At 46.4% G+C, this 72089-nt stretch overlaps 1 protein-coding gene across 1 annotated transcript; it reads left to right on the top strand.

Moving 5' to 3' along the window:
• Positions 1–17330: 17330 nt before the first annotated feature.
• C1GALT1 (core 1 synthase, glycoprotein-N-acetylgalactosamine 3-beta-galactosyltransferase 1) lies at positions 17331–53121 on the top strand. Its single transcript, XM_040352285.1, has 3 exons — positions 17331–17788; positions 35282–35949; positions 52632–53121. Exons 1-3 carry the CDS (start codon positions 17563–17565, stop codon positions 52818–52820), a joined length of 1083 nt encoding a protein of 360 aa, XP_040208219.1. The 5' UTR covers positions 17331–17562; the 3' UTR covers positions 52821–53121.
• Positions 53122–72089: the final 18968 nt, after the last annotated feature.

Here is a 72089-nt window from a genome sequence, read left to right as displayed (position 1 = left end):
GGCAGTTGTTCCGACGTGGCTATGAGCAGGCACAGGGGAATGCGTCCACGTCATGGCGCATGCGCAGTTCGTGATACGTATATGTCTGGTGCTCGGCCCATCATTTGCATGGGGTCACGCATCATTTGCATGGGTCACGCCCACTTCCACCTACGCTGGCCTGCGCCCTTGAAACCTACGCCACGCTGACGCAGCGTCGGGAGCAATAGCTTGCTGAATGCATTGCTTGCCTCTCTGCGCTGCGTTGGCGTAGCGTACATTGGTTACTCTATGGCGGCGTAATGTGCGCCTGCTCTCTGTAAATAAATTTTGCGCAAACCAATCGATAAACGCTTATTGCGATTTTTTTTTACCAAAAATAGGTGGAAGAATACGTATCGGCCTAATCTGAGGAAAAAAAAAGTTTTTTTTATATATTTTTGGGGAATATTTACTATAGCAAAAAGGAAAAAATATTGAATTTTTTTCAAAATTGTCGCTCTATTTTTGTTTTTAGCGCAAAAAATAAAAACCGCAGAGGTGATGAAATACCACCAAAAGAAAGCTCTATTTGTGGGAAAAAAAGGACGCCAATTTTGTTTGGGAGCCACGTCGCACGACGGCGCAATTGTCAGTTAAAGCGACGCAGTCCCGAATCACAAAAACTGTCCGGGTCCTTTACCTGCCTAAAGGTCCGGGTCTTAAGTGGTTAATGACAGATACCCGCCACAGGCCCCAGTGTCTGTTCACTCATCTTGTAGTACTTGGACTGATGAAAGGAAAATATATGTCAACACAAGGACTAAAGCCTATAGAATACTACTTCACTTGTCTGTGTGAGCCTGTACATGCCAACTGCTTCTGTCTCCAGGGGTCAATAAAGTCTCAGTCAACACGTAACACTGTCCTGCGAACATGTATCCATATACACAGGGCACACGGCCTATGTTTGAACCGCATTTCCATTCAATGGTTGCATAAGAAAAAAAAAGAGCAAAAGAAGAAAAGAGAGGGAGAGTATATTTTATGACCAGTGGTGGTGCGTCCATAAAGGGGCGCAGGAGCGCCGCCCCCCTCTCCTGCACCGCTCTATCACCATAGATAGAGTCATGCATTGCATGACTCTATCTATGGTCACTGCTGACACCCCCTATTCAGGTGTCTGGCCCCTTTTCGGGCGCCGGGCACCGAAATTACACCAGCGTTTTTTTTTTTTGAAGTGCCTGATTAGAGCCGAAGGCTCTAATAGGCGCCTAAAAAAGTGAACACCATGCTGGGCGTTTACTCAGATGTATGTTAGCAAAGCGAAAAAATTCGTTTTGCTAACACTGAATTTGTTACCAGTCACCTGATCGGCTGAAACGCCAGGCGCTGTGATTGGACGCCTGAGAGAGGACGGAAGAAGACATGAAGAACGTGCAGGAGACTGCTGCTGACCCGCTCCAAGACAGGTAAGTGCAGGTAGCATCTGATGGGGCACACTGGCGGCATCTGATGGGGCACAGTAGCAGCAATTGATGGGCACAGTGTCAGCAATTGATGGGCACAGTAGCTGCGTTTGATGGGCACAGTTGTGGCAATTTATGGGTGAAGTGGCTGCGTTTGATGGCACAGTGGCTGTGTTTGATGGCACAGTGGCTGTGTTTGATGGCACAGTGGCTGTGTTTGATGGGCACAGTGGCTGCGTTTGATGGGCACAGTGGCTGCGTTTGATGGGCACAGTGGCTGCGTTTGATGGGCACAGTGGCTGCGTTTGATGGGCACAGTGGCTGCGTTTGATTGGCACAGTGGCTGCGTTTGATGGGCACAGTGTCTGCGTTTGATGGGCACAGTGGCTGCGTTTGATGGGCACAGTGGCTGCGTTTGATGGGCACAGTGGCTGCGTTTGATTGGCACAGTGGCTGCGTTTGATGGGCACAGTGTCTGCGTTTGATGGGCACAGTGTCTGTGTTTGATGGGCACAGTGGCTGCGTTTGATGGGCACAGTAGCTGCAATTGATGTTTTTTTTTTCTCCGTTTGTTTGCACTGCACTCCCGTCCAGCCCAGGGCCAGGACAAGGGGTGGGCAGCAGGATAGCTGCCCTGGGTGCAGCAGGACAAGAGGGGGCAGAGGATGGACACAGGACAGTAAACCCATTCTACATGCATGCATTAACAGTAGAGGAGGGGGGTACAGTTCCGCAGCCTTGACTAGGTGAACTTGTCCCAGTACTGGTCCAGCCAACCTAGCGTAGACTTGAAAAGACTTGGGGGTTGGTAAAAACATATGGTTGAACTAAGTTTTTACCTCTTCCATCTCCTCTCCCTTAACCTGACAACACATTATACAATTTCCTTGTACAATTTTCCGTTAGATTTACCAAAACCTAATCCATGCCCCCGGCCCCTAATCTACATGCAGGGCGCCAGACGCATGTATTTCAATGTTTTTTTTTTTTTAAGCACATGATTAGAGCCTGAGACTCTAATTGGCTTAAAAAAAGGGTGGGCTTTGGGCGCAGAGCACCCAGTTGTGTGACAATAGCAAATTAATATTCGCTATTGTCTTCCTGATTCTCCTCCCAGTCAATCAGGAAGTGGATCCTGAGACCCGAAGCACTCTTCTCGTGTGGATTCACTTGGGAGATTATTTACATGAATTTGCCTTTGTGGCGGACTGATTACTTAACCACTTGCCGCCCGCCAATGACATATTGACGGCGGCAAAGTGGTTGTCTGATCCTGACCGGACGTCATATGACCTCCAGTGGCGGCTGGTGCTCCATTTTTTTGGGGGGGCGCAAACAAAACCCCAACCAAACCCCCCCCCCCCCCCCCCCCAATGTCACTCACAGACAATGTGACCTGCATTTAGACAGAGGGATAGATTGGATAGGACAGATAGATAGATAATTAGATAGATAGATAGATAGATAGATAGATAGATAATCAGACATATAATTAGATAGAGATAGATAGATAGATAGATAGATAGATAGATATATATATAGATAGATAGATAGATAGATAGAGAGAGAGAGAGAGAGAGAGAGAGAGAGAGAGAGAGAGAGACAGAGGGACAGAGATAGATAGATAATCAGGCAGATAAATAGATAGATAGATAGATAATCAGACAGATAATTAGATAGATAGATAGATAATCAGACAGATAATTCGATAGATAGATAATTAGACAGATAATTCGATAGATAGATAATTAGACAGATAGATAGATAATTAGATAGATAGATAGATAGATAGATAGATAGATAATTAGATAGATAGATAGATAGATAGATAGATAGAGAGAGACAGAGGGACAGAGAGAGACAGATATAAGAGACTTGTAAAGCATGGCTGTAGGTCGCAGAGCTCCCTCCCTCCCTCACACACAGGAGATAATGAAGGCTCCAGCACAGATCGGGTGAAGCATGGCCCCCCCCCCTCCACTCTCCATCACAAGCTGACAATACATCCAGCAAGGAAGTGTGGAAGGAGTGGACACTGGACAGACACTGGGTTAAAAGAATAAATAAAGGGTTTTAATAAGAATATTTTACTTACCTCCATGTCCTGGAGCCAGAGAACTGAAAGTGACACAGCCGCCCGCCCGGGAAAAGCACTGCTCATTTCCTAGCAGTGCAGAAGGAACCAATGTGAGGGGCTGGAGAGACACAGGACCGATGTGATTGGCTGGAGTGGCGTCCTGCACATAGCCACAGAGCTTAAAAAAAAAACTTGCAAATGAAACGTCCTGCTGCAGCATTGGCAGGACGTTTCAATGATGCCTATGCCCTAATATTTCACTGTTCCCGGCGCCCAGAGCCCGCCCCGAACACTTTAAAGGACCTTTTTTTTTCTTAAAGGGCCAAAAAAAAAAAAATTTTTTTTTCATTTTTTTTTTTTAATTTTCTTTTGTTAATGGCTTTGGGGTGGGGGGGGGCGGCGCCCAGGCGCCCCCTATGGACGGGCCGCCACTGGGCAGGACGTTTCAATGATGCCTATGCCCTAATATTTCACTGTTCCCGGCGCCCAGAGCCCGCCCCGAACACTTTAAAGGACCTTTTTTTTTCTTAAAGGGCCAAAAAAAAAAAAATTTTTTTTTCATTTTTTTTTTTAATTTTCTTTTGTTAATGGCTTTGGGGTGGGGGGGGGGCGGCGCCCAGGCGCCCCCTATGGACGGGCCGCCACTGATGACCTCCTCAGGATTCTGAGCCGCTGCGCGCCCCCGGGGGCGCGCATCGCGGCGATCGTTGTTGCGGGGAGTCAGTCTGACACCCCGCAACACCGATCTCGGTAAAGAGTCTCTCACGGAGACTCTTTACCACGTGATCAGCCGTGTCGAATCACGGCTGTTCACGATGTAAACAGGAAAAGCCGTTGTCGGCTCTTCCTCACTCGCCTCTGACAGACGCGAGCCGATCGGCGGCTCTCCTGACAGGGGGGGGCTCGCGCTGATTGTTTATCAGTGCAGCCCCCCCCTCGGATCGCCACATGGACCACCAGGGAAGCCCACCCTGGACCACCAGGGTGGGCAAAAAAAAAAAAAAAAAGTCTGTAAAAAAAAAAAAAAAAAAGTCTGTAAAAAAAAAAAAAAAAAAAGCATTACAAAAAAAAAAGATGCCAATCAGTGCCCACAAATGGGCACTGACTGGCAACATAGCTAAATCAGTGCCGCCCCAGTGTCCATCAGTGCCACCCCACATTGTCCATCAGTGCCACCCTACAGTGTCCATCAGTGCCACCCCACAGTGCCCATCCATGCCCAGTGCCCACCTATCAGTGCCCATCTGTTCCACCCATAAGTAGCCATCAGTGCCACCCATAAGTGCCGCCCATGAGTGCCCAGTGCCGCCCATTAGTGCCCATCAGTGCCGCCCATGAGTGCCCATCAGTGCCGCCTATGTGTGCCCATCAGTGCCGCCTATGTGTGCCCATCAGTGCCGCCTATGTGTGCCCATCAGTGCCGCCTATGTGTGCCCATCAGTGCCGCATACAAGCGCCGCCAATCAGTGCCACCTCATCTGTGCCCGTCAGTACTACCTCATCGATGTCCATCAGTGCCATCTCATATCAGTGCCCGTAATTGAAAGAAAACGTACTTATTTATAAAAAAATTACAGAAAAAAATAAAAACATATTTCTTTTTTTAGTTGTTGCGCACAAAAAAAAAATCGCAGAGGTGATCAAATACCACCAAAAGAAAGCTCTATTTGTGGGAAAAAAGGACGCCAGTTTTGTTGGGTACAGTGTAGCATGACCGCGCAATTGCCATTCAAAGTGCAACAGTGCTGAAAGCTGAAAATTGGCTTGGGCGGGAAGGTGTATACGTGCCCTGTATGGAAGTGGTTAATTGAACATTCACGTGTTTATAGTTCACTTATTTTTGCACATACTTAGCGCGATCTCTCTCTTTTTTGCATACTGTTTTGTGTGGTATAACACTTTAGATCGCTGCTTCTTCTTTATTCAAACAAGCGCAATATTTTTTTCTGTACTGTATAGTTAAAGCTGCTATACTGAGGCGTACTCAATGTTAAGTATGGCTGTCGTTCCCGCGTACAATTTTGAAATTTTTACGTTGTTTACGTAAGTCGTTCGCGAATAGGGATTTGCGTAGAATGACTTCACCGTCGTAAGCATTGGCTCGTTCCGGGTTAATTTCAAGCATGCGCACTAGAATACCCCCACGGACGGCGCATGCACAGTTAAAAAAAAACGTTGTTTACGTCGGGTCACGACGTATTAACATAAAACACGCCCCCATTACATCCATTTGAATTCTGCGCCCTTACGCCGCCAGAGATACACTACGCCGCCGTAACTTACGGCACTAATTCTTTGTGGATTCGTAGTGTATCTTAGATACGCTACGCACGGCGGGAAGATGCGCCCAGGTACGTGGATCTACCCCACTGGAAATATCTTCTAAACCTGCACGGTTTGGCAGATATTACCAGTACCTACGGGTAAGCCTTATTAACGGCTTACTTGTAGGTAAAAGTGGTGTGCAAAAAAATGGCCTGGTCATAAGAGGGGGTAAAAAGTGATTATGCAAAAGTACAAGAACTTTTAGGTCAAATTATGCATTTTTGACCACATAACCCCCCCCAAAGTGACATACCGTAGTTTGTTTTTGCACTTTGCATTTAAGGTAACTGGGCGAAGCAAAAACGCCTGTGGCTTGAAAACACATACTTCAAAGAACGTGCATTGGCGTGTGAAAAAATGTGCAAAAAAAAAAAAAGCTTTAATTTCAAAGCCTGGAAATAGAGTGAATGGTGGCCTATTGCTTCATAGTAATTTAATTATATATACTATATTGTCAAAAGTATTGGGACGCCTGCCTTTACAATCTAATGAGTAACTCCCTGCCCGACAAAGTGAGCTTACAATCCAATGAGTAACTCCCTGCTCCACAAGGTGAGCTTACAATCCAATGAGTAACTCCCTGCCCGACAAAGTGAGCTTACAATCCAATGAGTAACTCCCTGCCCGACAAGGTGAGCTTACAATCTAATGAGTAACTCCCTGCTCGACAAGGTGAGCTTACAATACAATGAGTAACTCCCTGCTCCACAAGGTGAGCTTACAATCCAATGAGTAACTCCCTGCCCGACAAAGTGAGCTTACAATCCAATGAGTAACTCCCTGCCCGACAAGGTGAGCTTACAATCTAATGAGTAACTCCCTGCTCGACAAGGTGAGCTTACAATACAATGAGTAACTCCCTGCTCCACAAGGTGAGCTTACAATCTAACTCCGTGCCCGACAAGGTGAGTTTACAATCTAATGAGTAACTCCCTGCTCCACAAGGTGAGTTTACAATACAATGAGTAACTCCCTGCTCCACAAGGTGAGCTTACAATCTAATGAGTAACTCCCTGCCCGACAAGGTAAGCTTACAATCCAATGAGTAACTCCCTGCCCGACAAGGTGAGCTTACAATCCAATGAGTAACTCCCTGCTCCACAAGGTGAGTTTACAATACAATGAGTAACTCCCTGCTCCACAAGGTGAGCTTACAATCTAATGAGTAACTCCCTGCTCCACAAGGTGAGCTTACAATCCAATGAGTAACTCCCTGCCCGACAAGGTGAGCTTACAATACAATGAGTAACTCCCTGCTCCACAAGGTGAGCTTACAATACAATGAGTAACTCCCTGCCCGACAAGGTGAGCTTACAATCTAATGAGTAACTCCCTGCTCCACAAGGTGAGCTTACAATCCAATGAGTAACTCCCTGCCCGACAAGGTGAGCTTACAATCCAATGAGTAACTCCCTGCTCGACAAGGTGAGCTTACAATCTAATGAGTAACTCCCTGCTCGACAAGGTGAGCTTACAATCCAATGAGTAACTCCCTGCTCCACAAGGTGAGCTTACAATCTAATGAGTAACTCCCTGCTCGACAAGGTGAGCTTACAATCTAATGAGTAACTCCCTGCTCGACAAGGTGAGCTTACAATCTAATGAGTAACTCCCTGCTCGACAAGGTGAGCTTACAATCCAATGAGTATCTCCCTGCTCGACAAGGTGAGCTTACAATCCAATGAGTAACTCCCTGCCCGACAAGGTGAGCTTACAATCCAATCAGTAACTTCCTACCCAACTAGGTGAGCTTACAATCTAATGAGTAACTCCCTACCCAACAAGGTGAGCTTACAATCTAATGAGTAACTCCCTGCCCGACAAGGTGAGTTTACAATCCAATCAGTAACTTCCTACCCAACTAGGTGAGCTTACAATCTAATGAGTAACTCCCTGCTTGACAAGGTGAGTTTACAATCTAATGAGTAACTCCCTGCTCCACAAGGTGAGCTTACAATCTAATGAGTAACTCCGTGCTCGACAAGGTGAGCTTACAATACAATGAGTAACTCCCTGCTCCACAAGGTGAGCTTACAATCTAATGAGTAACTCCCTGCTCCACAAGGTGAGCTTACAATCCAATGAGTAACTCCCTGCCCGACAAGGTGAGCTTACAATACAATGAGTAACTCCCTGCTCCACAAGGTGAGCTTACAATACAATGAGTAACTCCCTGCCCGACAAGGTGAGCTTACAATCTAATGAGTAACTCCCTGCTCCACAAGGTGAGCTTACAATCCAATGAGTAACTCCCTGCCCGACAAGGTGAGCTTACAATCCAATGAGTAACTCCCTGCTCGACAAGGTGAGCTTACAATCTAATGAGTAACTCCCTGCTCGACAAGGTGAGCTTACAATCCAATGAGTAACTCCCTGCTCCACAAGGTGAGCTTACAATCTAATGAGTAACTCCCTGCTCGACAAGGTGAGCTTACAATCTAATGAGTAACTCCCTGCTCGACAAGGTGAGCTTACAATCTAATGAGTAACTCCCTGCTCGACAAGGTGAGCTTACAATCCAATGAGTAACTCCCTGCTCGACAAGGTGAGCTTACAATCCAATGAGTAACTCCCTGCCCGACAAGGTGAGCTTACAATCCAATCAGTAACTTCCTACCCAACTAGGTGAGCTTACAATCTAATGAGTAACTCCCTACCCAACAAGGTGAGCTTACAATCTAATGAGTAACTCCCTGCCCGACAAGGTGAGTTTACAATCCAATCAGTAACTTCCTACCCAACTAGGTGAGCTTACAATCTAATGAGTAACTCCCTGCTTGACAAGGTGAGTTTACAATCTAATGAGTAACTCCCTGCTCCACAAGGTGAGCTTACAATCTAATGAGTAACTCCCTGCTCGACAAGGTGAGCTTACAATCCAATGAGTAACTCCCTGCCCGACAAGGTGAGTTTACAATCTAATGAGTAACTCCCTGCTCCACAAGGTGAGCTTACAATCCAATGAGTAACTCCCTGCCCGACAAAGTGAGCTTACAATCCAATGAGTAACTCCCTGCCCGACAAGGTGAGCTTACAATCCAATGAGTAACTCCCTGCCCGACAAAGTGAGCTTACAATCCAATGAGTAACTCCCTGCCCGACAAGGTGAGCTTACAATCCAATGAGTAACTCCCTGCTCGACAAGGTGAGCTTACAATCTAATGAGTAACTCCCTGCTCGACAAGGTGAGCTTACAATACAATGAGTAACTCCCTGCTCCACAAGGTGAGCTTACAATCTAACTCCGTGCTCGACAAGGTGAGTTTACAATCTAATGAGTAACTCCCTGCTCGACAAGGTGAGCTTACAATCTAATGAGTAACTCCCTGCTCCACAAGGTGAGCTTACAATCCAATGAGTAACTCCCTGCCCGACAAGGTGAGCTTACAATACAATGAGTAACTCCCTGCTCCACAAGGTGAGCTTACAATACAATGAGTAACTCCCTGCCCGACAAGGTGAGCTTACAATCTAATGAGTAACTCCCTGCTCCACAAGGTGAGCTTACAATCCAATGAGTAACTCCCTGCCCGACAAGGTGAGCTTACAATCCAATGAGTAACTCCCTGCTCGACAAGGTGAGCTTACAATCTAATGAGTAACTCCCTGCTCGACAAGGTGAGCTTACAATCCAATGAGTAACTCCCTGCCCGACAAGGTGAGTTTACAATCTAATGAGTAACTCCCTGCTCCACAAGGTGAGCTTACAATCTAATGAGTAACTCCCTGCTCCACAAGGTGAGCTTACAATCTAATGAGTAACTCCCTGCTCCACAAGGTGAGCTTACAATCTAATGAGTAACTCCCTGCTCGACAAGGTGAGCTTACAATCTAATGAGTAACTCCCTGCTCGACAAGGTGAGCTTACAATCCAATGAGTATCTCCCTGCTCGACAAGGTGAGCTTACAATCCAATGAGTAACTCCCTGCCCGACAAGGTGAGCTTACAATCCAATCAGTAACTTCCTACCCAACTAGGTGAGCTTACAATCTAATGAGTAACTCCCTGCTTGACAAGGTGAGTTTACAATCTAATGAGTAACTCCCTGCTTAAAAAGGTGAGCTTACAATCCAATGAGGAACTCCCTGCTCGACAAGGTGAGCTTACAATCCAATGAGTAACTCCCTGCCCGACAAGGTGAATTTACAATCTAATGAGTATCTCCCTGCTCGACAAGGTGAGCTTACAATCTAATGAGTAACTCCCTGCTCGACAAGGTGAGCTTACAATCTAAAGGGTAACTCCCTGCTCCACAAGGTGAGCTTACAATCCAATGAGTAACTCCCTGCCCGACAAGGTGAGCTTACAATCCAATCAGTAACTCCCTGCTCGACAAGGTGAGTTTACAATCCAATGAGTAACTCCCTGCCCGACAAGGTGAGCTTACAATCCAATGAGTAACTCCCTGCCCGACAAGGTGAGCTTACAATCCAATGAGTAACTCCCTGCCCGACAAGGTGAGCTTACAATCCAATGAGTAACTCCCTGCCCGACAAGGTGAGCTTACAATCCAATGAGTAACTCCCTGCCCGACAAGGTGAATTTACAATCTAATGAGTATCTCCCTGCTCGACAAGGTGAGCTTACAATCTAATGAGTAACTCCCTGCTCGACAAGGTGAGCTTACAATCCAATGAGTAACTCCCTGCCTGACAAGGTGAGCTTACAATCTAATGAGCAACTCCCTGCCCGACAAGGTGAGCTTACAATCCAATGAGTAACTCCCTGCCCGACAAGGTGAGCTTACAATCTAATGAGCAACTCCCTGCCCGACAAGGTGAGCTTACAATCTAATGAGTAACTCCCTGCTCGACAAGGTGAGCTTACAATCTAAAGGGTAACTCCCTGCTCCACAAGGTGAGCTTACAATCCAATGAGTAACTCCCTGCCCGACAAGGTGAGCTTACAATCCAATCAGTAACTTCCTACCCAACTAGGTGAGCTTACAATCTAATGGGTAACTCCCTGCTCGACAAGGTGAGCTTACAATCCAATGAGTAACTCCCTGCTCGACAAGGTGAGCTTACAATCCAATGAGTAACTCCCTGCTCGACAAGGTGAGTTTACAATCCAATGAGTAACTCCCTGCCCGACAAGGTGAGCTTACAATCCAATGAGTAACTCCCTGCCCGACAAGGTGAGCTTACAATCCAATGAGTAACTCCCTGCCCGACAAGGTGAGCTTACAATCTAATGAGCAACTCCCTGCCTGACAAAGTGAGCTTACAATCCAATGAGTAACTCCCTGCTCGACAAGGTGAGCTTACAATCCAATGAGTAACTCCCTGCTCGACAAGGTGAGCTTACAATCCAATGAGTAACTACCTGCTCGACAAGGTGAGCTTACAATCCAATGAGTAACTCCCTGCCCGACAAGGTGAGCTTACAATTCAATGAGTAACTCCCTGACCGACAAGGTGAGCTTACAATCCAATGAGTAACTCCCTGCCCGACAAGGTGAGCTTACAATCCAATGAGTAACTCCCTGCCCGACAAGGTGAGCTTACAATCTAATGAGTAACTCCCTGCCCGACAAAGTGAGCTTACAATCCAATGAGTAACTCCCTGCTCCACAAGGTGAGCTTACAATCCAATGAGTAACTCCCTGCCCGACAAAGTGAGCTTACAATCCAATGGGTAACTCCCTGCTCCACAAGGTGAGCTTACAATCCAATGAGTAACTCCCTGCCCGACAAGGTGAGCTTACAATCCAATGAGTAACTCCCTGCCCGACAAGGTGAGCTTACAATCTAATGAGTAACTCCCTGCCCGACAAGGTGAGCTTACAATCCAATCAGTAACTTCCTACCCAACTAGGTGAGCTTACAATCTAATGAGTAACTCCCTGCCCGACAAGGTGAGCTTACAATCCAATCAGTAATATCCTACCCAACTAGGTGAGCTTACAATCTAATGAGTAACTCCCTGCTTGACAAGGTGAGTTTACAATCTAATGAGTAACTCCCTGCTTAAAAAGGTGAGCTTACAATCCAATGAGTAACTCCCTGCCCGACAAGGTGAGCTTACAATCCAATCAGTAACTTCCTACCCAACTAGGTGAGCTTACAATCTAATGAGCAACTCCCTGCCCGACAAGGTGAGCTTACAATCTAATGAGTAACTCCCTGCTCGACAAGGTGAGCTTACAATCTAAAGGGTAACTCCCTGCTCCACAAGGTGAGCTTACAATCCAATGAGTAACTCCCTGCCCGACAAGGTGAGCTTACAATCCAATCAGTAACTTCCTACCCAACTAGGTGAGCTTACAATCTAATGGGTAACTCCCTGCTCGACAAGGTGAGCTTACAATCCAATGAGTAACTCCCTGCTCGACAAGGTGAGCTTACAATCCAATGAGTAACTCCCTGCTCGACAAGGTGAGTTTACAATCCAATGAGTAACTCCCTGCCCGACAAGGTGAGCTTACAATCCAATGAGTAACTCCCTGCCCGACAAGGTGAGCTTACAATCCAATGAGTAACTCCCTGCCCGACAAGGTGAGCTTACAATCTAATGAGCAACTCCCTGCCCGACAAAGTGAGCTTACAATCCAATGAGTAACTCCCTGCTCGACAAGGTGAGCTTACAATCCAATGAGTAACTCCCTGCTCGACAAGGTGAGCTTACAATCCAATGAGTAACTACCTGCTCGACAAGGTGAGCTTACAATCCAATGAGTAACTCCCTGCCCGACAAGGTGAGCTTACAATTCAATGAGTAACTCCCTGACCGACACGGTGAGCTTACAATCCAATGAGTAACTCCCTGCCCGACAAGGTGAGCTTACAATCCAATGAGTAACTCCCTGCCCGACAAGGTGAGCTTACAATCTAATGAGTAACTCCCTGCCCGACAAAGTGAGCTTACAATCCAATGAGTAACTCCCTGCTCCACAAGGTGAGCTTACAATCCAATGAGTAACTCCCTGCCCGACAAAGTGAGCTTACAATCCAATGGGTAACTCCCTGCTCCACAAGGTGAGCTTACAATCCAATGAGTAACTCCCTGCCCGACAAGGTGAGCTTACAATCCAATGAGTAACTCCCTGCCCGACAAGGTGAGCTTACAATCTAATGAGTAACTCCCTGCCCGACAAGGTGAGCTTACAATCCAATCAGTAACTTCCTACCCAACTAGGTGAGCTTACAATCTAATGAGTAACTCCCTACCCAACAAGGTGAGCTTACAATCTAATGAGTAACTCCCTGCCCGACAAGGTGAGCTTACAATCCAATCAGTAACTTCCTACCCAACTAGGTGAGCTTACAATCTAATGAGTAACTCCCTGCTTGACAAGGTGAGTTTACAATCTAATGAGTAACTCCCTGCTTAAAAAGGTGAGCTTACAATCCAATGAGTAACTCCCTGCTCGACAAGGTGAGCTTACAATCCAATGAGTAACTCCCTGCCCGACAAGGTGAGTTTACAATCTAATGAGTATCTCCCTGCTCGACAAGGTGAGCTTACAATCTAATGAGTAACTCCCTGCTCGACAAGGTGAGCTTAAAATCTAATGAGTAACTCCCTGGCAGACAAGGTGAGCTTACAATCTAATGAGTAACTCCCTGCTCCACAAGGTGAGCTTACAATACAATGAGTAACTCCCTGCCCGACAAGGTGAGCTTACAATCCAATGAGTAACTCCCTGCCCGACAAGGTGAGCTTACAAACCAATGAGTAACTCCCTGCCCGACAAGGTGAGCTTACAATCCAATGAGTAAATCCCTGCCCGACAAGGTGAGCTTACAATCTAATGAGTAACTCCCTGCCCGACAAGGTGAGCTTACAATCTAATGGGTAACTCCCTGCCCGACAAGGTAAGCTTACAATCCAATGAGTAACTCCCTGCCCGACAAGGTGAGCTTACAATCCAATGAGTAACTCCCTGCCCGACAAGGTGAGCTTACAAACCAATGAGTAACTCCCTGCCCGACAAGGTGAGCTTACAATCCAATGAGTAACTCCCTGCCCGACAAGGTGAGCTTACAATCTAATGAGTAACTCCCTGCCCGACAAGGTGAGCTTACAATCTAATGGGTAACTCCCTGCCCGACAAGGTAAGCTTACAATCCAATGAGTAACTCCCTGCCCGACAAGGTGAGCTTACAATCCAATGAGTAACTCCCTGCCCGACAAGGTGAGCTTACATTCCAATGAGTAACTCCCTGCCCGACAAGGTGAGCTTACAATCCAATGAGTAACTCCCTGCTCCACAAGGTGAGCTTACAATCCAATGAGTAACTCCCTGCTCCACAAGGTGAGCTTACAATCTAATGAGTAACTCCCTGCTCAACAAGGTAAGCTTACAATCCAATGAGTAACTCCCTGCCCGACAAGGTGAGCTTACAATCCAATGAGTAACTCCCTGCCCGACAAGGTGAGCTTACAAACCAATGAGTAACTCCCTGCCCGACAAGGTGAGCTTACAATCCAATGAGTAAATCCCTGCCCGACAAGGTGAGCTTACAATCTAATGAGTAACTCCCTGCCCGACAAGGTGAGCTTACAATCTAATGGGTAACTCCCTGCCCGACAAGGTAAGCTTACAATCCAATGAGTAACTCCCTGCCCGACAAGGTGAGCTTACAATCCAATGAGTAACTCCCTGCCCGACAAGGTGAGCTTACATTCCAATGAGTAACTCCCTGCCCGACAAGGTGAGCTTACAATCCAATGAGTAACTCCCTGCCCGACAAGGTGAGCTTACAATCCAATGAGTAACTCCCTGCTCAACAAGGTGAGCTTACAATCTAATGAGTAACTCCCTGCTCAACAAGGTGAGCTTACAATCCAATGAGTAACTCCCTGCCCGACAAGGTGAGCTTACAAACCAATGAGTAACTCCCTGCCCGACAAGGTGAGCTTACAAACCAATGAGTAACTCCCTATCCAAACAGGATTGACAGGAAGCCTAATGATAAACGAACATCCCAAGTGTTACAAACAGTTCAAATGGTAGATGCGTTTCACACACTAAACCAAGCGCACCTGTCTACCATTTGAACTGTTTGCAACACTTGGGATGTTTATTTATCAAACAAGAATTTTGATAGATCTTAGAGTGCTGCCATTTCTTCAGTGTTGATCCCTAACAGTTAGAATCACTCCCGAGGACACACTTAACCCCTTCCCGCCAACCAGTAGTTAACCCCTTCACTGCCAGTCACATTTATACAGTAATCAGTGCATTTTTATAGCACTGTTTGCGGTATAAATGACAATGGTCCCAAAATAGCGTCAAAAGTGTCCGATGTGTCCATCAAAATGTCGCAGTCACAAAAAAAAATCGCAGATCGCCGCCATAACAAGAAAAAAAAAATTATAATAAAAATGCCATAAAACTACCCCCTATTTTGTAGATGCTATAACTTTTGCGCAAACCAATCAATATACGCTAATTGCGTTTTTTTTTTTTTACCAAAAATATGTAGAAGAATAGGTATCGGGGTAATCTGAGAAAAATAAATCTTTAAAAAATAAATAAAAATGGGGATATTTATTATAGCAAAAAGTACAAATATTTTTATTTTTTTTTCAAAATTGTCGCTCTATTTTTTTTATAGCGCAAAAAATAAAAACCACAGAGGTGACCAAAATAAATTTCTATTTGTGGAAAAAAAAGGACGTCAGTTTTGTTTGGGTGTCACGTCGCACGACTCACAAAAAGTGGCCCGGTCATTCGGCAGCCAAATGGTCCGGGGGTGAAATGGTTAACCACTTCCCGACCGCCGCATGTATATGTACGTCCACAGAATGGCACGTACAGGCAAATGGGCGTACATGTACGTCCCTGCCTTTCCGCAGGTCGGGGGGTCCGATCGGGGAGCGATCCGGGACGATCGCGATCGTTTATAGCCGCTCCGTCGCGATCGCTCCCCGGAGCTGAAGAACGGGGAGAGCCGTATGTAAACACGGCTTCCCCGTGCTTCACTGTGGCGGCTGCATCGATCGTGACATCCCTTTTATAGTGAGACTCGATCGATGACGTCAGACCTACAGCCACACCCCCCTACAGTTGTAAACACACACTAGGTGAACCCTAACTCCTACAGCGCCCCCTGTGGTTAACTCCCAAACTGCAACTGTCATTTTCACAATAAAGAATGCAATTTAAAGCGGATGTGCCATGGGAACAAAATATTAAAAGCCAGCAGCTACAAATACTGCAGCTGCTGACTTTTAATATTAGGACACTTACCTGTCCTGGAGTCCAGCGCCGGTCGCAGCAGAGCACGAGCGATCGCTCGTCACTCTGCTGCTCCCCCCGCCATCCACGCTGAGGGAACCAGGAAGTGAAGCGCTGCGGCTTCACTGCCCGGTTCCCTACGGCGCATGCGCGAGTCGCGCTGCGCCCGCCGATTGGCTCACACGCTGTGTGCTGGGAGCCGAGTGTTCCCAGCACACAACGGGCGACAGACGGGATGTGACGGAATGCCCGTCTTTCGCCCGTAGCGTGTGGCCGGAAGTGGGTGCAAATACCTGTCTTTTGACAGGTGTCTGCACCCCCCTCCCCCCTGAAAGGTGTCAAATGTGACACCGGAGGGGGGGAGGGTTCCGATCAGCGGGACTCCACTTTAGGGTGGAGAACCGCTTTAAGTGCATTTCTTGCTGTGAAAATGACAATGGTCCCAAAAATGTGTCAAAATTGTCCGAAGTGTCCGCCATAATGTCGCAGTCACGAAAAAAAAACGCTGATCGCCGCCATTAGTAGTAAAAAAAAAAAAATTTATAAAAATGCAATAAAACTATCCCCTATTTTGTAAACGCTATAAATTTTGCGCAAACCAATCGATAAACGCTTATTGCGATTTTTTTTACCAAAAATAGGTAGAAGAATACATATCGGCCTAAACTGAGAAAAAAAAAATAGTTTTATATATGTTTTTGGGGGATATTTATTACAGCAAAAAGTAAAAAATATTGAATTTTTTTCAAAATTGTCGCTCTATTTTTGTTTATAGAGCAAAAAATAAAAACCGCAGAGGTGATCAAATACCACCAAAAGAAAGCTCTATTTGTGGGGAAAAAAGGACGCCAATTTTGTTTGGGAGCCACGTCGCACGACCGCGCAATTGTCTGTTAAAGCGACGCAGTGCCGAATCACAAAACCTGGCCTGGGCATTTAGCTGCCTAAAGGTCCGGGGCTTAAGTGGTTAACCCATTAAGACCCATTAAAACCCCTTTCACACTGGGGCGTTTTTCAGGCGCTTTAGCGTTAAAAAAAGGCGCATGAAAGAAGCCGCATCTGCAATCCCAGTGTGAAAGTCCGAGTGATTTCACACTGAGGCGTTGCGCTGGGAGGGTGTCAAAAAAAGTGTATATAGCGTCATATAACTTTATAAAGTTCATTTTATTCTCTGTCACTGGATCCCTTTACGTAACAGTGACGTGCGCTCACAGCAGCCAGGGCGCCGCTTGGTTACTGCGCATGCGCCATCTCTGATGGGCGCAGCTCGCAGTATGACGACTAACACGTGACAGCAAGTCTATTTTCCCCGAGGATCGGATTCGCTCATTCTCCTCGGTGGGCGGGAAGAGGTTAATGGGGAGGCGGTGTGATTGTTGTACGATGGAAGCTGTCACTTCGGATACACTGTCCACAGCGCACATCATCCGAGGCCGCATGGGATGCCGGGACTTGTAGTTTAGCCGGGTGGTTGGATTTTGTCAGGACAGGGGGAGCAGTCCGGTCGGTCAGTCGGCGATGTGAGGGAGAAGAGCGGAGCGTTGTCATGGCGACCAACAAGTCCGTGCTCAGCCTGGCCACCTTCTCCTTCGGCCTGGCCATCGGCTTCATCTTGTGCTACGTCCTCTTCAGTATCGTCTTCCAGGAGCGGGAGGAGGCGGCGCCCGTCATCCTTCACAACGACCCGCACGGCGGACACTCCGATCACCATCACGGCGAGCCCCTTCCCGGGAACATCATGGACTTCAACCAGGACAGCCAGCAGCACCATGGTAACCCGACACCCCCCCTGAGACCCCCCTGACATCTTCCATGACCCGGGGGCCCTGACACCCCCACCCCCCTCTGACCACCGATCTCCCCCTGACACTTTACCGACCACCGATCTCCCCCCTGACACTTTACCGACCACCGATCTCCCCCCTGACACGTTACCGACCACCGGTCTCCCCCCCCCCCCCCCCTGACACGTTACCGACCACCGGTCTCCCCCCCCCCCCTGACAGGTTACCGGCCACAAATCTCCCCCCCTGACAGGTTACCGACCACCGGTCTCCCCCCCCCCCTGACAGGTTACCGGCCACCGATCTCCCCCCCTGACAGGTTACCGATCACCGATCTCCTCCCCCCTGACAGGTTACCGATCACCGATCTCCCCCCCCCTGACAGGTTACCGATCACCGATCTCCTCCCCCCTGACAGGTTACCGATCACCGATCTCCTCCCCCCTGACAGGTTACCGACCACCGATCTCCTCCCCCCTGACAGGTTACCGATCTCCTCCCCCCTGACAGGTTACCGACCACCGATCTCCTCCCCCCCGACACGTTTCCGACTACCGATCTCTCCCCCCCCCCCCCCGACACGTTTCCGACCACCGATCTCTCCCCCCCCCCCCCCCTGACACGTTTCCGATCTCTCCCCTGGACAGTCTGATGATGACTGATATCTCTCACATATAAATGTGCAGAACTTGTCCTGTAGGTATGAAGTGTTGCTGTATACATAAAGGGAATGTTGGGGGAAGGGGATAGCAAATGTTCGCTAATTTTATAGGTTGTCTCAGGGAATACCTATAATTGATCAAATACCCTGTTGGGTTTCGTTGCTGTAACCGATATATACATCTATTGATAAGTAAGGAAAGATCACTTGAAAAGAGGTTACCTTTAGCAGCAAATAATGATCCTTGCCAAAAAAATATAGGATACAACTTCATTTATTCTGGTATCATTAAAGGGGAGTCCCAGCCTGTTTTTAAGTTTATTAAAAGTCAGCAGCTAAAAAAAGTGTAGCTGCTGGCTTTTAATAAAGACACTTACCTGCTCCACGGTTCCAGCGACGCGCCGGCCAGAGTCTTCATTCCTAGTGTGGGCACCCGGCAGTGACAGCTTTCGGGTTCACGGCCGGGCACCCACTGCGCATGCTGAGCAGCGCGGCGCCGTCCGATTGGACAGGCGCTCGCCTACAGAGAGGGGCTGCAATAAGGTGATTAAGCTATTCGCCTTACCAGCCCCTCGGCGGAAGGAGGAAGAATCTGTACAGTACCTGTATAATTGTTGAGGCTTCCGGTCTGCATCGTTGTGGGAATAATACGGGCATTGCGTCACTTCCCGTTCGATGCAGTGCACTCTGGGAGCTTCTCTCCATAGCTCCCTGTCTTCACTGCGCAGCCGTGATATCAAATATCGCGCTATAAGAAAGAGGCGGTAACTTTTAAATTTACCACGCCTGCCATTGCTATGGCAACACAGACGCTGACGCCCATGGTCCGCGCTGCGTATGCGCGAGATCGAGCGGTGGATGCTGGGAACACAGCGTCACCGCAACCAGGAAGTCCCTGCCCGTATGTATTGCCAACACTCAAAATGGAAACGGAAGGAATATAAGTTATTTTTCAGGACAGAAAGAGAGCGGAGCGGACGTTAGAGCGGAGAGAGGTACGTTTCTTTAAGCCCTGCACTTAGCTATGTTAATAGACTTAAAAAAAAAAAAAACGTTATTGCATGGGAGATCCACTTTAATAGATGAAGTGTTACTGATTGACTAGTGTTGGTGATTGTATGACCCAAGTCCCCTCTGACAGTTAATAAGTGACTAGTGTCAGTGCACACCACACCAGACAAGTGTATGTACTCAGCATTGGACTGACTGGTCCCTGGTTACACTAATAGTATCCTGATTTTCCACGGGGAGGCCGGCCGGTCGCTGGTATCCCACGGGGAGGGAGGCCGGCCGGTCGCTGGTATCCCACGGGGAGGGAGGCCGGCCGGTCGCTGGTATCCCACGGGGAGGGAGGCCGGCCGGTCGCTGGTATCCCACGGGGAGGGAGGCCGGCCGGTCGCTGGTATCCCACGGGGAGGGAGGCCGGCCGGTCGCTGGTATCCCACGGGGAGGGAGGCCGGCCGGTCGCTGGTATCCCACGGGGGGGGGGGGGGGGGGCGGTCGCTTGTATCCCACGGGGGGGGGGCGGCCGGCCGGTCGCTGGTATCCCACGGGGAGGACGGCCGGTCACAGGTATCCCACGGGGAGGGAGGACGGCCGGTCGCTGGTATCCCACGGGGAGGGAGGACGGCCGGTCGCTGGTATCCCACGGGGAGGGAGGACGGCCGGTCGCTGGTATCCCACGGGGAGGGAGGACGGCCGGTCGCTGGTATCCCACGGGGAGGGAGGACGGCCGGTCGCTGGTATCCCACGGGGAGGACAGCCGGTCGCTGGTATCCCACGGGGAGGACGGCCGGTCGCTGGTATCCCACAGGGAGGACGGCCGGTTCCCGATGGCCTATGAGGGCAACTAGGGATTGATCTACTAAAACTGGATAGTGTCACATCTGGTGTAGCTGTGCACAGTAGCCAATCAGCTTCTAACTTCAGCTTGTTCAATTAAGCTTTGACAATAAGCCCCCCATTCACATCAGCGCAAGTTGACACATAAAATCGCATGCCAAACTACAGCCTTCAAAAGTAGTTCCTGCGCGACTTTTGGCGACTTCGGAGGCGATTTTTCAATAGACCTTTATGGAGGAACCCGCACAGATGTCTTTCAAGTCGTCCCCGAACTTACACTAAAATGAGAGTTTGAAATCGCGCGAGTTTCAAACCTGCGTTCAGAGTGAACAAGGGTGGAAACCTGGAAGCTGATTGGCTGCCATGTACAAGGTTCACCAGGTTTTGCACTCTCTAGTTTTAGTAAATCGAACCCCCAATGACACAAATATGTCACAAGAAGGACGGCTTGTCACTATTACCTGTCAGGTCACTAGATCTGGGGACTGATATTGTCATTGACTTTTATTCCCCATAGAGGTGAATACAACTTCCTCGATTCCAGCACATGGGGACACATGGTTTGTATTTCTGCTCATGTGTCACCTATAGATAAGAGTGGGGGATGTGTGATCAGGAAACTTGCAGTATTTTGTTTCCTCTGTGGTGACATAAGCAGAACAAACAGAAAACCTCCTCATGTTATACATTTATTTTCTATATAGTGTTTATAGAGTAGAACCCCTGTCAGGTTTTTATTGTGGTCTGTACATCTACTGGGGAGATTTAGGGCCAGATTCTCGTAGAATGGCTTAAAAATGCGGTGGCGTAACGTATCTCATTTACGTTACGCCGCCGCAAGTTTTACGGGCAAGTGCTTGATTCGCAAAGCACTTGCCTGTAAAGTTGCGGCGGCGTAGCGTAAATCCTCCGGCGCAAGCCCGCCTAATTCAAATGATCCGGGTAGGGGGCGTGGATCATTTAAATGAGGCGCCTTCCCGCGCCGAACGTACTGCGCATGCGCCGTCCCTAAAATTTCCTGACGTGCATTGCGCTAAATGACGTCGCAAGGACGTCATTGGTTTCGACGTTAACGTAAATGGCGTCCAGCGCCATTCACAGACGACTTACGCAAACGACGTAAATTTTTAAATTTCGACGCGGGAACGACCGCCATACTTAACATTGACTGCACCTCATAGACCCAGGGGCAACTTTACGCGTCGCAAATCTTACGTAAACGTTGTAACTTCACTCCGTCGGTCGGGCGTACGTTCGGGAATTCGCGTATTTTACTAATTTGCATACTCGATCGGGAAAACGACGTTGGCGACACCTAGCGGCGAACAAAAAAATTGCATTTAAGATCCGACAGCGTAAGAGCCTTACGCCTGTCGGATCTAATGGTTATCTATGCGTAACTGATTCTAAGAATCAGTCGCATAGATACGACGGTCCAGATTAGGACTTACGACGGCGCACATGGCGTTGCGCCGTCGTAAGCCCTTTGAGAATCTGGGCCTTAGCCTCTCTATTTCTTCTATTTGCCTTTTATTGGGACACCTAATCACTTTAACCCCGGAAGGATTTGCCCCCCCCCCCCCCCCCCCCCCCCCCCCAAAAAAACAGGCCATTTTTGCGATTCGGCACTGCGTCACTTAAACTGACAATTGCGCGGTTGTGCGACGTTGTACCCAAACAAAATTGAGGTCCAAAATAGAGCTTTCTTTTGGTGGTATTTGATCACCTCTGCGGTTTTTATTTTTTGCGCTATAAACAAAAATAGAGCGAAAATTTTTGAGAAAAAATGCAATATTTTGTACTTTTGCTATAATAAATATCCCCAAAAAATTATATATATATAAAAAAAAAAAATCTTCATCAGTTTGGGCCGATATGTAAAGGGCGGGACTTTAAATGAAGCACACAGTTAATAGTGGGGGGTCAAAAAATAGTATATTAGATATGTAACATGATAAAAATTCATACAAATTGTTACATTGGTCACAGTATAATTCATCTATATGCATGAGAGAACCTGATAGTGCATGGCGATGACTCGGGATTAGGATACACCAACTGTGAGACTTTCCATTGTACAGTATTGATACATCAGTCACAGTATGATTCTCTATATACATGTCGGTGACGCGGGATTAGGACTAGACCGACTGTGAGACTTTCCATTGTACAGTATTGATACATCAGTCACAGTATGATTCTCTATATACATGTCGGTGACGCGGGATTAGGACTAGACCAACTGTGAGACTTTCCATTGTACAGTATTGATACATTAGTCACAATATGATTCTCTATATACATGTCGGTGACGCGGGATTAGGACTAGACCAACTGTGAGACTTTCCATTGCACAGTAAATAATTGATAATATACAAGCATTCGTATGAATGAAGTTGAATACATAATCGGTGTTACACATTGCATGTAGTAGTATAGTATAGTATTTATAATTGCTCTTCAGGAGCGACAATGTGTGTATCTGAAATTAAACATATAGTTTCAAGGTCAACAATGCTTTTGTAAAGGAAAAACGGAATAAGGAAGTAAAACTTGGGGATATCCACTAGTTGTAAGTAGGTTGTCCCGATACTAGTATCGGTATCGGGACTGATACCGAGCATTTGTGCGTCAGTAGGCGGATTGGGCGGCCTCAGTGGTTGGAGCGGATTCAGTGGGCGGAGAGGGCGGGCAGCGTCAGTAGGCGGATTCGGCGGCCTCAGTGGTTGGAGCGGGTGAGCGGATTCAGTGGGCGGAGAGGGTGGGAGGCGTCAGTGGGCGGGCGGCCTCAGTGGGCAGACCGGTCGCCGTCAGCTTGGCATTTTTATTTCCAATTTTTTTTTTTTACTAATAATGGCGGTGATCTGCGATTATTTTTTTTAGCAGGACTGCAACATTGCAGCAGACACATCGGACACTTTTGATACTTTTTTTGGATACATTGACATTTTATACAGCGATCAGAGCTAAAAATAGCCACTGATTACTGTATAAATGTGACTGGCAGGGAAGGAGTTAACACTAGGGAGCGATCAAGGGGGTTAAAGCGGGGGGGTTCACCCAAAAACAAAATTTTAACATTACATTCAGCCGAGTTGTCGGTTTTTTTTTATCCCCGTACATACAGTATTTTCACCGCTGCTTCCGGGTATGTCTTCTGTGGGACTGGGCGTTCCTAATTTACAGGCTTCTGACCGTCGCATACAGCGCGTCACGAGTTGCCGAAAGAAGCCGGACTGCGAGTCGGCTCTATACGGCGCCTGCGCACCGACGTTCGGCTTCTTTCGGCAACTCGTGACGCGCAGTATGCGACGGTCAGAAGCCTGTCAATTAGGAACGCCCAGTCCCGCAGAAGACATTCCCTGGAAGCAGCGGTGAAAATACGGTATGTACGGGGATAAAAAAAAAAAACAGCCGATTGTCATTAGGACAACTCGGCTGAATGTCATGTTAATTTTTTTTTGGGGTGAACCTCCACTTTAAGTGTGTGTCCTAGGGAGTGTTTCACACTGGGGGGGGGATGGGACTGCCTGGAGGAGGAGAGAGGTGGCTCTTCATACTTGGTATGAACAGCAGATCTCTCTCCTTTCCCCTGACAGAACGCAGATCTGTCTGTTTCCATTGATCTCTGTTCTGTCTCTCTCAGGAGCGTTTGCGGGTGCCTGGCGGACATTGGCTCCATCGTCGCATGCGCCCCTTTAAGCGGCTGACGTATAGCTAAGAGTGGTTTGCCCAGGAGAGCCAACCAAGTGGCTAATTGGGTGGCTCCCATTACATTGGAGAGATTTTCTTTGCTTTGTGCCTGAGGCAGGAACTCCATAGAATTGTAGAATTGAACTGATTCTCATGTTCTTGAAGCAGCTCTACAACCACCTGCAATGCATGCAGTTGTGGCGTGCTAGTGCGGGGGTCAAAGGGGTTAAAGCAGGTAGTGGGGGGGGGGGGGGTGCAACACCCCACACCCCTCCACTGCCTGTCAAATGCTCGCTGATGTTTGAGGTGGGTGGGCCAGTCCATTGAAGATCCAGAATATCAATTTCTGCGGCTGTGTGATGAAATGTGTGTGGTGTGATCTCCATGTCTGGCGGTTGGTGACAGTTTGTTTGTACAAAGTTGTAGATGAGACCTGTATTGTGTTTCCTGTCTGATTTGCGTTTCGTGTCATGTGTACAACATTCATTCTGCATGTAGCTTTAGAGATCAATGTAATAAAATAAACTGGTAAAAAAAAATTATATACAGTACAGACCAAAAGTTTGGACACACCTTCTATGAAAACCGACTATGAAAACTGTAGATTCACACTGAAGGCATGAAAACTATGAATGAACACATGTGGAATTATACAGAACAAAAAAGTGTGAAACAACTGAAAATATATTTCATATTCTAGGTTCTTCCACCTTTTGCAGCAGACACATCTCTAGAACTGGTAAGAGGAGACTGTGTGAATCAGGCCTTCATGGTAGAATATCTGCTAGGAAACCACTGCTAAAGAAAGGCAACAAGCAGAAGAGACTTGTTTGGGATAAAGAACACAAGGAATGGACATTAGACCAGTGGAAATCTGTGCTTTGGTCTGATGAGTCCAAACTTGAGATCTTTGGTTCCAACCCCCGTGTCTTTGTGCGACGCAGAAAAGGTGAACGGATGGACTCTACATGCCTGGTTCCCACCGTGAAGCATGGAGGAGGAGGTGTGATGGTGTGGGGGTGCTTTGCTGGTGACACTGTTGGGGATTTAATCAAAATTGAAGGCATACTGAACCAGCATGGCTACCACAGCATCTTGCAGCGGCATGCTATTCCATCCGGTTTGCGTTTAGTTGGACCATCATTTATTTTTCAACAGGACAATGACCCCAAACACACCTCCAGGCTGTGTAAGGGCTATTTGACCAAGAAGGAGAGTGATGGGGTGCTGCGCCAGGTGACTACCTCTTGAAGCTCATCAAGAGAATGCCAAGAGTGTGCCAAGCAGTAATCAAAGCAAAAAGTGGCTACTTTGAAGAACCTAGAATATGAAATATATTTTCAGTTGTTTCACACTTTTATGTTATGTATAATTCCACATGTGTTCATTCATAGTTTTGATGCCTTCAGTGTGAATCTACAATTTTCATAGTCATGAAAATAAAGAAAACTCTTTGAATGAGAAGGTGTGTCCAAACTTTTGGTCTGAACTGTATGTATGTATGTATGTATGTAGATAGATAGATAGAACGATAGATATATCTATCTCAACCAGTGAGGTCATCAGTGTTGATAAGAAGGGTGTTGATCATAGGGGGTCAACCGTTATAGGTTTTTCAGGGCCGATGCTTCTGCCGCCTTTCGGGCCGATATTCTGTATATCACTCAGCTGCCACCCAGATGCAGCGTGTCACTTGCCACTGTCTCATGTCACCCAGATGCAGCATGTTACTTGCCACTGTCGCCTGCCACCCAGATGCAGCGTGTCACTTGCCACTGTCGCCTGCCACCCAGATGCAGCGTGTCACTTGCCACTGTCGCTTGCCACTGTCGCCTGCCACCCAGATGCAGCGTGTCACTTGCCACTGTCACCTGCCACCCAGATGCAGCATGTCACTTGCCACTGTCACCCAGATGCAGCATGTTACTTGCCACTTTTACTTGCAAACCAGATGCAGCGTGCCACTGCTACCCAGATGCAGCGTGTCACTTGCCACTGTCGCCTGCCACCCAGATGCAGCATGTCACTTGCCACTGTCACCCAGATGCAGCTTGTCACTACTTGCACTACTTCTGGCAGCCTCTCTCAGCGGCATCTGAGCGTTTAAACTTCCACATGCAGGCGGTAAGAGATGACGTAACTCTCTGCTCACCCGCTGCTGTGTCAAGAGCAGCCTTCATGGCCCTGCTGTAGGGCTGAACAGTGGTGATGTGAGGCGGGCAGTGAGAGATGATGCCATCTTTCTGCTGCCCGCCGCACTGCTGACAGAGACTGCAGCGAGCGTTGCAAAGGGACAGGGAGACGAGGACTGACCAATAGCGGTAAGTTTCTGGCCGATACCGATTATTCGAAATATTAGAATATTGCATTTGTTCTGTGTGAATAGAGCACAAAACAATTACAGTGAAACCTCAGATTGCAAGTAACGCGGGTAACAAGCGTTTCTCAATATGAGCAATTTTATTTTTTAAAATCCTGAGTCGGTTTGCGAGTGTTTGTCTCGCAGCACGAGCAGGATTCAAGCCTCTGCGGTGTGCAGTACCATTTTTGGCCAGAGGTGCGGGGCGCCGGCAACACACTGTTTGGAAATACTCAGTTCCTGAGTGTTTCCAAGCCTTTCCGAGGGTTCCCGAGTGTTCGAGTATGTCCGCGTCTCTCTGGCGCCCCTCCACCTCTGGCCACATGCGGTATTGCATGCAATATAAGTCAATGTGGAATTAATTATCTTCATTTTCATTGACTTTTATGGGGGAAACCTTGCTTTGATATGCGAGTGCTTTTGGATTACAAGCATTCTCCTTGAACAGATTATGCTCGTAATCCAAGGTTCCACTGTATTCGTGTTTTTTTTCTGTGTTACTTGAATGTTTTGCTATGATTTAGACTGAAAATACCGCATTTGGCCACTAGATGGTGGTAAGTATATTAGGAAATTCGTATGATACTTGGCACAGCAGAGTTGTAATGCCGTGGTTCACATCGGAACCCGCTGCGCTTAAAAAAAATATAGACATTTAGCAACAATGTGGTGTGAACTGACACCATTAGAAACAATGCTTCGGGGCTGAGCTAGAAATAGCTGACAGTATGGCCCCATTGCATGTGGTGTTAAAAGGCCTTCGAAAATGTGGAATTTGCTGACAACGTTGACTACAGCCCCTGCGGCTGTATGACAAGATCACTAGGAAGGAGCCGCCTTGTAATAGCAGCAAGAGAAATGCAGAGGCTGACCAGGGATGTTGTCAGACGGCTGGTGGGAGAGGAGGGGTGCTCAGTCCAACCTAGCTAGGAAAGGGGCAGCTTCTTCATAACCGCTACTTGTCTCGGCTCTAAGCACTATCCTGAGACAGGCAAGAGGAATGCAGAGGCTGACACGCCTCCTTTCCCTCTGTGTTCTTCTTGCCACCACTTGTCTCGGGAAAATGCAGAGCCAAAACAACTACTATAAAGTGGCTGCCTCCTTCCTAGCTGTGTTGTTGAACACCCAGGAGCGAAATGGGGGGGAGCCCAGTCTGATCTCATAGCAAGGGTTAAAACATCCGTCTCCTTCCTAGGGATGTTGTCGGAGGGGTGCCCAGACCAACCCCCATAGCTAGGAAGGAGACGGCCTCTTCATAACGGCCACTTGTCTCGGCTCTAAGTATTTTCCTGAAAAGGGTGATGGTAAGAGGGATTCGGAGGCTGACACGCCCCTTTCTCTCTGCATTCCTGTTGCCGCCACTCATCTAAGGAAAATGCACAGAGCCATTTCCTCCATTTATGTTAGCAAGGGGTGAGTAGAGGAGACCTGATCAGCGTCTCTCCTGATGGGGGGGCGTCTGCGCTGATAATCGGCGCATTGATTATTAGTACAGACCCATCAAGGATGCCAATCAGTAGTGCCTCTTTATCAATGCCCATCATCCATCAGTGCTGCATATTAAAACAGCGGCACTGATGAGGCACTATCGAAGTGCCCTCTGTCGAATAGTGCACAGGACAGAGCCTTTCTGATTTGCCGATCAGAGTAATGTGACCATGGCGCATGCGCACATCACAGGAGGCAGTTTTTGACGAGAGAAGGTATTTCACGAACACTATTGAAAGATGGATACAGAGCGGAGGGACACCATAGTTGTTACATTATGCCTCCTTGTTGCAGGGTGGCTTGTGGCTGTGTTGATGGGCGGAATATTCGATCGTGTGTACGTGGCATAAGAGCAAACGCCACAAGATGTTTGGTGTTGTGTGTGTGTGAGCCAGATAAAGCTTTCCTGTGCCCCTCTCTGGTTTAGTTTCACTTGGGGACTACTTTACCTACTACATACAACTAATCATTCGGGTGCTTTGGCCAGGCGGGTCACAATGTTAGGATTTAGTCACGTTTTGTACACATTGATTGTTGGCACAGAGGTAGTTGACGTATTTTTAGCACACGTACTGCCATGGTGGTATGAATCACTTTGTAATTGTATTATCACTCTGATAGTATCACTGCGGGGATTACGTCTGATCTCCCGTGTTAGGAGGTGAACTGTTAAGTTGAGGTGACGTTATAGATAAGTAACTTGGCTTTCGTCTTTGTGTGTGATAAGAGAGCTGAAACAACACGAGACGTATCTGTGCTGATGGTTGTTATTAGTGTAAAAAAACTGTGCACTTAAAGGGTAACGCCACTTTCTCAGAGAAAAAATGTAAAATAAAATAAAAAAATTGAATATGGTGTATACAATTCCTTTACAAGTCTTAATGTCATTGAAGGGTATTAACCACTTAAAGCGGGAGTTCACCCATAAAACAATTTTTACCCTTAGACTGATGCTCATTTTGTCAAGGGGAATCGGCTAGTTGTTTTAAAATCGAAGCTGTACTTACCGTTTTAGAGATGCATCTTCTCCGCCGCTTCCGGGTATGGTCTTCGGGACTGGGCGTTCCTATTTTGATTGACAGGCTTCCGACGGTCGCATCCATCGCATCACGAGTAGCCGAAAGAAGCCGAACGTCGGTGCGGCTCTATACTGCGCCTGCACACCGACGTTCGGCTACTTTCGGAAAATCGTGACACGATGAATGCGACCGTCGGAAGACTGTCAATCAAAATAGGAACGCCCAGTCCCGCAGCCCATACACGGAAGCGGCGGAGAAGATGCATCTCTAAAACGGTAAGTACTGCTTCGATTTAAAAAAAAACTAGCCAATTCTCCTAGACAAAATGAGCCTCAATCTAATGTTAAAAAGTGTAATTTCTGGGTGAACCTCCACTTTAAGGACCGAATCATGTGTGTATATATACGTCGGCACTTTTAACCGCTTCAGCCCCGGACCATTTGGTTGGTCAAAGACCAGGCCACTTATTGCGATACAGCACTGCGTCGGTTTAAGGCTGCATTCACACCTAGGCGTTTTGTCGCCTGAAGCGCGACGCTACAATACGCTGGAGGGGAAAAATAACATTATACCCTATGGAGATGGTTCACATCTGCACGCCGAACGCCTGAAGCTCAAACAAGTTCCGGACCCTTTTTTGTTGCATGTATCGGACGGTTTGGGCGTATTTGAGCGTTTCCATTTCCCATAGAAAGTAATGGAAACGCTCGATTCAAGTGACTTGCGCGACAACGAGCGTTTGCTACGGGCGTTTTGTCGCTTTAATCAATAGAACTTTTCCCAGGCAGAAGATTAAACAAATCTACCAACATAGCAACAAGTGATGAAAAGATGATAATTTTTCCTATTGGCTAAAATAAAAAACGTTGAAGTACAAAAACATCGGACGACGCTGTATGCAAACGCGCAAATAAGCATGAATACGCGCGACAAAACGCCGAAAAAAAAAAACGCCCAAAAAAAAACGACCAACGCCTAGGTGTGAATGCAGCCTAACTGACAATTGTCCGGTCGTGCGACGTGGCTCCCAAACAAAATCTCCAAAAGGCATCAAAATACAGATTAGACATTCTTATAATATGTCAAAAAAAGTTAGATTTTATTTCCATCATTTACACTTTCAAAATTACAGAAAACAAAAAAATGGCGTCTGCAAAAGTTTGGGCACCCTGCAGAATTTATAGCATGCACTGCCCCCTTTGCAAAGCTGAGACCTGCCAGTGTCATGGATTGTTCTCAATCATCGTCTGGGAAGACCAGGTGATGCCAATCTCAAAGGTTTTAAATGCCCAGACTCATCTGACCTTGCCCCAACAATTGGCACCATGGGTTCTTCTAAGCAGTTGTCTAGAAAACTGAAAGTGAAAATAGTTGACCCTCACAAAGCTGGGGAAGGCTATAAGAAGATAGCAAAGCGTTTTCAGATGTCAATATCCTCTGTTAGGAATGTAATTAAGAAATGGCAGTCATCAGGAACAGTGGAAGTTAAAGCAAGATCTGGAAGACCAAGAAAAATATCAGACAGAACAGCTCACAGGATTGTGAGAAAAGCAATTCAAAACCCACGTTTGACTGCACGATCCCTCCAGAAAGATCTGGCAGACACTGGAGTTGTGGTACACTATTCCACTATAAAGAGATACTTGTACAAATATGGTCTTCATGGAAGAGTCATCAGAAGAAAACCTCTTCTACGTCCTCACCACAAAAATCAGCGTTTGAACTTTGCAAATGAACATATAGACAAGCCTGATGCATTTTGGAAACAAGTTCTGTGGACCGATGAGGTTAAAATAAAATGTTTTGGCCGGAATGAGCAAAGGTACGTTTGGAGAAGAAAGGGCACAGAATTTAATGGAAAGAACCTCTGTCCAACTGTGAAGCATGGGGGTGGATCAATCATGCTTTGGGGTTGTATTGCAGCCAGTGGCACAGGGAACATTTCACGAGTAGAAGGAAAAATGGATTCAATAAAATTTCAGCAAATTTTGGATGGTAACTTGATGCCATCTGTGAAAAAGCTGAAGTTAAAGAGAGGATGGCTTCTACAAATGGATAATGATCCTAAACACACCTCAAAATCCACGGGTGATTACGTCAAGAGGCGTAAACTGAAGGTTTTGCCATGGCCTTCACAATCTCCTGACCTCAACATAATTGAAAATCTATGGATAGACCTTAAAAGAGCAGTGCGTGACAGACAGCCCAGAAATCTCAAAGAACTGGAAGACTTTTGTAAGGAAGAATGGGCAAAGATACCTCAAACAAGAATTGAAAGACTCTTGGCTGGCTACAAAAAGTGTTTACAAGCTGTGATACTTGCCAAAGGGGGCAGTACAAGATATTAACTCTGCAGGGTGCCCAAACTTTTGCAGACGCCATTTTTTTTGTTTTTTGTCATTTTGAAAGTGTAAATGATGGAAATAAAATCTAACTTTTTTTGACATATTATAAGAATGTCTAATCTGTAATTTGATGCCTTTTGGAGACTTTTCCATCTTTCCTTGGCTTCGCTATGCACATTAATTCAAATTTTTACCTTGGGTGCCCAAACTTTTGATCCCCACTGTATATACATCCATTTGCGCAGCCGTGCCATTCTGGCGATTGTATAAGTACGTGTGGCAGTCGGCAAGCGGTTAAATATGGATATCTCGGTAACGGGAGCGGCTGCTGCTACAACCAAGATATCCATCTTTTTAGCGGCCGGTCCTGTAAACGATCATGGTGGTCCCTGCGGCGGATTCGCCACGAGATCAGTTTTTGGCGGCTGGAGAGGGGCTCTCTGTCGCTTACCGGAACCGTCGGTAGCGGCAGAGCCGATCAGGATCTGTCAGTGGCTGGGTATGGATACGAGTGAGAGAAAGCTGGCCCCCCACCCCTCTCCATACCGTAGCAGCGCGGAAGCGACATCAAAATGTCACTTCCGTCCATATGTCTTAATATGGTGTTCAAAATACACAAAATGTATGATGTTTGGGGGTCCTAAGTAATTTTCTAGCAAAAAAATTGTTTTTAACTTGTAAACACAGAGTCTGAAAAACGGGCTCGGTCCTTAAAGGGGTTGTAAAGGGAAAACATTTGTTCCCTAAATAGCTTCCTTTACCTTAGTGCAGTCCTCCTTCACTTACCTCATCCTTCCATTTTGCTTTTAAATATCCTTATTTCTTCTGAGAAATCCTCACTTCCTGTTCTTCTGTCTGTAACTCCACACCGTAATGAAAGGCTTTCTCCCTGGTGTGAAGAAAGCCTCTTGGGGGGGGGGGGGGTGAGCAGGAGTGTCAGAACGCCCACTAACACACAGCTCCTTTATTTGCAAAGTAGAGTGTCCTGACTCTCCTGCTAGCCCCCTCAAGAGGCTTTCTCCACACCAGGGAGAAAGTGTTGCATTACTGTGTGGAGTTACAGACAGAAGAACAGGAAGTGAGGATTTCTCAGAAGAAATAAGGACATTTAAAAGCAAAATGGAAGGATGAGGTAAGTGAAGGAGGACTGCACTAAGGTAAAGGAAGCTATTTAGGGAAAAGTTTCTTTCCTTTACAACCCCTTTAAGTAGTTAAAGTGATTGTAAAGGGTATTTTCTTTTCAAATAATAAACATGTTATACATCCCTGTTCTGTGCAATGCTTTTGCACAGAGCAGCCCCGATTTTATCCTTCTAGGGTACCCCGCTTCTGCTCCTGGCTCCACCTCTTCGGTGAGTTCCCCATAGGAAGTCACTTCCTTTTGGATAAATCGCGCATGCTCGATCCCGAGCCTCGCTGCCTGCATCTATGCTGACTGCGTTGATGGGGGAAATCGGCCAGTTCCATCCTTGGTGGAAGGAAAAAAAATTTGCAGAGTCTATGGCCTGCCTAAGATGTGTAGTGAAGCTGTGCTCCGGATCAGACCCTTCCTGTTGTTGATAAAGGTTGGGCAGCATCCTACCCGTCCTGTTTAACTGGATGGAGATTTAATCTGCACACAATGCATCATCATTATGTACGTAGAACCGGCTGTAGTGGCTGCTGGATTAAAGCAAAACTGCATGCAAACACATTCCAGTAGTTTAGTTTTTTTTTTTATTTTTTTTCCATTTTTGGATAGAGAAAAGCTGGCCATATGATACAATTTTCTTGTTCCATTTCCTTTAGATTTACCTTAGTTTTTTTTTTTATTTGAATGCAAAACAAACAAAAAAAAAAGAGTATTTCTTCGCTCATTGGTTCTGATTTGCTGTGAAACAACAGGAAAAATCAGACCTGATTTTCTTGCAGTGTGTACCCCACCTAGGGACGTTGGATGCCCACAGATTCCTTATCGCTGCACATATGCGTTACGTGGTTTATATACAACAGCTTGGGTATAGAGTTTTATTGAGGCACGCTGATCTGGTGGTGTGTGTTTTTTTTACATTTCCCAAACATTCATTTTATACTTTATTTTTTTTTATTAACCCCTTGCCGCCGAGCGTACACACATATGCGTCCTCGACTTTCGGGGGTTATACCAGGATGATGCCCACAGCTGCAGGCATCATCTTGGTACCGTTGTTTAGAGCGGGCGATTGGCTATCCAGGCATAACAACCGATACGGATAAAAGCCCCTCCGGTTGTTATACCGGAGGAGCAGGAGGGGACATCCCCCTCCCGCCACTCTGACCGGGCCTCCCATCCCACCGGGAGATCCGATCCACATTGCGCCACTTCCGGCGTAAACTGTTTTGTGCCAGTCTCCTAAATGTAAACACGGAAGCGGCATCACAACATCCGCTTTACTTGGCTGCCGATGGCACCGGGTTTAAAAAAAATACTGTATTCAGAATCACTGTTTTCGGTGATATGAATACTTTGAAGTGTAAAGGAGGGATTGGGGGTCTCTTAGACCCCTGATCCCTCCATAAAGAGTACCTGTCACCACCTATTACTGTCACAAGGGATGTTTACATTCCTTGTGACAGCAATAAAAGTGATCAAATTTGTATTTTATTTTTAAAAACACAATTTAATAATCTAAAAATAAGAAAAAAATGTAAAACATTTTTAAAGCCCCCCCCCCCCGCATACGGAAGTCACGCCCGCATATGTAAACAATGTTCAAATCGCACATGTGAGGTATCGCTGTGATTGTCAGAGTGAGAGCAATAATTATAGCACTAGACCTCCTCTGTATCTCTAACCTGCTAACCGTAAAAAAAAATTAAAGCGTCGCCTATGGAGATTTTTAGGTAGCATAGTTTGTCGCCATTCCACGAGAGCGTGCAATTGTAAAGCGTGACATGTTTGGTATCTGTTTACTCAGCGTAACATCATCTTTCACATTATACAAAAAAAATTGGCTAACTTATTATTATTATTATTATTATTATTATTATTATTATTATTATTATTATTTATTTATTTTTAATTCATGAAAGTAATTTTTTCTCAAAGTTGCGTTTAAAACACAGCTTCACAAATATCGTGTGACATAAAATATTGCAACAATCGCCATTTTATTCTCTGCTAAAAAAAAAAATATGATGTTTGGGGGTTCCAAGTAATTTTCCAACCAAAAAATACGGATTTTGACCACTGGGCACTTAAACCCCCTTCCTAACCAGACCAATTTTCAGCTTTCGGTGCTCTCACAATTTGAATGACAATTACTCAGTCATACAACACTGTACCCATCTGCAATTTTTGTCCTTTTATTTTTTATTTTATTTTTCCCCACAAATAGAGCTTTCGTTTGGTGGTATTTGATCACCTCTGGGTTTTTTATTTTTTGTGCTATAAAAGAAAAAAACACTGAAAATTCTGTAAAAATTTAAAAAAAATCTTGTTTCTGTCATATTAACAGGTATTGCGGAGTATGGGGGGGGGGGTATTGCAGAGTATGATGGGGGGGGGGGTATTGCAGAGTATGGGGGGGGTATTGCAGAGTATGGGGGGGTATTGGTGTTATTGCAGAGTATTGCACAGGGAGGGAAGGATGGCTGGATCTGTGACTGCATTTCTCACAGATCCAGCCCACAGCAGCTGCTGCTGCTTCCGTTCTCCCCCTCTCCTCTCCTCTCACACTGTACCGATCGGTACAGAGAGGAGAGGGAGGAACCGGCGTCACATGACGCCGTTTTTTTTTTTACAAGTGATCGCTCCGTCATTTGACGGAGCGATCACGTGGTAAACGGCCGCTATCAGCGGCAATTTACCGCGATCTGTGATGCGCCGGGTCTTCTAGACCTGGCGCTCACAGATGATTCCGGTGGCGCGCGAGAGGAGGATTCTGGGAGGACGTCCTCCCAGAACAACTCGACCGCGCTGTAGACGTCTTTTGTCTATGGCGCGGTGGCAAAGAGGTTAACTTGTAAACATCAAATGTCAGAAATAGTCTTAGTCATGAAAGGGTTAAAAATGCTCTGTTAATTTTAATATATTGCCATCTCATTCCTCTTTAGATGAAGATGTCCATGTATCTGAAGACTTGCACAAGAAGGTGAAAATCCTCTGCTGGGTGATGACCGGACCTCAAAACCTGGACAAGAAGACCAAACACGTTAAGGCAACCTGGGCTCAGAGGTGTAATAAAGTCTTGTATATGAGCTCCGAAGAAAACAAAGACTTCCCCACAGTGGGTCTGGACACAAAGGAGGGCCGAGACCAGCTTTATTGGAAGACCATCAAGGCCTTCCAGTACGTTCACGACCACCACCTGGACGAGGCCGATTGGTTCATGAAAGCCGACGATGACACGTATGTCGTGGTGGACAACTTGCGTTGGCTTTTGTCAAAGCATAAGCCAGAAGACCCCATTTACTTTGGAAGGAGGTTTAAGCCCTACGTGAAGCAGGGGTACATGAGTGGGGGGGCTGGGTATGTGCTCAGCAAAGAAGCCCTGAAGAGGTTCGTGAATGCCTTCAAGGAAGAAAAATGTACCCACAGCTCCTCGGTGGAGGATATGGCGCTTGGGAAATGTATGGAGAACATTCATGTCAAAGCGGGAGATTCCAGAGACACCAGCGGGAAGGAGACCTTCCACCCGTTTGTTCCAGAACACCATCTTATCCAGGGCTACTTGCCAAGGACTTTCTGGTATTGGAATTACAATTATTACCCTGCCATAGAGGTCAGTCTCTGAAATGATTTACTGTTGCATTTGTATTCTACTATAAAATTCTGGGGGCGCTATACCAGTGTGTAGGAACATTTACATCTCTCTGTATCCAAAGGAGCTTACAATCTACTGTCCACATAAATTGCAAGGCAATTAGCACACTAATTTGTATATAAATATATATATATATATTTTTTTTATATATATAAATTAATATTATACACCAGGGTTTGACAACCCTCCCGTCCCCCCCCCCCGTCCCGACGAGCTTGCGCGCAGAAGCGAACACATACATGAGCAGCGCCCACATATGTAAACGGTGTTCAAACCACACATGTGAGGTATCGCCGCGATTGGTAGAGTGAGAGCAATAATTCTAGCCCTAGACCTCCTCTGTAACTCAAAACATGCAACCTGTAGATTTTTTTTAAAGTTTGTCGGCATTCCACGAGCGGACGCAATTTTGAAGCGTGACATGTTGGGTATGAATTTACTCGGCGTAACATTATCTTTCATAATATAAATAAAATGGGAGTAACTTTACTGTTTTATTTTTTTAATTAAAAAAGTGTAATTTTTTCCCAAAAAAGTGCGCTTGTAAGACCGCTACGCAAATACAGCGTGACAGAAAGTATTGCAACGATCGCCATTTTATTCTCTAGGGTGTTAGGATAAAAAATATATATAATGTTTGGGGGTTCTAATTAGAGGGAAGAAGATAGCAGTGAAAATAGTGAAAAATGGCATTAGAATTGCTGTTTAACTTGTAATGCTTAACTTGTAATACCAACGGCCACCACCAGATGGCGTCGGCTCAAAAAAAAAAATATATATATATTTTTTTTTTTGCCCACCTTCCAAGCCAAGTTGCCAGGACACTATTTCTAGTCGCCATGGCGACCGGGATTTGTCGAGCCCTGTTATACACGGTGGAACCTGGGATTATGAGCATAATCCGTTCCAGGAGAATGCTTGTAATCCAAAGTACTCGCATATAAAAGCGAGTTTCCCCATTGAAGTCAATGGAAAAGAAAATAATTTGTTCCGCATTGACTTCAATGACATGCAATACCACATTCGGCCAGAGGTGTGGGGGGGGCGCCGGAGAGCCTCGGGAAAGGCCAGAGGACACCTTTGCTGACCTTGGAAACGGAGTATTTCTGTGTCTTTCTGAGCATTTCCAAATGGCACCGATCGGCTCTGGCGCCCCCCACCTCAGGCCAAACGCCTGAATCCTACTTGTTTTGGGAGACAACACTCGCAAACCGAGTTAGGATTTTTAAAAATACAGCGCTCGTATTGCGAAAACGCTTGTTAACCGCTTTACTCTCAATCTGAGGTTCCAGTGTGTGTGATTATATATATATATATATATATATATATATATATATATATATATATATATATATATACATACATACATACATACATACATACATACATACATACACACACACACACACACACACACACACACACACACACACACACACACACACACACACACACACACACACACACGCATGCATGCATGCATGCATGCATGCATGCACATACGCACACTGGAGTGACTAGCCTCAGGTGTTGAATAGAGAAGAATAAAAACCTTCTACATAAGTTGCACATGTTTATCTGTGATCAGCTATGTGCAAAGGACACAGCAATCACAGAGCGTGCCAAATGCGCGCAGGGGGCGTGGTTCCGGGAGGGCATCCAAGGATGCCCTCTCAGGAAAACTGAGTCACGCTGTAGCTGTCTGTCGGCTATACCGCAGTAAGGAAGTAGTTTGTAAACCCTCTCATACACCCAGTGAAGTGACTGGCCTCAGATGATACACAGAGATTAAACAAATCCTCCTACATGCATTTTACTTGTTTATCTGCAGTCTTCTCTTTTCTACATTCCTTCAAAAGTAAAGATTTTAGATGGTATCCTTCATCTGTCAGGAGCACAGAGGGGAGGGTGGAGAGCTGCTGTTGGACCCCTTTCACACTGAGGCGCTATAGCGCTAAAAGTGGTGCCTGCAAAGCGCCCTGAAAGAGCGATTCCATTCACTCCAGTGTGAAAGCCAGAGGACTTTCACACTGGAGCAGTGCGCTGGGCAGGGCCTCGGAAAAAGTCCTGCCAGCAGCTTCTTTGCAGCACATTAGGAGTGGTGAACTCCCCGCTTCTAAAGCGCCCCTGCCCATTGAAATCAATGGGCAGAACCGACTGGGGCTCTTTTAACCCTTTTTTGGCCACTGGTGGAGGTTAAAAGCGCCGCAAAAACTACGGTAAAACGATGCTAAAAATAGTGACGCCGGGCGCTTTTAGTGCGGGATTCCAGCTGTAAAAAGTCCGCCGTGAAAACCGAGAACCTGCTCTGTAACTTTTTTCCCCCTACACACGTCCGGGTTTCTTGACAGGAAAACTGCCATGAGAGCTTTGGTCAGGAATCCCGGCCGTGTGTATGCTCCATCGCAGTGTTTCTCATATTAAAACTTCTGGGTTAAAAACCGCTGGGAATCCCGGCGGGAAAAAAGAGAGCTGGCTTTTTTTTTTTCTCCATTTTTTCCAACAGGAAAACCAGTCGTGTGCACAGGCTTGAGAGCTCTTGTACAATGTGTGAGAGCTGATTGGAGGAAAGGGACATACCCCCCTTCACACTTGGCACCCAGGAATGAGGGAAGGATGCAGAGCTGTGTTGTGAATAGCCAAGCTGTGTGCTGAGCTCTCCTCTCCATCACAAATGGAAGCGATTCAGTTCGCATGCGCCGCGCTTTATAAGTTTTTTCATTCATTCATTCAAATGTATCTCTGGTATCCTGAAAACTTGTCGGTAGGAATGGGCTTGGGTATGTTCGGGATCCCGCCAGGAAGCCGACACTGCACACCGCCAATCACAGGCAGGAAGATATTTCCTGGTCCGCAACTGCCCAGATCGGGAAATGTTTTGCTGCCTGTCATTGGCTGTGTGCAGTGCCGGCTTCCTGGTGGGATCCCGAACACACCCGAGCCCATCTCTACTTGTCAGAAGTGGCTCGTGCTGATAACATAGGAATGAAGCAACCGAGAGAAATTACACTTCCCGCTTTGGAGATAAGTAAACATTCTGTGCCTTTTCCCCAGACGGAGATTTACACCCACGTTGACTGTCATTCATTAACTCAGCTTAGTGCTGTTGTAGATGTGTGTGTGTGTGTGTGTGTGTGTGTGTGTGTGTGTGTGTATTCAGGTGTACTTATAAGGAGGAGAAATCTCCAGCTGGGGTTCATGTCACAGCATGAAGTATTGAAGTATCTACAGCTCTTCTTTATGGCCTGTCTGCAGCCACACACAGGTTATCCGGAGTTACAATTCACCTTCAAGTAGCCAGAACATTGGAATGTGCAGCCAAGCTTACCTAGGAAAGAAAGCTTTGTCCTTCGGAGTGCCGTCTTGGCTGCAGTTCAACCCTCTGCCGAGTAAGCAAACTGTGCAAGAAATTAGATTCTCCGTTCTTTGTGCCGTTTTCGGGTGTGCCGAAAGTTTGGTTGTGTAAAAGGAAAATAATCTGCATTTTACTTAGGCTGCAATCTTCCGCTGGCCGCTAAGTGGCGTTTCGTGTTTTACTCGCAACGAATATGCAAATGAGCAGATCCGCCGATTCAGAAACGAACGCCCGCCCGTCGCTTTTTTCCGACGCATAGTTACCCCTGCTATATGTGGCGTATCCTATGTTAAGTATGGCCGAGTTTTGAATTTTACGTCGTTCGCGAATACGGATGGACGTAATTTACGTTCACGCCGAAACCAATGACGTCCTAGCGACGTCATTGGGAGCAATGCACGCTGGCAAATTTAGCCGGTTGCGCATTTAAATCGGCGAGGGGACGCGCCTGATTTAAATACTACACTCCCCCTAGCCGCGGAATTTGAATTCCGCCGGGGGATTTACGGTCCGCCGGCGCAAGTTTGGAGGTAAGTGCTTTCTGAATACAGCACTAGCCTTTCAAACTTGCGCAGGCGGATTGAAAATCAGATAGATTACGCAGATCTAAAGATCCGCTAATCTATCTGAATCTACCCCCTTGTCTTCAGATATACCAAAACCATGTAGTGCAAGGGCCTGCCTGATTGCATACAAATTGAAACTCGAATGCCTCGTACACACAATCGGACATTCCGACAGCAAAAGTCCGATGTGAGCTTTTTGGTCGGAAATTCCTACCGTGTGTAGGCTCCATCGGACTTTTGCTGTCGGAATTTCCGCCAACAAAAGATTAAGAGCTGGTTCTCTATTTTTCCAACGGAAAAAGTGAAAATCCGTTCGTCTGTATGCAATTCCGACGTGCAAAAAAACACGCATGCTCAGAATCAAGCAGAAGAGCCGAACTGCCTATTGAACTTCATAGATCTCGGCTCATCGTAAGATTTGTGTGTGCAACACAAGTTTGAGCCAACATTCCATCAGAAAAAATCCACGGTTTTCTTGTCGGAATTTCCGATCGTGTGTACGGGGCATTAAAGGGGTTGTAAACCCTCGTGTTTTTTCACCTTGGTGCATCCTATGCATTAAGGTGAAAAAACTTCTGACACTGACCGTCTGTTCGTTCCCTCAGCGGAGAAGCGATGTACCTCTCTGCCCGGGTTCTCGGCTCTTGATTGGATAGATTGATAGCAGCGCAGCCATTGGCTCCCGCTGCTGTCAATAAAATCCAATGACTCAGGGGGCGGGGCCGAGTCCGGCATTCTGTGTCTATGCATGAAAACGATGAACTCGGGTGCGCGCCCGCAAGGTGACCCTCCCAGGAGATCGCTTCTCCTAGGGGGTTTACTGATGTGGGGAGGAGCCGCGAGCGTTGCCGGGGTACCCCAGGAGAGGAGGATCGGGGCAACACTGTGCAAAACGAACTGCACAGTGGAGGTAAGTATTTGTTGTTTAACCACTTAAGCCCCGGACCAATATGCTGCTAAATGCCCAAAGGCGTTTTTACAATTCGGCACTGTGTCGCTTTAACAGACAATTGCGCGCTCGTGCGACGTGGCTCCCAAACAAAATTGGCGTCCTTTTTTCCCCACAAATAGACCTTTCTTTCGGTGGTATTTGATCACCTCTGCGGTTTTTATTTTTTGCGCTATAAACAAAAATAGAGCGACAATTTTGAAAAAAATTCAATATTTTCTACTTTTTGCTATAATAAATATCCCCCAAAAACATATATAAAAAAACATATTTTTTTTCCTCAGTTTAGGCTGATACGTATTCTTCTACCTATTTTGGGGGGGAAAATCGCAATAAGCGTTTATCCGGTTGGTTTGCGCAAAATTTATAGCGTTTACAAAATAGGGGATAGTTTTATTGCATTTTTATTAATTTTTTTTTTTTTTTTTTTTTTTTTTACTACTATTGGCGGCGATCAGCGATTTTTTTTCGTGACTGCGACATTATGGCGGACAATTTTGACACATTTTTGGGACCATTGTCATTTTCACAGCAAAAAATGCATTTAAATTGCATTGTTTATTGTGAAAATGACAGTTGCAGTTTGGGAGTTAACCACAGGGGGCGCTGAAGGAGTTGGGGTTCACCTAGTGTGTGTGTTTACAACTGTAGGGGGGTGTGGCTGTAGGTCTGACGTCATCTATTGTGTCTCCCTGTAAAAGGGATCACACGATCGATGCAGCCGCCACAGTGAAGCACAGGGAAGCCGTGTTTACATACGGCTCTCCCCGTTCTTCAGCTCCGGGGAGCGATCGCGACGGAGCGGCTATAAACGAATAGCTGCGCCGTCGTCCCGGATCGCTCCCTGCGGGAATCCGACCACCGCATGTAGCGGGGGGGCTCCCGATCGGACCCCCGACCCACGTCTAGGCAGGGACGTACCTGTACGCCCATTTGCCTGTACGTGCCATTCTGTGGACGTACATATACATGCGGCGGTCGGGAAGTGGTTAAAATAAATGAGGGTTTACAACCCCTTTAACCACTTTACCCCTAGAAGGATTTACCCCCTTCCTGACCAGAGAACTTTTTGCCATTCGGCACTGCATCGCTTTAGCTGACCATTGCGCGGTCGTGCGACACTGTACCCAAACACAATTAAATGAAGGGATTTATTTTTTTCTTCCTGTGTAGCAAGTTGTTTTCCTTCTTTGGGATCAGCGGTTGGATTTCTAAGAGGCCGGACCTGGTGGACGGAGGTCATTTGTCGGCCTTATCTTTGTAAGCCGGACAGGTTCACATTAAAGGATTTGGCTTCAGACTTTCCGCCTGAGCCTTGTATTAAATCTCATTTACTCCTAAACTCTCCTTTCCTAATGAATCCTCATTACTTACAATGTACTGTACAGTGGATCCTGGGATTACGAGTATAATCCGTTCCAGGAGAATACTTGTAATCCAAAGTACTCGCATATCAGAGAGAGTTTCCCCATTGAAGTCAATGGAAACGAAAATAATTTGTTTCTTTTGACTTCAATGGCATGCAATACCGCATGCGGCCAGAGGTGTGGGGGGGGGGGGTCAACGGAGAGCCTCGGAAACGGCCGTAAAGGCCAGAGGACACATTGGCAAACCTCGGAAAGACTTCGTTCCAAACGGCGCCGCTCGACTCCGACGCCCCCCACCTCAGGCCAAACGCGGTACTGCACACTGCTTTGGCCTGAATCCTGCTCGTGTTGTGAGACAACACTCGCAAACCAAGTTAGGATTTTTTTAAATACAGTGTTCATATTGCGAAACGCTCGTTAACCGCGTTACTCGCAATCCGAGGTTCCACTGTATATGTAAAAGATTACGGATGAGCGACGCTTTCCCTTTAGTCTTGCACCGTTGTACGGGTTCCTCTCTGCTGTGCATTATAAGCAGCAGCAAGTCCAATAGTCTGCCTATTTTTCTGGCTAGAGGACATCCAGCATCTAGTCTTTCAGCCCCATCCCGACTGTCCCTGGAACTTCCCTTTCATTCATTGGAATTCAGTTCTTTCAGTCATGGAGGTTCATGCTGACATGTGGGCATTACTTAGGGGTGGTATGAATGCAAATAGTCTCCTGTCGTGGGAATTACGGGGCTCAGGTAAGTATAAGGGGGCGCTGCTGCAATAAAGGTTTTTCAGCTTAATGCATTAAGGTGAAAAATGCAGAGGTTTAACAACCCCTTTCTGCTTTAATGCCTTGCCACTGGGAGACCTACCAGTACATCGCCGGACTTTGGTTTTACCGGGATGATGCCTGCAGGTATCCTTTTTTTTTATTTATTTATTTAGAGCTGGCGGAGCACTTTCTACTTAAAGCAATCCTAGCAGCTAATTGGCCACTGGATTGCTTTTACAAGCGGTCCACCCCTCCCACCACCTTCCTAGGCTCTCCCATCCCACTGGGTAACCTGAGATTGCAGCATGGAGTACCCCAATGGGGAGCCCGAGACTGAAGCCGGCGCTTCCGCCAGCTGACCATAGAGCTGATCAGGGACTGGAACGGCCCCGATCAGTTTTTTTTTCCGACCATTAAGACGAAGTGAAAAGTATGTTGTCACTTTCGGTTACACTGATTTAAGGGCAGAGGAGACATTTGGGGTCAAATGGACCCCAGATTTCTCAGTAAAGAGGACCCTTCACTGCCTGTTACTATCACAAGGGATGTTTACGTTCTTTGTTAGAACAATAAAGGTGATAAATATAAAAAGAGGTCCAGTGTAAAAATAAAAAATCAATACATTTAAAAGCGGTGTTAAAATGTAAATTTGTAAATTGTAAAAAAAAATGCATATGATACCTGCCCCTAACTTTTCTATACTTCATTTTTGAGGAACTACCCCATATTTCACATACGTAAACGGTAATCGCACCACACATGTGACATCAGATCGGGAGCAATACATATGGCAGGGCTCAAAATTTCAAGTCCTGAGCTACTAGCCAGGCCTCAAGAGTTACTCGCCACCAGTTGCCCCACCTAATTCATACACTGCCCTGCGCCTAATTGCACCCGTAAACACGCCCTAGTAGATTATCTCATGGAATGACAATGTTTTATGCAGAATCAAGTTACAAACTTAAATATTACCAACAACAACTTTAACAAAATGGGACAGGACACTGGAGGCAGACCAGAGGGACAGGGCACTGGGGCAGATCAGAGGGACAGGGCACTGGGGGCAGACCAGAGGGGCAGGGCACTGGGGGCAGACCAGAGGGGCAGGGCACTGGGGGCAGACCAGAGGGGCAGGGCACTGGGGGCAGACCAGAGGGACAGGGCACTGGGGCAGATCAGAGGGACAGGGCACTGGGGGCAGACCAGAGGGGCAGGGCACTGGGGGCAGACCAGAGGGACAGGGCACTAGAACTGGGTCTCTTCCCCATTCTCTTGCTGTCTCCTCTGCAACTCCCATCCATCCTCTCTCTCTCTCCCATTCATCTCATCATCAGGAGTCTGTGTGTGCGGCTCCACGCTTGCATGTCCCCACTTCCCCCTTTTATTCAGGCTGGCAGAGAGGAGAGGAGCTGCAGCACAGCGGGAGGGAGTACAATCCAGCGCTGAGATCCACACAACTGCACAGCCATTGACACCATAGCACAGCGCACACTGACAGCGCACAGCACACATTGAGACCAGTCTGTTCACAGTGCTCAGGCTAAACTGTTGGACACTTACATAGAGCACAAGGAGAAGAAAACTGCACAAACTAGAAGGCTGCCGCTCTCATGTCAGGGCAACTTTCAGTGAGCGCTGCACCGGAGTGGTCATTTTTGCAATCCTCCACCTCACTCATTACTTTCTGCTCTCCAGCTACATTGTTCGGGGCCCGGGGGAGGGGGGCATACTCAGAGAGGTCATACTGTTAGGTCCCATGGCTTAATGAGAATTGTAAGGAGAGCACCTGTGTACTGCTCTGCCTGTGCGCGGCTCACCAGACTACTTTTCCCGAGCATGCACCTTTCCTCTTCGGCCGCCAATCTCATCTGGACTCTAAGTGTAGGCACAGATTGGAGGGAGATTGGTCATGCAGCCCTGGCATCACTCGCCCCCAGCTTAAATCCACTCGCCAAATGCTAGTAGGCGAGTGGAAATTTTGAGGGCTGCATATAGCACCAGTTCTCCTAAGATGATAACCTTTAAAGGCTTTTAAAGCATTGTCTATGGATAATACAATGTAGCTTGTCGCCGTCCCACAGACATGCGCAGTTTTAAACCCATTCAATTTTTGGTATCTATATACTCGGTGTAACATCTCTTATATTTTTTACCAAACAATTGGATGTTTTTGTGCACTAAAATTAATTAAATTGTAATATTTCCAAAACAATGGTGTTTGAAACAAATGATGTGCCTATACCGTGTGACACAAAAAAATTGCAACACCCACAATTTTATTTTCTAGGGCCTCTGCTTTAAAGCTTTTTTCTAGCAAAAAAAAACACTGATAATTACATGTAAGTGACAGAAAAAGGCCCGGTCTACAAGTGGTTAAACGTTCCTCTCAGGTGGCCCTTGCAGCAGACCTGTCTGTCCAGTTCTTTTCGGGCCATTATGCACATATTTCCTGCTATATATAGGAAGGAGTAGGGATACACCCGGCAATATCCCTGACACACCTCATTCTCTAATCCATCACTGCTTTACAATTAGTCTGCAAGAGCAGAACTAATACAGGCAATGGACTGGAAATACTTCTTTACACTGAACTATACCGGGTGGTGGTGGGAGTTGGCTATACCGGGTGGTGGTGGTGGGAGTTGCCTATACCGGGTGGTGGTGGGAGTTGCTACAGCTTGGTCATCCAGTTCTGGGGGGTCCATGGACATCCTCCCTGAATCCTGCCTCCTGGGGGCGCGCGCATCAGGCGCACTCTGACCCAGGGTTGCCACCTCATCCCTTTAATTCAGGACACATATTAATTACACAGGTTCGGTGGCTGATTAAGGTGGTAATTAAACTAATTTGGTGCCTTATCTGCATTAATTCAACCTCAGAACCTGTGTAATTAATGTGTCGTGGATTAAAGGGATGATGTGGCAACCCTACTGTGACCGCTGTCTTCTTTGGACATAGCTGATCACAGATTGGGGCCCTTTACCATGTGATCGGCTGTGTCCAATCACAGCTGGTCACATGTAGACATACTTGAAGGTCATTGGCAGTCCTTTCCTCACGTACCGCTGTGTCTGTATGAGGAAGAGAGAGACAATAACCAGCAAGGCTGTCAGTACATTGTTTACACTGATAATCGGGGCAGCCCTATGTGTGCCTCTCATTGCAGCCTATCATTGCAGCCTATCAGCGCCTATCATTGCAGCCTATCAGCGAAGAAGAAAAATTACTTATTTGCAACATTTTATAACTTTTCAAAATTTTCAGTCTTTTTTTTTTTATTATTATTATTATTATTATTATTATTATTATTATTATTAATATTTAATTAGCAAAAAAAACCAGTGGCGATTTAAGTACCATTTAAAAAAAACCTATCTGTCTCCAAAAAATTATAAAAATGTAATTTGGATACAGTGTTGCATGACCGGTGGTATTGAAGTGGTTAAAGTGAACCTAACCCGGCCTGAAATATTTTACTGCGTTTTTAAGACCTAAATATCAGATGTAATTTCAGCAATCAAAAACTTGTAAAAAAGTCGCCGTCATGCTAAGTTGTGTCCAGGGGCGTAAATAGAAATCACAGGGCCCCATAGCAAAATGTTGTATGGGGCCCCCCCCCGGATTTACTTCCTTTGCCGCCCCAAGGCCGGGTCCTTCAATGACGCCCCCCCCCGCCCAAAAAAAACTAAAAGTCCCCCAACCCTGAAAGCGCACGGAAAAATCATACGGGTGGACCTACATATAAAATGTATAAGGATTGAGGGGTGAGCTGTGTATGGGGGAATTTAAGGGTGATCTGTGTACAGTGTGCAGGATTTAGGGGTGATCTGTGCACATGCAAGTACCCTCCTTCCCAAGTACAGAGCTCTCCTCTCCCCATCAATACACATTCCTCTGGCATCAACCCCCCTTCTTCCCCCTTTCAGTAGTGAGCATTCCGGTCACCCAACTAACATCAGAGATGGGCTGCAGAAGAGAAGCTGTAACTCACTGCATGTCCGTGGAGCATAGGGTGACCACGTGTCCCGGATTGCCCGGGACAGTCCCACATTTTGCAGGTCTGTCCCAGGCACCTTCATTCCAGGACAATACAGTGTCCCGGAATGAAACTGACACAGCCACCCCCCCGGCCAATCTTATGACCCCAAAAAAGGCCGTCACATCACTGCTTTACTCACTGACGGTACTTGCCCTGGCTGGGAATGCCTGGAGGAGCACAATCCCGCCCCCTGCTTGTGATTGGAGAAATCATAAATCCCACCTGATTTTTGGGAGGGGGGGGGGGGGGTGTACCTGAATGGTAGTTTGGAAATGTGGTCACCCTAGTGGAGCAGCTCCTGTCTGTGTACACCCCCCACCCCTTCCCCCCCTCCCCTCTCTGCTTTCACATAGAGATAGATAGACAATGTGTTTTGTAGAGCAGAGAGGGTTCTAAACGGCTGTCGGGAGGAGAGCGCTGTCACTTGTAAATACAGCAGCGCTTCTGTATTGACAAGTGACAGTAGAGAGGATTTTTTCACCCCTGTGTTGCCGCAGCGCCCAGGGCTGCTGTTAGAAATCACGGGGCCCCGTACAGCCTACCTGACAGGGCCCCCCTAAAAAAATATCAAAACAAATATTTTTGCTAACAATACACCACAAAAATCATTTTTAACATACACAAGCACAAAAAAAACGTATAAACTTACAGGGGAACTGGGCTAAATATACAACAGGAAAGACAATTCCCCTCTTCCTTCCCCATCAGAGTTTCTGTCTCTCTTCTGGTGCTTTGCAGGGGTTAAAGAAGGATCCCGAGGTGGAGCATCTTGCTACTGCTGCTTGTGCGGGTGGGATATGTACTGCGCCAATCACATGGGATGAATAGGAGAAGAGGGTCAGCAGGGATTGGCGCAGTACACAGTACACATCTCACCCACACAAGCAGCAGTAGTAAGATGCTCCACCTCGGGGTCCTTCCTTAAGCCCTAAAAAAAAAATGGGGTGGGAATGAGAATCATGGGGTAGGGGAGAAAAAGGGGGGGAGTAAAAGTGGGGGTGGGTATGAGATGGGGCAGATAGATCGCTGTCAAGGAGACTGGAGAGGGATAATCAGAGATGGGCATGGGGCATACTCTAAGCTGGTAATAAATAGCCATAGTATAAAAAGTAAATGGGCTGTCTGGCAGGAAGGGGAGAGGGAGTGATCTCCATTGCCTAGTAAAGAAACAGTGTTGGGGGTGTGCAAGGTGGGGGGGGGGGGGGGGTTCCAGACATTTGTAATGTTTGTAGATCCTGGGGGACACACATGTGTAAAGGTAAAGTGTCTGCAGGGAAAAGTCAGGGAAGGGAGGGGGAGAGATAACAAGCATCTGAGAGGAGCAGTGTGACAGGCAAAGATGAATGGATCTGTGTGAGGACGACAGGGAGCAGGACGGCCAGATAGTGTCTGAGGAGGGGAGGAGGATGCCAGGGAGAGAGCATTGCAGACACAGCCAGATAACAGAACTGACCTGTACACTGTAGCAGAAGAGAGCCAACGTGAGGAGACTTGTTACCACTGCTGCCCGAACCTGCTGGGAGGAAACTTCAAAGGCCCCCCATGCACCTAGGACCCCTGGGCAGTTCACAGAAGTGCCTGTGCATTAAGACAGGCAAGCTCTCCCCCGCTCTCACAGTGTCCTGACGAATCTCCCAGCTTTTAGGGAGAGGAAAACAGGCAGCGCTGGGGGGAGACCAGGCACCTATAGGACATAGGAGGATCACATGTGGCTACAACAGGGAGGCAGATCGGTGCGCTGTGACAGAAATATTGCCGACAGGAGGGAGAGAAAAACAGCATCGGTTCTGTAACTGTCACAGCGCACCGATCTGCCTCCCCATCGGCGGGCCCCACTCGGCTGCGGGCCCCATAGCGCCTGCGTGGGTCGCTATGGCGGTAGTTCCGCCACTGGTTGTGTCCTTTTCCAAGCTAACGTGATCTCATCTATAGTATGCACAGAAATGTGGCCGTGCTGACATTTCCTGCTTGTATTGCCTAAAGGAGAATAACACTGCTCTAAAGGAAAACGCAATCCTTCACATTGAGCTTTATGTTCTGTTACATAACATGACCCCCCCTGCAGCATGTGTGTGTGTGTGTGTGTGCAACTTCTCACAAACGGTATCTTGGCTGCTTCTTTGCACGTCTCGGGATCCAGTTTGCTGGAGGTCATACATGCACAGATACGCTGTGAGGACTTCCAGAGATCCCACAGTGCGTCTGCACATGCGTGGGGATCTCCGTCATATCCTGTAGACCCGATAGAGACTCGTGACATGTCTGCACGTGCCCCCAGTAAAGATGGCGAGAGCAAGAGAATGTCACCAGTAGAGCTGGGCGATTTTAGGCAAAAATCTGCGATTTATTTATTTTTTAAACTCGATTCACAATACGAATCGAGGTGTGTGTGTGTGTGTGTGTGTGTGTGTGTGTGTGTGTGTGTTTTTTTTTTTTTTAATTTTTTTTTTTTTTTTTCATGGACACCGCGCCGGTCCTACGTTTTTAGGCGAGGACGCGTCTTCGTCCTAGTCCACGGCGATCCTGGGAAAAGGCCATGGACTAGACCGAAGCCACGACCTCGCCTAAAAAACCCTGCTCGCCACGAGCGTCGTCCGGCCTCGCTGCCTTTTCCCAGGATCACAGCAAGCTGCGGGCAGGATTTTTTAGGCGAGGTCCTGGGCTTCAGCCTAGTCGGCCGCGGTCCTGGAAAAGGCCACGGGCTAGGCCTCGCCTAAAAATCCTGCCCGCAGCTCGCCGCGATCCTGGGAAAAGGGCGAGAGCGGGCTCGCAGCCTTTTCCCAGGATCGATGCGGGCAGGGTTTTTAGGCGAGGCCGCGAAGCGCTGACCTATGGGAGAAAAAATGAAAATCGATTTGGTCAGAATTTGAATCTATTTGCTATCGCAACTCGATTCGAGATTCAAACCAAGTTTTTTTCCAGCCCTAGTCACCAGCACACCTAGGGGGAGAGTTACTAAGACTGGAGCACTCAGAATCTGGTGCAGCTGTGCATGGTAGCCAATCAGCTTCTAACTTCAGCTTGTTCTATTAGGCTGGGTTCACACTACTACACTACTTTCATACTACACTACTTTCATCCTACTTTGCTCTGTGTTCAATGTTTCCCTATGAGAGCGTCTTGTAGCATCCTACACAAGTCGGTCCGACTTTGAAAATGCTCCCTGTACTACTTTTGGTCCTACATTGATCCTACTTCAGGCCCATTGAATATCATTGAAGTCGGACCAAAGTAGTATCCTGTTCATGAAAGTAGGATGGATGTAGGACCAATGTAGCAGAGCAAAGTAGGATGAAAGTAGTGTAGTAGTGTAAACCCAGCCTTAAGCTTTGACAATAAAACCTGGAAGCTGATTTTGGACTCTCCAGTTTTAGTAAATCTCCACCCATGTTTTTCCAGAACGGATCCAAAGCTTTATTTAGCAATCACATAGTTACAGCAGATGGCAAAGTTTTGGAGCCTCGCAGGACCCCAAAACATTGCTACCTGCTGTAACAATGTGATCGCTGAATAAAGCTTTGGAGATCCATGTGCTGGTGACATTCTCTCGCTGTGACTATTTACGGTTCCAGGCGGTGGTCACTTCAGCACCCACTTATATGCACAGACATTTCTACAGGAACATGTCCGTTGGAACCAGTAAAGATGGCGGCTCTGGAGAAGAGGGGCGATGAGAGAACTTCTGCTTTTAACCAACGCAAAGCACTCTCGGCATGTCTACGCATGTGGTCAGATCGTGACGTCATCCTGTATGTAGGCATTAAAGCAGCGCTCCACCCAAAAGGGGAAGCTCCTCTGGTTCGCACCCTCTACTACCAAATTTGGCACTTTTCAGGTGGGGGGAGTGAGCAGGTACCTGATTTTGACAGGTACCCGCTCCCACTTCCTGGTAAAATCACTGCACAGCGATTTATGCCATGTCTGGCCCCTCCTCCTCAGCCCCCCCCACACGCTGCCTTCTGAGGCCTGTGTGTGTCCCAGAAGATGGCGGGACCATTCAGAAAGTGCAGTGCGACTCACGCAGTGGGAAACCATCTTTGGAGCCTGAAGGCTTCACTGCCGGTTGCCCTTATTTGCAATGCCGGCGCCAGCACCCGATGCTGATGGATAAATAAGCTTGGGATGCCAACATTGTGGGATCCCTGGACAGGTAAGTGTCCTTATATTAAAAGTTTGCAGCTACAGTGGAACCTTGGATTACAAGCATTATCCGTTCCAGGAGAATGCTCATAATCCAAAGCTCTCACATGGCAAAGCAAGTTTCCCCATAGAAGTCAATGGAAATGAAAATAGGATTTTATAAAAAAACTGCTTGTATTGCGAAACGCTCGTTAACCGCGTTACTCGCAATCCGAGGTTTACAGTATTTGTAGCTTCTGACTTTTAACTTGTTTTTACAAGCTGGAACTCCGCTTTAAGAACAAAAAATAAATAAAAATGTAACTACTTTAAAGTGATTTTTTTTTTTAATTTATAGTAAATTAACAAACGTGCTATACTTGCCTACTCTGTGCAGTTGGTTTTGCACAGAGCTGCCCAGATCCTCCTCTTCACAGGTTCCTGGCTAGAGCTCCTGGCCCCTTCCTCCCTCCTGTTGAGGGCCCCCACAGCAAGCAGCTTGCTATGGGGGCACCAGAGCAGACACGGAGCTGTGGTTCGGCACCGCCCTCTCTCTCCTGATTGGCTGAGTTTGACAGCAGCGGGAGCCAATAGCGCCGCTGCTGTGTCTGTGCCAATCAGGAGGGAGAGTCCCGGACGGCCAAGGCACTCATGGAGATTGCTGGATAGAGATGGGGTTCAGGTAAGTATTAGGGGGGCTATTGCACACGGAAGGCCTTTTTTATCTTAAGGCAGGAGAGAGGAACTTTAAATGTTCGGCTTTTGAGGCCGGGTTCACATAGGCCGTGGTTTTCAGCTTGGGGTCCAGTGCATTTCTGTTCACAGGTTCAGATCTGATATTTTTGCCTGAATGCGCACCTGAACAGGACCCTTTTTTTTGCCGTCCAGGACATATGTGAATTGTCACCATTGAGAGCCAGTCATTAGGTCAGCACAGTGGTGTAGTGGTTAGCACTTACACCTAGCAGCAAAAGGGTCACTGGTTTGATTCCCGACCACGACACCATCTGCCTGGAGTTTGCATGTTCTCCCTGGGTTTCCTCTGGGTACTCTGGTTTCCTCCCACACTCTAAAAACATGCTGGTAAATTGGCTCCTGTCTAAATTGGCCCTTGTATATGTACCAGCGCGTTGAGATCCTACAGGGTAAATAACAGCGCTATATCAAGATGCCACTCAACTCGCATGTCATGCGAATTGGATGCAGTGAAAACCACATCCAATCCGCACATATGTGAACCCAGTCTACGTTTTTTTTCTTTTCAATGTGAGAACTTATTTTTTCATGGAATTAGTTTGGGACACTCTACAGGTGATGCAGTCTGCACATTTTCTGAACAGATGTTGAGTGAAAATAAGCTGCAGTATATGCCGCATAGGAGTTTATTTTTGTTCAGCAAGTCAAAGTCAGAAGTATACGGTAATTAGTATACGGTAATTAAACAGAAGTATAATTGGTTTCTCTCATTTCTTTCCCATTCCAGGGTCCCGGCTGTTGCTCAGACTTAGCCGTCTCCTTTCACTACGTAGATGCTACAACAATGTACCAGCTGGAGTATCTGGTGCATCACCTCCGTCCCTACGGCTACAAACACAGATACGATCCTGAGACTCAGAGTCCACCCGCGCCGATCGTAAAAGAGGCAGCCGCCAAGGAAGTGAAGACCGAATGAAGGACAAAACGCCTTTCCAGGGAAGATATAAAGTGCACTGAGGTTTTATCTGGAAGAGCCGCGTCTGGCCCCGATCCAACCAAGAGCATTCCAGTGACTATCGCGGGTCGTTTTCTAATTGGACTGACCACACCGATCTGTGCAATGTTCCGGATCCTTTTTTATCTCATTGGTGACATTTCTAAGATCCATTTTGGTGATCATGTGAAGTGGTTCATCACAAGAAACTTTTTGGTTGACAATCATATACTTTGTATATATCTTGTACAAAATATTCAATTCAAGTTAATTTGTTTTCGAATGAATTGTTATGAAGGCATAGCGTGCTTGAGAGAGTCCTCTGACATAAACGGGTAATATATGAGATTGCCTGTAGTTTTGGTGAAGTAATAATGCAGAAAACTAAATGAAAGTAGAACTACAAGTGAAATCAAAAAATGACATAAATGAAGTAATCTGTCATTTTACATAACGGCCCAACTCCTAGAAAACATAAAACGTATCCCTTGTATTGGGGCTGCAGCCACACTGCAAGGGTTAATTGCCTGGTAAGGTCTAGAGCAGGGATATGCAATTAGCGGACTTTCAGCTGTTGCAAAACTACAAATCCCATCATGCCTCTGCCTCTGGGTGTCATGCTTGTGGCTGTCAGTCTTGCTATGCATTATGGCAGGGTTGACAAATTTGCTTGGAATCTAGGAGTCAGCTAAAAAAGTTAGGAGCCAGAAAACGCGCCCCGTCCCGACGAGCTTGCGCGCAGAAGCGAACACATACGTGAGCAGCGACCACATATGTAAACAGTGTTCAAACCACACATGTGAGGTATCGCCGCGATTGGTAGAGCGAGAGCAATAATTCTAGCCCTAGACCTCCTCTGTAACTCAAAACATGCAACCCTGTAGAATTTTTTAAACAACGCCTATGGAGATTTTAAAGGGTAAAAGTTTGTCGCCATTCCACGAGCGGACGTAATTTTGAAGCGTGACATGTTTGGTATCGATTTACTCGGCGTAACATTATCTTTCATAATATTAAAAAAAAAATGGGGATAACTTTACTGTTATCTTATTTTTTAATTAAAAAAAGTGTAATTTTTTCCCAAAAAAGTGCGCTTGTAAGACCGCTGCGCAAATAGGGCGTGACATAAAGTATTGCAACGATCGCCATTTTATTCTCTAGGGTGTTAGGATAAAAAATATATATAATGTTTGGGGGTTCTAATTAGAGGGAAGAAGATGGCAGTGAAAAATAGTGAAAAATGACATTAGAATTGCTGTTTAACTTGTAATGCTTAACTTGTAATACCAACGGCCACCACCAGATGGCGCCAGCTCACAAAAAATATATATATATATTTATATATATATATATATATATATATATATATATATTTATTTTTGGCCCCCCCTTCCAAGCCAAGTCGCCAGGACCCTATTTCTAGTCGCCATGGCGACCTGGCGCCCGGGATTTGTCGAGCCCTGCATCATGGGACTTGTAGTTCTGCAACAGCTGGCGGTCCGCTAATTGCATATCCCTGGTCTAGGGGAGTTCTCAAAGTAGATTTACTTACCCAATCCTCCGCACTGCTAGACCGGTCACTGCAGAATCTTCTCACCCACGCCCCCAGCAGTCTAAGATCCTGACGTCGCCAAGACCAGTCCATAGCCCTGTATTGGAGTGTAACATCAAAGGGGCAGCCCATTGCTGACACGTCATCTGCCAGCAGCATGGAGGATCAGGTTAACACGCTTCTCCTTTCCTGGAGTTGGGCTTTAGGCACCTTTCATGCTGGGGTGGAGGCAGCGGTAAAGCGTAATTTTTAACGGCGCTTTACCGCCATTTTTGTGGAGGTTTTCGGCCTTTAACCCCCGCTAGCAGCCGAAAAAGGGTTAAAACCACCCGCATAGCGGCTCTTTGCTGGTGTTCGGCAACGATGCCCATTGATTTCAATGGGCAGGAGCAGTGGAGGAGCGGTATACACACCGTTCCAGAGATGCCGCTGGCAAGATTTTTTTTTTTTTAACGTTCTGCCAGCGCATCGCCTCAGTGTGAAAGCCAAAAATTAGAAGAAAAGTAGATGGACAGCCGCACACCAAAAAATAACCCTAAAAAGGTAGCCTTTATTTGTGCAAAAGGATAAAAGCACAGCAAGCAGTGGGATATAAATAGCTGACGCGTTTCGCGCAGAGGTCTAGTGCTTAATCATAGCTAAAGTGTGAAAGCCCTCGGGCAGCCATTTTTCAGGCACTTTACAGATTCAATTTTTAGCCCAAAAGCGCCTGAAAAACACCCCAGTTTGAAAGGGGTCTTAAAGTTTAAAGACAATTTTTCTAGTTTTAGATGGAGTGGGGAAGGATTGGAACCCCTGTAATTTTTATCATGAAAATTTGTATTTTTTGGAAGTCAGAGAGGAACTTTAAAGTGGATGTAAACCCGATTCATGAAATCTGACCTAGGCACATATATCTGTACTGTAGTGTTTTTTTTTACTTATCTCTCGCCAAAGTCCTGAGTCCCGTGTTTTTCTGCGGCTCCATTCTTCTGTTATCAGCATGACAAGTTCTCCGACACAGGAGATAAAAGCAGCTGGAAAATTGTGTCGGGGAGGGTGCTATAAATAGACAAGCTCTCTGCAATTCTATTTATAGCACCCTGGAAACACAAGAAAGGCATTCTCCGATTTTAAAAAAAGGAAAAAAAAAAAAAGATTTGGGGGAAAAAGTTAAAATCCATAGAAGAAAAAAAAACACCCAAAAAATATTTATTTTAAATTGGTGGCAGGAGAAAGGCAGTAAAGGTAATACAGGCACCAGAGGCTGCAAAGGACACGGTAGGGGAAGGCTGTTTTGATTTTTTTTGGTGGGGTTAAAACCGTCTGTAATGTGCCAAATCTACAGCACTAGAAAACCGTTTCCTGCACTGAGGAGCTCCAACAATCCGATTCATTAAAAATGAAGACAGACAACGCGCAAATCACTCCCAAGGTTTAGCAAACGCATTTTACACGGCTGTGCTTAACCTCCTGAGACCCGCACTATAGCCGAATGACGGCTACAGCGCGGATCTGAAAATCCAACTAGACGTCAATTGACGTCCGCCCCTTTGGGCGTTCCCCGCGCGCGCTCCAGAGCGCGCAGCGGGGAAACTCTGTGTTGGCCGTGTCCCTTGGACACAGCCAATTACAGATCGCCGCGAACGGCCAATCAGAGTGGCCTTTTGCGATGCTATCTGTGCGGCCAATGAGAGATGATCTCATATGTAAACATATGAGATCATCTCTCATTGCCGTTTTACACAGAGACAGCGTCCTGTCTCTGGAGAGGAGACCGATCTGTGTCCCTTGTACATAGGGACATAGATCGGTCACCCCCCTCCCCCCACAGTTAGAACACAATTCAGGGTACACATTTAACCCCTTCCTCACCCCCTAGTGTTAACTCCTTCAATGCCAGTCACATTTTTACAGTAATTAGTGCATATTTATAGCACTGATCGCAGTATAAATGTGAATGGCGCCAAAAATGTGTCAAAAGTGTCCGATGTCTCCGCCATAATGTCGCAGTCACGAAAAAAATGCTGATCGCCGCCATTAGTAATAATAAAAAATAATAATTCTGTCCCCTATTTTGTAAGCGCAATAACATTTGCGCAAACCAGACGGTTCTTGCGATTTTTTTTTTTTTTTTTTTTTTTACCAAAAATATGTAGAAGAATACGTATCGCCTAGACTGAGAAAAAAATGTGTTTTTTTTTAAAAATTGGGCTATTTATTATAGCAACAAGTAAAAAATATTGTTTTTTTTTCAAAATTGTCGCTCTATTTTTGTTTATAGCGCAAAAAATAAAAACCACAGAGGCGATCAAATACCACCAAAAGAAAGCTCTATTTGTGGGGGAAAAAAGGACGTCAATTTTGTTTGGGAGCCACGTCGCACGACCACGCAATTGTCAGTTAAAGTGACGCAGTGCCACAAGCTGAAATTTCACCTGGTCAGGAAGGGGTATATGTGCCCAGTAAGGAAGTGGTTAAGCACAGCCGTGTAAAATGCGTTTGCTAAACCTTGGGAGTGATTTCTGCCTTGTCTGTCTTCATTTTTAATGGATCTGCAATATGGGATTTTTTATTTATATTTTTGCTGGAAGTGCCGCCACTTTTGTTCTACTTGCTTGTGGACCATGCAGGTGCCCAGCTTTACACGACAGCAGAGGATCCCACGGGTGCCTTGGAAGCGGTTTGCCTTTCTAGTCTTCCTTCATTGCATTCCTTTTGCTTGAGGCCCGTACACACACGATCGGACTTTTTGACAACAAACCTCAGACAGATCCGACCGTGTGTACGCTCCATCGGACAAACCTTTTCATCGGACAAATGTTCGCAGTGTGAACAGACAAACTTTCCGGCAACAAATGTCCTACGTCGGCTAATCCGATGGGGTGTACACAAGTCCATCGGACTAAAGTCCAAAGTACTTGCGTGTTTACGCATGCTCAGAACCAACGCTAAAGATCAGACAACAGTAGCAGAAGTTGCCCAAAGGGTGGCGGTAAAGAGCAGAAAAACCACGTAGTATGTCTATTGCGTCAATACGTTCGTGTTCTGCCGCGTGTATGCATACCAAGTTCACGGACAACGCCCTTCGGAGCAAAATCCACGGAAAAGTCAGTTGGAAATCCAATCGTGTGTATAAGGATTAAGTTCCCAGTGCGAGTTACAAGTCTCCAGAGCTCCAGTTTACACATGGCTGTGGACTCTGTGACAGTACTGATTGGCCCAGTGCCATCACATGCTCCTTTATACTTGGACATACCAGGTAGGGTTGTCCCGATACCACTTTTTTAGGACCGAGTACAAGTACCGATACTTTTTTTCAAGTACTCGCCGATACCGAGTACTTGATATGCAGCCATGTCCCCCCACAGATGCAGCCATGTCCCCCCACAGATGCAGCCATGTCCCCCCACAGATGCAGCCATGTCCCCCCACATATGCAGCCACGTCCCCCCACATATGCAGAGATGCCTCCCCACATATGCAGCCATGCCCCCCCCCCACATATGCAGCCATGCCCCCCCACATATGCAGCCATGTCTCCCCATAGCTAGATGCCGCCGCCTAGTTAATCAGCGTGCGGGGAACATTACAGCTTTCATTTGAATAGCTGTCTGTTGCCGCGCCGCGTATAGACACTCCCCCTTGCTCAGGATTGGACGAGTGATCTGCACTTTGATAGACAGATCACTCGTCCAATCCCGAGCAAGGGGGAGTGTCTATACGCGGCGGGGAACAGACAGCTATTCAAATGAAAGCTGTAATGTTCCCCGCACGCTGATTAAATAGGCGGCGGGGGCATTGCGGCGGCGACTGGGGGGGGGGGTTAGTATCGGATCTGGCATCGGGGGCATTTGCGGGAGTACAAGTATCGGTCCTGATACTGGTATCGGTATCGGGACAACCCTAATACCAGGTGTTTCCTTTTGGCTCCAGCTACTGAATGGAGCAGTGGGGGAGCGAAGGAAAGGTGTATGCTGCAGAGAAGGAGAAGAAGATTAAAGCAAGCCTGTTGCTTTGCTCTAAATGAGCACATGTTCACTTTAAGGTAGCTCGCAAATTTCATGCAGTTTTACAACTCGCTAATGGCATGGAATGACCTATGAAGTGAATGCGAGTTGGTAAAGCTTTAGAAGAGCTCAGCCCAGCGTGGTCTTAGATTCCCTCCATGTGATTTCTATTACCCAGAAGTGTGTTTTCTGAATTGCCTTATTTAAATACTTTTAGAGTAAAGTTTTTTTGTTCACCCTGTTGTTGTTTTTTTTATTTTATTTTTCCCTTTGTGTCTGCCTGATATTAATATGAATGTATAACCAAATGCTGGAAGGTGTTGCGATGCAGAGCCCCGCAGTAAGTACACTTACATGGCTCCTGTCCTCACCAGACTTCCCTGTATGTGATTGGAGTATTTTAATGTACGTAAAACAAAATCCGTGGCAGGTCCTCTGAGCCTTTGATATAATGTGCCAGTACACTATTACCCTCTGATGTGCCTTATTCCAGATTAGCGAGGTCCACAATAACTCCCTAGTGCTTCTATAGACCTCCCTAGTGCTTGGGTATAGACCCAAGCATCAGGGAGGTAGTGGAAGGAGGGGGTCGCTGGATAGGTGAGTAGCTGCGGGTTTGGGTAGGGGCCCTTTTCAGAGAACGAATGGGCAAAGTAATAGTGGGACTTTTCAGGTGAACTTGTTTTAAAGGCTAAATTCACCTTTTTCTTTTCTTTCTTTTTTTCTTTCTAAATTCCAGATCCCCTGTGTACCAATATAACATTTAGGGTTGTCTCGATACCACTTTTTTTAAGACTGAGTACAAGTACCGATATGTTTCCCCCCCCCCCCCCCCCCCAAGTACTCGCCGATGCCGAATACCGATACTTTTTTTTTTTTTATTTTTTTTTTTTATAGTATCTTTTTTTATTTTACTATTTTATGTTAATTTTTTATGTTTTTATTCTTTTTTTTTACAATGGTTTCTAAGGGGGGGGAGTGGATGGTGTCAGAGCCAGTTCACACAGGGGCGACCTGTCAGGCGACTCAGCCGCCTGACAAGTCGCGGTCCGCAGTAGTCAATGGAACTGTTCTAATAGGAGCGACGCAAGTCGCTCCGACTTAGAAAAAGGTTCCTGTACGACTTTGGGGGCGATTCGGGGCGACTTGCATTGACTTCAATACAGAAGTCATTTTGCAAGTTGCCTCTCAGGTCGCCTTGAGATCGCCTTGCCGAGTCGCCCCAAAAGTCGTGCCGCCTGTGTGTGAACCGGCTTTCAGTGTGTGTTTTTTTTTTTTTTTTTTTTTTTTTTATTATTATTATTTACAATTTTTTTTTTTTTTTTTTTTTTAAATGCAAATTTAAATTTAAATTTTGTTGGGGGGCATTGGTGAGATATCACGGGTCTTAACAGACCTCTGACATCTTCCCTGTGAGACAGAGAAAGGGACTAAGGACACAGATTCCCCAGTCCCTTTCTCAGCTGCACTGAGGAGACAGAGGCTCCTCTCTATTCATAAACTGAAGCATCGTAAACACAGGTTATGATGTTTCAGTTATATGAATGGACAGAGTCAGTGATCACCGACTCTGTTCATTCGGAAAAGGTAGGAGCAGGGTTTAGCGGCTCCTACCTCCGGAGTGCAGAGGGGGACATGGAGGGTGACACAGAGCAAGGAGGGGGACAGCAACAGCACGGAGGGGGTACACGGAGGGCGGATTGGGAGAGCAGAATAACGGAGGACGACAGCAGCAGCAGCACAGAGGGGGGACGCGGAGGGGTAGAGCAGAATAACGGAGGAGGACAGTAGCGACACAGAGCGCGGAGGGGGAGAGCAGAATAACGGAGGAGGACAGAAGCATGGAGGGGGGAGAGCAGAATAATGGAGGGGGAGAGCAGCACGGATGAACTGGAGGAGGATACAGGGACAGTCAGCTGTGATTGGCGCGGCTTTGGGGGGAGTTACAACCCCCGATCACCGCTGATTTCACTAAAACAGCTGAAAGGGGGGGGGGGGGTTCGGGGAGAAGCTGTCAACTGTACTGCAATCTATACAGGGTGATCGGTGCTTGTAACTCCACCCCCCCCCCCCGCCGCACCGATCATCCCTGACTGCCCAAGTATCGGGTGAAGCATCAGTGAATTTTCCCCTATATACAAGTACTTGGAGAAATGCTCGGTATCGGTACTGATACTAGTATCGGTATCGGGACAGCCCTAATAATATTAAAAGAGAAGTAAAGGAATATTTATTATTTTTTGCACAGTCATACTTTTACCTAGGTGGATGCAGCATGGCTCCGATGCCGCATCTGTCCCCCGGCACCTTTACACTGAGAACCGAGCGATCAAACATCGCCAATCTCTTGGTTTTCAGAGCTCCATGGGCAGAGAGCTGTAGACTGTCAGTCACCACTATCTGCTCTGCCCCCTCCTCGGTCATTGGAGCACTGGGCTGTGGAGGGGGCAGAGCAGCTATGTCAGGCTTTCAGCGGCTCGCTGAGAGGCTGAGGCGGTCGTCAGGCCAGGAACCTGGCGGATTCAGACTCCGTGGTTGGGATGACGTGGTGCCTGGACTGACTGACTGACATTGGTGACGTCAGCAGAGAGCGGACTTCAGTGGGTGCAAAACGAATTGCACTCCTGTGTTCCATAGAAGTACAGTCAAACAAGCTTTGGCTATACTTCTCCTTTTAATGTACTTATTTTGCAAAAATAAAACGGCTTTCCGTTAATTCTACCCCGGTTTACCTCACTCTCTTCAAAGCTGTTTAAACACACTGCTCGATTACTTCTGCCTTACTTCCTGGACAGACTTTAGGTCATGACACAGGAAGGAGTTGACCAGCTGAGGGCTGATAATGCAAGGTGTGTTAATGATGTCAGCTGGTCAACTTCTTCCTGTGTCTTGACCTAAAATCTGTCCAGGAAGTAAGGCAGAAGTAATCGAGCAGTGTGTTGTACACAAACCAAATGTGTCGTCGTCGTCCCCCCCCCCCCCCCCACAAACAGAGCTTTCTTTGGTGGTATTTTAATCAACTCTGCAGTTTTTATTTTTTGCACTATAAACAAAAAAAAAACACTTTATTACTTTTTTGCTATAATAAATATCCCCAAAAAATGTAAAAAAAAAAAAAAAAAATTTCTTCATCAGTTTAGGGCAATATGTATTCTACATATTTCTGGTAAATAAAATTGCAATAAGCGTACATTAATTGGTTTGTGCAAAAGTTATAGCGTCTACAAAATAGGGGAGAGATTTATGGCATTTTTGTTATACTGTTTTTTTTTTAACTAGTAATGGGGGTGATCTGCGATTTTTATTGGGAGTGCGGAGGACAGTTCGTGGGAAGAGAGAGAGAGATCACTAGGAACAGACGATCACTCTTTACTCCCCCTGACAGAACAGGAATCTGTTTAAATTGACAGATCCCCATTCTGTCTCTCTGCGAAGTCTCTTCCACAGCGCAGTGGTTTCAGCAGGGAGCATCGATCATTTCAAAAACGATGTTAAAAACATCACGCTTCTGAACTCATCACATCACTCTTCTGGTGGCATGGTGAGGTCGGTGGTGATGAACTCATTACTCTTCTGGTGGCATGGTGAGGTCGGTGGTGATCTGGTGGCATGGTGAGGTCTGTGGTCATGGGCGTCCGCTCCATAGGGCAGGGGGGGCAATTGACACCCCCCCCCAAAAAAACAGAAGGTGTTGAAGAGTCTCGCGGCCGTGGGCTGTCTGAGCAGTCCCGGGCTGGATGTCACACAGGCACAGTGAGCTGAGTGAAGCCGCCTCCCCCTCCAATGTTTATGTGTACACAGGCGGGAACCCGCTGCCTGTACCGTGCTAATGGCTGATCTGAGGTACTATATGGGGGGGGGGGGGGTCCATCTGTGTTGAAGGGGGTTTTGTACTGAAGGGGGGGGTCCATCTGTGCTGAAGAGGGGGTCCATCTGTGCTGAAGGGGGGGGTCTGTACTGAAGAGGGGGTCCATCTGTGCTGAAGGGGGGGGTCTGTACTGAAGAGGGGGTCCATCTGTGCTGAAGGGGGGGTCTGTACTGAAGGATGGTATGTGCTGAAGGAGGGGGTCCATCTGTGCTTAAAGAGGGTCCATCTGTGCTGAATGGAGGGGTCTGTGCTGAAGGAGGGGGTCCATCTGTGCTTAATGGAGGGATCTGTCCTGAAGGGGGGGGTCCATCTGTGCTGAAGGGGTATCTGTACATTCTGTAGGCTATATTTATATGGGCATGGACTGAAGCTGAATTATCTGAAGAGCTACTTTCACACTGCCAGCTGGCCGCATTATCGGTAAAACGGCGCTTTACCATAATTTTAGCTGCCGTGTTTGGCCGATAGCGGGGCTCTTTTAAGCCTCGCTAGTGTTTGAAGAAAGGGTTAAATGCGATTGTGTATCGCTGCTGCCCAAGCGCCCCCCCCCCTGAAAAAATTTCAGCGGCCGCCCATGTCTGTGGTGATCAACTCATCACATCCTCTGCTTTTGACACAGGATTTCAGGGCTCCAGCTGCTTTGTACAACCTCTGCGGTTTAGAAAATGAGGGATCAGCGATTATCTGGCCTTTACGCTGACCGAACTTGAGAGATGGCATCCCTAGAACAGCAGGTTATTGGCAACAAGGAGATTTCAGCAGTGGGATAGCCTGGTGCATTTTAACACTGTCACCGTCCCTTAAAGTTATCCCATAATCTGCAGAGTGAGCTGTCAATAAGGGAGATTGGATCTGCTCTGTGCACAACTTTGTTATCACCGTGTAAGTAGACTGTGGTCAGCCACAAATGACTTGTAAGAAATGTAAACCTCCAAGAACTCGCCAAGTACACAGGAGCCACAATATGCCTTTTTCAAGTACTTTTAGGCTCGGTTCACACTGCTGTGACTTAGGATCTGACTTGGGAGATCAAGTCACATAATGTAAAATCCCATGTTAATCAATGAGAGCTGTCTTAATTAGCACGACTGAGGTCGCTCCGACTTTAGTAAAGGTTCCTGTACTAATTCAAGGTGACTTCTATCACGCAACTTTCAGGTTGCCCCATTGTGAACTGAGCCTTATAGCACTATCCATTTACACAGCAATTTATATATTTTTTTTTTCACATCCCTGCCCTCAAGGAGCTTACAATCTAACTCATATTCACACATACTAGGGCCAATTCAGACAGGAGCCAATTAAAGGGGTTGTAAAGGTACAATTATTTTTCCCTAAATAGCTTCCTTTCCCTTAGTGCAGTCCTCCTTCACTTACCTCATCCTTCCATTTTGTTTTTAAATGTCCTTATTTCTTCTGAGAAATCCTCACTTCCTGTTCTTCTGTCTGTAACTCCACACAGTAATGCAAGGCTTTCTCCCTGGTGTGGAGAAAGCCTCTTGAGGGGGGAGGGGGCGAGCAGGAGAGTCAGGACACTCTCTACTTTGCAGATAAAGGAGCTGTGTGTTAGTGGGGGTCCTGACACTCCTGCTCGCCCCCTCAAGAGGCTTTCTCCACACCAGGGAGTAGGCAATATTACCTAACAGGGGCTCAAGGACTGCTTTTTAACCATAATAAGGTAAAACTGTTCTGAAATGCCAGAAATGTTTTCATGCAGAGCTGTAATATCACTGAAAGGTGCGCTGTATGAAATCTGTTATCCATCTGTCTACCATATGTTGGTTATTCTGCTGAACACAACCTGAGTGTAGAGGCCTCAAAATCTGCGTTTTTAATCGATTTTGTGTATGCAGAACCCTTTTTCATTAATATTTGGCTCTCAAAATACTTTAAAGCAGGGGTGCTCAACCAACCTTTTGAAGAGCGAGGGCCACCTAAGTGATTTGGTAACCAGTCGTGCGCCACAATGAACTATGTGGTCTTACCGCCCCCCCATACAGAAAATGTAAATGAGCCTTTACTGTCTTAAGTCCCACTGCTTCTTCACTGATCCACAGGTGCAGCGCAGTGCTCCTGCAGGTTGGCTACACTGAGCCATAGACTTCTTTTACATCTTGCAAGTGTGGTGGGCTTTCTGAAAGAGCGCCAAACCCACAGGAGGATACTGTATGATAGAAGTCTATGGCTCAGTGCAGCTAACCTGCACACATGCCACAAGTACACTGCGTAACGTGACAAAATGTGGAAAATTTCAAAGGTGTATGAATACCTTTTCAAGGCACGGTATTTAAATGAATATTATTTTGTAAAGCACACATTTACTGTAACAAAGATATAAGATACAGTGGAACCTCGGTTTAAGAGTAACACGGTTAATTAACTTTTTTTTTTATTATTCTGACTCGGTTTGCGAGTGTTGTTTTGCAAGACGAGCAGAATTCAACCTAATAGGGCCTGCAGTACTGCATTTGGCCTAAGGTGCGGGGGCGCTGAAGCCGAGCAGAGCCGAACAGCGACGATCGCAGCCGATCGGCAATGCTCGGAAAGATACGGAAATACACAGTTTCCGAGCCTTTCCCATGTTTGCCGAGGTCAGCTGACGTGTCCTCTGGCCTTTCCGGTTGTTTCCAAGGCTCTCCGGCACCCCCCCCCCCCCCACCTCTGGCCACATGCGGTATTGAATTCAATGCGGAACAAATGATTTTCATTTCCATTGACCTTAATGGGGAAACTGACTTTGATATGCGAGTTCTTTGGATTACGAGCATTCTCCTGGAATGGATTATGCTCGTAATCAGAGGTTCAACTGTATCAGTTAGCAAATACAGTAAAACCTTGGTTTGAGAGTAACTTGGTTTGAGAGCGTTTTGCAAGACAAGTAACTTTTTTTTTATAAATTTTGCCTTGATATACAAGCGATGTCTTGATATAAGAATAGTGTCATGTCACAACTGAGAATAAAAGAGAACAGAGGAGCCTCTAAGTGTAGCAATATGGTTACATTTAATGAAGGTACAACATTTAATAACATTTTGCTACACATAGAGGCGCCTCTCTTCTCTTTTATACTCTGTAGCTCCTGCTTAACCACTTGAGACCCGCGCTATTGACAAAATACGTCAACAGCGCGGCTCTCAAGTGCCAAGTGGACGTCTTTTAAAGTGCATTACCCGCGCGCGCCTCTGGGGGGCGCGCAGCGGGTAAACACTGTCCCGGCGCATCGCTGGGAAGCCGATGCGTGTACCTGGCGGCCGCGATGTCCGCCGGGTACACGCGATCGTCGGGAACACAGCAGGGACGTGGAGCTGTGCTGTCAGAGGAGAGGAGACCGATCTGTGTCCCTTGTACATAGGGACACAGCATCGGTCACCCCCCTCCCCCCACACAGTTTGAACACACCCAGGATACACATTTAACCCCTTCCTCACCCCCTAGTGTTAACCCCTTCCCTGCCAGTCACATTTATACAGTAATTAGTGCATTTTTATAGCACTGATCGCTGTACAAATGTGAATGGTCCCAAATTTGTGTCAAAAGTGTCCGATACGTCCGTCGCAATATCGCAGTCCCAATAAAAATCGCAGATTGCCGCCATTACCTTTAAAAAAAAAAAAATGATAAAAATCATAATTCTGTTCCCCATTTTGTAGGCGCTATAACTTTTGCGCAAACCAGTCGCTTATGGCGATTCTTTTTTTTTTTTACAAAAATACGTCGAAAAGTACGTATTGGCCTTAACTGAGAAAAAAAAATATTTTTTTAAAAAAAAAAATGGGATATTTATTATAGCAACAAGTAAAAAAAATATATATATTTTTTAAATTGTCGCTCTTTTTTTGTTTATCCCACAAAAAATAAAAACCGCAGAGGTGATCAAATACCACCAAAATAAAGCTCTATTTGTGGGGGAAAAAGGACATCAATTTTGTTTGGGAGCCACGTCGCACGACCGCGCAAATGTCAGTTAAATCGACGCAGTGCCAGAAGCTGAAATTTCGCCTGGGCACGAAGGGGGTTTATGTGCCCAGTAAGCAAGTGGTTAAATTTGCTTCTAATCCCCTTGTGGATGGACATTTTATGGTTACACAACCTATCACATTGCTATAATCTTTTAATATGGACTATAAACTGAAGGACTTATAAATAAATGGTTGTGGAACGAATCTTTTGAGTTTCGAATTATGCTCGCAATCCAAGGTTTTACTGCATATGAAACGGCAAGCTGTCTGGATAGAACTCGGGGTCCACAAACTGCCTATGTAAAATATTAAAGATTAAAGACGTGCTTCCAATGCTACAGCCTTACGTGTTTAATGATTCCTCTAGGGGCCGGTTACAGATCCTGCAACACTGACTACATCTGTTAAACAGATGTGTGTGTGATCTTTATGTCATGTCTACATACCCTATGAATGTTCCACGAACCCTCTGTACACTGCTATACATCTTGTCTAGGAAACTTCACACAAGAACATACACTGCAATACATGCGTAAGCTGGCCAACGGCATTAAAGTAATCTCTCTCTGGCCAGTCCCTACTCTACTCTGCAAAATGCAAATGCTACAGTGGATATATATAGCTAGATTCAGGTAGGGCGTCACATCTTTCAGGCGGCGTAGCGTATCGTATTTACGCTACGCCGGCGTAAGTCAGAGAGACAAGTGCTGTATTCACAAAGCACTTGCCTCCTAAGTTACGGTGGCGTAGCGTAAATGGGGCCCGCGTAAGCGCGCCTAATTCAAATGAGGATAAGGGGGCGTGTTTTATGTAAATGATTGGTGACCCGACGTGATTGACGTTTTGTACGAACGGCGCATGCGCCGTCCTTTGCATTGCTCCAAAGTACGCCGCAAGGACGTATTGGTTTCGACGTGAACGTAAATGACGTCCAGCCCCATTCACGGACGACTTACGCAAACAACGTAAAAATTACAAATTTCGACACGGCAACGACGGCCATACTTAACATTGACTAGGCCAGCTATTTTTTCGACTAACTTTACGCCGGAAAAAGCCGCACATAAACGACGTAAAAAAATGCGCCGGGCGCACGTACGTTTCTGAATCGGCGTATCTAGTCATTTGCATATTTTACGCCGAACTCAACGGAAGCGCCACCTAGCGGCCAGCCTAAATATTGCACCCTAAGATACGACGGCGTAGTATCTTAGCCTAATTTACGCGTATCTGGTTTCCAGAATACGCTTAAATTTAGGACGGTGTAGATTCAGAGTTACGACGGCGTATCTACTGATACACCGGCGTAAAGCTATCTGAATCCAGTTAATAGTGCCAATATGGGGCAGATAGACACAAGCTGTAGGAGAGCTACAAGGTTCAGGTCTGGCCACTGACCTGCAATGCAATAGAAATAAGATATACTGTACCTGTGCACAGATTCAAATAACTTTTTATATATATATATATATATATATATATATATATATATATATATATATATATATATAAATTAGTAGGGCTGTTACTGATTACAATTTTCGTGTACATGTTTTTTTTTGGGGATTAATCGACTAATTTTGATTAATTATAACGCACATACAACATATATAGTCCCCACTGTAATATCCACAGACCTCTCCCCCACTGTAATATGCACAGACCTCTCCCCCACTGTAATATGCACAGACCTCTCCCCCACTGTAATATGCACAGACCTCTCCCCCACTGTAATATGCACAGACATCTCCCCCACTGTAATATGCACAGACATCTCCCCCACTGTAATATCCACAGACATCTCCCCCACTGTAATATCCACAGACATCTCCCCCACTGTAATATGCACAGACCTCTCCCCCACTGTAATATGCACAGACATCTCCCCCACTGTAATATCCACAGACCTCTCCCCCACTGTAATATGCACAGACATCTCCCCCACTGTAATATCCACAGACATCTCCCCCACTGTAATATCCACAGACATCTCCCCCACTGTAATATCCACAGACATCTCCCCCACTGTAATATCCACAGACATCTCCCCCACTGTAATATCCACAGCCATCTCCCCCACTGTAATATCCACAGACATCTCCCCCACTGTAATATCCACAGACATCTCCCCCACTGTAATATCCACAGACATCTCCCCCACTGTAATATCCACAGACATCTCCCCCACTGTAATATCCACAGACATCTCCCCACTGTAATATCCACAGACATCTCCCCATTGTAATATCCATAGACATCTCCCCATTGTAATATCCATAGACATCTCCCCACTGTTAAATCCACAGACATCTTCCCCACTGTAATATCCACAGACATCTTCCCCACTGTAATATCCACAGATATCTCCTCACTGTAATATCCACAGACATCTCCCCCACTGTAATATCCACAGACATCTCCCCCACTGTAATATCCACAGACCTCTCCCCCACTGTAATATCCACAGACATCTTTCCCACTGTAATATCCACAGACATCTCCCCCACTGTAATATCCACAGAAATCTCCCCCACTGTAATATCCACAGACATCTCCCCCACTGTAATATCCACATCTCCCCAACTGTAATATCCACAGACATCTTCCCCACTGTAATATCCACAGATATCTCCTCACTGTAATATCCACAGACATCTCCCCACTGTAATATCCACATACATCTCCCCCACTGTAATATCCACAGACATCTCCCCCACTGTAATATCCACAGACATCTCTCCCCACTGTAATATCCACAGACATCTCCCCCACTGTAATATCCACAGACATCTCCCCCACTGTAATATCCACAGACATCTTTCCCACTGTAATATCCACAGACATCTTTCCCACTGTAATATCCACAGACATCTCCCCCACTGTAATATCCACAGACATCTCCCCCACTGTAATATCCACAGACATCTCCCCACTGTAATATCCACAGACATCCCCCCACTGTAATATCCACAGACATCTCCCCCACTGTAATATCCACAGACATCTCCCCCACTGTAATATCCACAGACATCTCTCCCCACTGTAATATCCACAGACATCTCCCCACTGTAATATCCACAGACATCTCCCCCACTGTAATATCCACAGACATCTCCCCCACTGTAATATCCACAGACATCTCCCCCACTGTAATATCCACAGACATCTCCCCACTGTAATATCCACAGACATCTCCCCCACTGTAATATCCACAGACATCTCCCCACTGTAATATCCACAGACATCTCCACTGTAATATGGTCCACATCTCCCCCACTGTATAGGAAGATTAGTGCTTGATTAGTCTTACCAGAGAAGCCAGCCAAACACGAGCAGTTGAGGCCAGGTGATGACGTCAGCACGCTACTCTAGGCACACCTAGGCTGCCGCCGGGTGGACCAAGATGGCTGCCGCTCCGGGAGCTAGGCCGAAGCCGCTGCCTTTCCTATGGCCGAGACAGCAGCAGAGCTCCGCAGATCACGTGGTGTGCCGATCTGCATATGGTGACCCATTCGGATCACGGATCATTTACGATCCGTTGCACCACTAGTACCGATCAAAAAAATTTTGATCGATCAAAAAAGTTTACAATTAATCGAGGTATTAATCTTTTCATTTACACAGCCCTAATATTTAGCCCATCAGGTATTAAGGAGTACCACATGTTAAAGAATAAGCTCACCTTATGGAACATGTTACATCATGTTCCACCCATATTTAGGATGTAACTTGTAACAGGTTCCAGCAGCTGGAGCCTCTCCCCCTTCCTGTGACAGCGAGCGGGGGGAATCCTCTTCCTGCGCCCCCTGTCACTATTTAAAAATTGTGTGGCCATGCGGGGCTCCACCCACACAACTGCATCATTCATTCACAATTTGCTGTGAATACATATACAACTACAGGACAGCGAGGTCACTGAATAGCAGCCTCATATGGAGGTATGGGCTTTAAGCTACAGGGCCTGTCTGCAGGAATGTGGCATTGCACCCCCTTTCCAGGCTCCTTGGGGAAAAAATAATAAATGCACATTATTTTTTCCTGCAAAAAATGTGTGCATTTAATAATTTTTCTCAAAAGGGGAACTTATCCTTTAATAGTGTTGAGCGGAATACGCCATATTCGATTTCGCGATATATCACGAATATATAGACGAATATTCGTGAAATATTCGCTAAAATCGAATATTCGTGATATTTTATAAAAAAAAAAAAAAAATTGCGAAATTTCGCTAATGCGAAATTGATTGCGAAATTTTGACAACTGTGGTAGGAGAACTCTGATTGGCTCTGATGCAAAAGAAGGGCGGAGAAAGTATTCGCGAATATTCGGAAATCGAATATTGGTGATATTTTATCGAAATTTCGCTAATGCGAATGCGAAATTGATGGCGAGATTTTGACAACTCTGATTGGCTCTGATGCAAAAGAAGGGCGGAGAAAGTATTCGCGAATATTCGGAAATCGAATATTGGTTATATTTTAATCGAAATTTCGCTAATGCGAATGCGAAATTGATTGCGAGATTTTGACAACTCTGATTGGCTCTGATGCAAAAGAAGGGCGGAGAAAGTATTCGCGAATATTCGGAAATCGAATATTGGTGATATTTTATCGAAATTTCGCTAATGCGAATGCGAAATTGATGGCGAGATTTTGACAACTGTGGTAGGAGAACTCTGATTGGCTCTGATGCAAAAGAAGGGCGGAGAAAGTATTCGCGAATATTCGGAAATCGAATATTCGCGATTGCGAATATTCGGCAACATAAAAGGATCGCCTCAGCTTAGCTACTCGGCCCAGGGTCTCTAATCATACCAGCAATGCTTTTAGACGTCGATAGGATGTGATCTGTTTTAAAAAAAAAAATTGAAAAAATACGAATATTCGGAATAGCGAATTTTGGCCGCGAAATTCGAGTTATTCGCGAATATTCGAATATGCCATATTCGTAACGAATATTCGAAATGCGAATATTCGTGAGCAACACTATCCTTTAACACAAAAACAATTGGATGAACCTTCTGCACACTGCTATATACCATTTATAACAAACTTTGTACAAAAACAGGGATTTTTAGTTCCCATGCATTGCAACACATGTAAGCTGGCCAACTGTGTCAAAGTAATCCCTCTCTGGCCAGTCCCTACTCTGCTCTGCAAAATAGAAGCGCTCCAGTGGATATATAGTGCCAATACAGGGCAAATCCGTGTGCAGGGGGGGGGGGGGTTCCGTATATGTTTTGTGTTTTATATATAGTTCCTAAAATACAGTACTTGTGAGGTTTTTATTCTCAATTTATTATGATGATCCTGCATGTTCCTCTTGGTGTACATTTCAAACTGACCACGCTAGGCATGGAAGTACAGTAGATCTGTTCTAGTGTGGTCAAATTGCATATCATCCCCCGACTTCAAGAGACGGCATGAAGAGGCAGCTGACGCCTTGCTGTCCAATGTCCACCGTTTGATATACGGCAGCAGAGCAGCAAAAGCCACCGAGCGTATTATGTTTACAGCGCCTAATGCCACCGTGTGGTTTGTAAATTGTTTGCATTCACATACACTTTACACTGTGGTGCAGTCCTGGGGCCGGATTCAGATAGAATGCTCTATCTTTCTTCCGGCGCAACGTATATCAGAAACGTTACGCCGCCGTAACTTTGGGAGCGTATGCAGAAAGAACTTGCGCCCTTAGTTACAGCGGCCTAACGTATGTGTGGCGGTGTAAGCCCGCCTAATTTAAATAGGGATGTTGTGGGCGTGTTTTATTCAAATTTGACTTGAACCCGCGTATTTGAAGTTTTTTGTGAACGGCGCATGCGCCGTTCGTGAAAAAATCCCAGTGCGCATGCTCGAAATTACGCCGCAAAGCCTCATTGGTATC

Source organism: Rana temporaria, chromosome 5, assembly GCF_905171775.1.
Source record: "Rana temporaria chromosome 5, aRanTem1.1, whole genome shotgun sequence".
NCBI classification, from domain to species: Eukaryota; Metazoa; Chordata; class Amphibia; order Anura; family Ranidae; genus Rana; species Rana temporaria.
Note: the sequence above shows the minus strand (reverse complement) of the source record. Positions and strands in the feature narration are given on the sequence as shown.

What these genes read in the sequence shown, in the direction of transcription:
- C1GALT1 (XM_040352285.1), top strand. Translation starts at nt 17,563, where the DNA reads ATGGCGACCAACAAGTCCGTGCTCAGCCTGGCCACCTTCTCCTTCGGC. An exon ending in GGACAGCCAGCAGCACCATG is followed by an intron (nt 17,789 to 35,281) that starts GTAACCCGACAC and finishes ATTCCTCTTTAG; the next exon opens with ATGAAGATGTCCATGTATCT. An exon ending in ATTATTACCCTGCCATAGAG is followed by an intron (nt 35,950 to 52,631) that starts GTCAGTCTCTGA and finishes TTCCCATTCCAG; the next exon opens with GGTCCCGGCTGTTGCTCAGA.